This window comes from Mustela lutreola, chromosome 2 (genome assembly GCF_030435805.1).
Source record: "Mustela lutreola isolate mMusLut2 chromosome 2, mMusLut2.pri, whole genome shotgun sequence".
Lineage (NCBI taxonomy): Eukaryota > Metazoa > Chordata > Mammalia > Carnivora > Mustelidae > Mustela > Mustela lutreola.
Genome location: NC_081291.1, coordinates 148,297,412 through 148,369,500, shown reverse-complemented (window position 1 = coordinate 148,369,500; position 72,089 = coordinate 148,297,412). Strand labels below are relative to the sequence as shown.

The 72,089-nt window shown below is 43.9% G+C and overlaps 1 protein-coding gene and 1 long non-coding RNA gene across 2 annotated transcripts; one reads left to right on the top strand and one right to left on the bottom strand.

The window, feature by feature from the left end:
- Positions 1-39,273: 39,273 nt before the first annotated feature.
- SIAH2 (siah E3 ubiquitin protein ligase 2) lies at positions 39,274-57,037 on the bottom strand. Its single transcript, XM_059163764.1, has 2 exons — positions 56,101-57,037; positions 39,274-40,839 (listed from the first exon to the last, which is right to left on the bottom strand). Exons 1-2 carry the CDS (start codon positions 56,515-56,517, stop codon positions 40,282-40,284), a joined length of 975 nt encoding a protein of 324 aa, XP_059019747.1. The 5' UTR covers positions 56,518-57,037; the 3' UTR covers positions 39,274-40,281.
- On the top strand, positions 40,851-50,603 carry LOC131824989 (uncharacterized). Its single transcript, XR_009351074.1, has 3 exons — positions 40,851-40,989; positions 48,748-48,967; positions 50,152-50,603. It is a non-coding gene; the product is annotated as an uncharacterized LOC131824989 (long non-coding RNA).
- Positions 57,038-72,089: the final 15,052 nt, after the last annotated feature.

Here is a 72,089-nt window from a genome sequence, read left to right as displayed (position 1 = left end):
CCTTCATTTCTCTTTCTTCTGTCTTGCTCTTGCAACTGATTTCTGTGTATTGATTTTATATCCTGACACTTTACTGAATTCCTGTATGAGTTCTAGGAGTTTTGGAATGCAGTCTTTTGGGTTTTCCACATAAAGTATCATATCATGTGCAAAAAGTGAGAGTTTGACTTCTTTGCCGATTCAGGTGCCTTTTATTTCTTTTTGTTGTCTGATTGCTGAGGCTAGGACTTCTAGTATTATGTTGAATAGCAATGGTGAGAGTGGACAGCCCTGCTGTGTTCCTGACCTTAGGGGAAAATCTCTCAGTTTTTCCCCATTCAGAATGATATTCACTCTATCCTCTATCCCTGCACTGTGAAGAGTTTTGATCAAGAAAGTATCCTGTACTTTGTCAAATGTTTTTTCAGCATCTATTGAGAGTATCATATGGTTCTTGTTCTTTCTTTTATTAATGTATTGTATCACATTGATTTGAGGACATTGAACCAACCTTGCAGCCCAGGAATAAATCCCTCTTGGTCATGGTGAATAATCCTTTTAATGTACTATTGGATCCTATTGGCTTGTATTTTGGTGAGAATTTTTGCTTCGTGTTCATCAAGGATATTGGTCTGTAATTCTCCTTTTTGGTGGGGTCTTTGTCTGGTTTTGGACTCAAGGTAATGCTGGCCTCGTAAAATGAGTTTGGAAGTTTTCCTTCCATTTTTATTTTATTTATTTATTTTTTTGGGAACCGCTTCAGGAGAATAGGTATCAATCCTTCTTTAAATGTTTGATAGAATTCCCCTGGAAAGCTGTCTGGCCCTAGGCTCTTGTTTGTTGTGAGATTTTTGATGGATGTTTCAGTCTTCTTCCTGATTATGGGTCTGTTCAGGTTTTCTATTTCTTCCTGATTCAGTTTTGATTGTTTATGTGTCTCTAGGAATGATTCCTTTCTTCCAGATTGTCATATTTGCTGGTATAGAGTTGTTCATAATATGCTCTTATAATTGTTTGTATTTCTTTGGTGTTGGTTTTGATCTCTCCTCTTTCTTTCATGATTTTATTAACTTGGGTCCTTTCTCTCTTCTTTTTGATAAATCTGGCCAGGGGTTTATCAATCTTATTAATTCTTTCGAAGAACCAGCTCCTAGTTTCATTGATTTGTTCTACTGTTCTTTTGGTTTCCTTTTCATTGATTTCTGCTTTGATTATTATTTCTCTTCTCCTGCTGGGTTTAGGCTTTTTTTGCTGTTTTTTTTCCCCCAGCTCCTTTAGGTGTAGGTTTAGGTTTTGTGCTTGAGACCTTTCTTGTTTCTTGAGAAAAGCTCATATTGCTATATACTTTCCTCTCAGGACTGCCTTTGCTGTGTCCCACAGATTTTGAACAGTTGTGTTTTCATTTTCATTTGTTTCCATGAATTTTTAAAATTCTTTAATTTCCTGGTTGACCCATTCGTTCTTTAGTAGGATGCTCTTTTCTCCATGTATTTGAGTTCTTTCTGACTTTCCTCTTGTGGTTGAGTTCTAGTTTCAAAGCATTGTAGTCTGAAAATATGCAGGGAATAATCTCAATCTTTTGGTCCTGATTGAGACCTGAATTGTGACCGAGGATGTGATCTATTCTGGAGAATGTTCCATGTGCACTAGAGAAGAATGTGTATTCTGTTGCTTTGGGTTGGAATGTTCTGAATATGTCTGTGATGTCCATCTGGTCCAGTGTGTCATTTAAAGCCTTTATTTCCTTGTTGATCTTTTGCTTAGATGATCTGCCCATTTCAGTGAGTGGAGTGTTAAAGTCCTCTACTATTATTGTATTATTGTTGATGTGTTTCTTTGATTTTGTTATTAATTGGTTTATATAATTGGGTGCTCCCATGTTAGGGGCATAGATATTTACAATTTTTAGATCTTCTTGTTGGACAGACCCTTTAAGTATGATTTAGTGGCCTTCCTCATCTCTTTTTATAGTCTTTGGCTTGATTGTCACCCCAGCTTTCTTTTGATGTCCATTAACATGGTAAATTGTTTCCCACCCCGTTACTTTGAATCTGGAGGTGTCTTTGGGTCTAAAATGAGTTTCTTGCAGACAGCATATCGATGGGTCTTGTTTTTTGTTTTTTTTTTTTATCCATTTTGATACCGGTGTCTTTTGATTAGGACATTTAGCCCATTTACATTCAAGGTAACTATTGAAACGTATGAATTTAGTGCTATTGTATTGCCTTTAAGGTGACTGTTACTGTATATTGTCTCTATTCCTTTCTCGTCTGTTACTTTCAGGCTCTCTCTTTGCTTTAAGGACCCCTTTCAATATTTCCTGTAGGGCTGGTTTGGTATTTGCAAATTCTTTTAATTTTTGTTTTTCCTGTAAGCTTTTTATCTCTCCTTCTATTTTCAATGACAGCCAGCTGGATATAGTATTCTTGGCTGCATATTTTTCTTGTTTACTACTCTGAATATATCATGCCAATATTTTCTGGCCTGCCAGGTCTCTTTGGATGGGTCTGCTACCAGTCTAATAATTCTATGATTGTATGTTACAGACCTCTTGTCCCAAGCTGCTTTCAGAATTTTCTTTGTTACTGAGACTTGTAAGTTTTATTTTTAGGTGACAGGGCGTGGGCTATTTTTATTGATTTTGAGGGTGGGTTCTCTGTGTCCTCTGGATTTTGATGCATGTTTCCTTTGCCAAATTAGGGAAATTTCCCTCCTATAATTTGTTCCAATATACCTTCTGCCCCTCTCGCTCTTTCTTCTTCTTGTGGGACCCCAATTATTCTAATATTGTTTCATCTTATGGTATCACTTATCTCTTGAATTCTCTCCTCATGGTCCAGTAGTTGTTTATCTTTCTTTTTCTCAGCTTCTTTATTTTCTATCATTTGGTATTCTGTATCACTAATTCTCTCCTCTGCCTCATTTATCCTAGCAGTAAGAGCCTTCATTTTTTATTGTACCTCATTAGTAGCTTTTTTAATGTCAACTTGGTTAGATTTTAGTTCTTTTATTTCTCCAGAATTGGATCCTCTATGTATCTTCCATGCTTTTTCAAGCCCAGCTAGCACCTTGATAATTGTCATTCTGAACTTTAGTTCTGACATAATACTAATGTCCATATTGATTAGGTCCCCAGCCATTTGGTACTGCTTCTTGTTCTTTTTTTTTTTTTTTTTTTGAGGTGAGTTTTTCTTCTTTGTCGTTTTATCCAGAGAAGAATATAAGAATAGGGGGCGCCTGGGTGGCTCAGTGGGTTAAAGCCTCTGCCTTCAGCTCCGGTCATGATCTCAGGGTCCTGGGATCGAGCCCCACATCAGGCTCTTTGCTCAGGAGGGAGCCTGCTCCCCCCCACCCCCTGCCTGCCTCTCTGCCTACTTGTGATCTCTCTCTGTCAAATAAATAAATAAAATCTTAAAAAAAAAAAAAAAAAGAATAGATGAAGAGAGAAAAAATACTAAAAGGGTAGCAATGACCCCAGGAAAAAAAATACACTAACCAATTCAGAAGAGACCCAAAACCAGGGGAGAAGAAAGGAGGAAAGAAAACAATGTAGTTAAATATATATATATTTATATTTATATATTTACATTTATATACATTTAATATATAATATAAATATGTATACACATATATAAATATAAATATTTTATTTATATATATATATATATATATATATATATATATATATATTAGGCTGATGAATAGAACAGAGCCACACACTTGATTTTGGGTGTATTTTGGTCTGTTAGAAGAAGCTGTCTCCCAGAATGTTAAAGAAAGAAAACATATATATATACACAGAAATAAGGGTAAACATGATGTAGGGGTGGAATATGACTGTAAAGATGAAAATTTAAAAAGATTCTAAAAAAGGAATTGAGAAGAAGTTGATTGAAGAAGAAAAAAAAAAGAGGGAAGAATGTGATAAGGCTGGATACTAGAACAAAGCCATGTGCTAGATTTAGGGTATATTTTGCTCTATTAGAAGAAACTGTATCCCAAAATTTTAAAGAAAGAAAAACGTATATGTATACAAAAAATAAGGTTAAATACAATGAAGGGATAAAACATGACTATAACAATGAAAATTTAAAAAGTTTTTAAAAAGACATTGATAAGATAAAATAGTTAAAAAACATTAAAAGAGGAAAGAGGAAAAGTTAAAAAAACAGAATAAGAAAAAATAAAATTAAAAAGATTTAATTTTGAAAGACTAAAGGATCATGGGAAAAAAGCCATGAATTCTATGTGTTGCATTCCCTTAGCTCTGGACTTCTGTGCTTCTCATTGTTCAGTGAACTTGGTCTTGGTTGGATGTTCTTGCTGATCTGGCAGAAGGGCTTGTTACAGTGATTCTCAAATGTCTTTGCTGGAGGCAGAATTGCACCGCCCTTGCCAGGGGCCTGGCTAAGAATCTGCTCCGGTTTGCTCTTGGAGCTTTTGTTCCCTGAGTACTTTCCGAAGAGCTCTGGAGGACAGGAATGAAAATGGCGGCTTCCCAGTCTCCTGCCCAGAGGAGCCGAGAGCTCAACCCCTGGTCCTCAGTGCATCCTCAGAGAAAAGCAGTCAATCCCTCCCATCTCCCTGGTCTCCAGCTTTGCTCTGTGCTCACCTGGCCTGTGACCGAGCATTTCTCTCTCTGGCACTGGGCCCCATTTGGAGTCTCCAAACCCAGTCGATTCCTGCAGCATGCTCTCCAGTGTTGCTCCTCCTGGGGGAGGAAGTTGAGTCTCCCTGGATCTGCTGTTTGTGTGGTCCCTGCTCCAAGAGCAGAGGTCTGACTGTGCCTCAGGTCACGGTTTAGGTAACTCCAAGCCGAAAGAAAGCCTCTTCTCAACTCCATTTCTGCATTTGGCCTCCCTGCTCTGATACCTGGGGGCTCTGCCACACTCAGACACCTCCTGGTCTTTCTGTGACCCCAAAGGTCCTGAGACCACACTGTCCCCATGAGGGCTCTACCCCCTGTTTAGTCTCTGGAGTAATATCCCTTAGTGGAGCAGACTTCTAAAAGTTCCAATTTTGTGCTCTGCTGTTCTGCCGCTTGCTGGGAGCTGGCCACTTCCCCTCATATATTGCCTCAGATTCAGTTCTCTGCTGCAGGAACTTGAGGTCACTACCCCACCGCATGGGTCCTCTGATTCCCTTTTTAAAAAAAATTTCATTAGCTCATTCAAGGCTGTCAAAAATCTTACTCAGCCTCTCAGTTACCTTTTCCAGAATTGGCAAATGCCTAGGGAAAAAGCAAGTCCCAGTGTACCACTTTGGATTTCCCTCTTCTCTACTATCTTAGCTTAGCTATTTAAACTTCCTTGTTGCCTCTTTAGTGACTCTAAGTAGATTTTTAAAAAAAATTAAGTAGATGTGTCTGGTTTTTGTAGTGGTCCTCAGTGAGAAAGTTCGTTCAAATTACCAAAGCCATCATTACTAGAAGTCCTTTGTGTGAAGTGCCAACAGTCTTAGATGGGAATATATATAAAAGGTGGATTTATGAGAATGAGGCATGAAATCTTAGCCTTAGGAAAGGAAATGGGATTGAAGCTCTAGGAAGACAGCTCTGCCCACTAAACAAGTATAGGCTAGGTTGTAACAGAGTGAGATAGCAGTTCAAATGAAGTCACAGTGTATTTATTTCTCTCTCACATAAAATCCAGAAGAATGTAGTTGAGGTTCTTGAGGTGGCTCTGACCTAGGGGCATCCAAGGACCTAGGTGTCCTCTATGTTGCTGCTCCAACAGAGCAACATCATCCTCACCCTCAGGGCCAATAGCTACCTTATCATTCCAGTTGGGGAGGGGGGAAGAGAGAGAAAGAGGAGGCTAACCAGGTTGTTAGGGAGTTTTCAAGAGATATAATCTGGAATTTGAATGCATCACTTCCTTTCTTGTGTTCTTGATCCAAACTAGTTATTTGCATAGTCATCTCTAGAGGTAAGAGAGAATGGATACGTAGTTTCTTGCCTGAAAGGCTGCTGACCTGTTAAAAGTTGTGGTGGAATGGGGTGGTGATGATTGTAATAGTAAGAGGGACAAGAAAAGAATGGATCCTGAGGATGGTGATCTCTATCATGGCCCTGGTTAAGAGAGGTGGAGAATGAAGTCTCATACCCAGGTGGGCTCATGGGACAAGGAGGGGGAGACACCAGTATGACTTCATACAAAAGGAGGGGCGCATGGTGTTTCTGTGTGCTAGGAGAAGGTGAATTCGAGTCGAACTTGAGTAGACAACAGAATGACCTAGAAGGCTTGTCAAAATGTAGGATGGTGGGCGTCACTCCCTAGGGTTTTGATTCTGTGGGCCCAAGGTGGTTCTGAGAATTTTTTGTTTCTAACAATTTGCTGGATGATGCTAATGTTACTGATCTGGGATCAAACACAGAGAGCACTCTGAGCGCCTGGGCTGCTTGGACTGGTTTTGTAAGCATTGACAAAAGATGGGTGTATAGTATTATTATACCAACAATAACATAACTGAGCCCTGTGTTTTCCATTGTGAAGTTCTGGAATCCTTCAACGTTATATTACTAAGGAGATGATAGACTAGATCAACTCCTCACCATCCATGAGCACGACCACTTTACTTTTGGTTTCCTCATACTCTGTTTCTGTCTCCAGGCTAAGACTGCTAGAATATCTTGCAAAGCCATTTAAACCTCTTCACTTGAAGCATCTCTCTTTTTTTTTTTAAAAAAAATATTTTATTTATTCATTGGGCAGACAGAGATCACAAGTAGGCAGAGAAGCAGGCAGAGAGAGGAGGAAGCAGGCTCCCCGCTGAGCAGAGAGCCCGACGCGGGGCTCGATCCCAGGACCCTGGGATCATGACCTGAGCTGAAGGAAGAGGCTTAACCCACTGAGCCACCCAGGCGCCCCACTTGAAACATCTCTGATAAGCAGATGTCACTGTGTGCTTCACAAAGGTAGGTGCACTGTATTATTGTTATAGCTGTTTATATATATTTTAATGAGAACTCTATGAATATAGGCCTTGGTTCTTCAGGACAAAATGGAATGCAATTTATTTAGTTGTTTCCTCCCTTTTTGAGTTGGCTGGGTGGGGTAGTTGAATTTCTAGATGCTAATTTATAGAATGAAGTCGAAAACAAAGGCAGATCAGTTTGAAAATAATTATGTTGGGGGTGCCTCATGACTCAGTCAGTTAAGGATCTGATTCTTGGTTTCGGCTAAAGTCATGATCTCAATCGGGAGATTGAGCCTTGTGTGGGGCTCTTCTCTCTCTTCCTCTTCTTGTGCCCCCACCCACATGCTCTCTCTCCCTCTCAAAAAAAAAAAGGGAAAAGAAAAAGAAAAAAGAATGTTTCCTGAGAAAATTACCAAAAACTGGAAGGAATCTATTTATAGGCTTTATTTTTGATGACTGATATCTACGACTTAGCTGAATCTGGATGGCTTTATTTCTGATTCCAAGTGGCATTAAGCAGCCAGGTCGGGGATAGAGAAAGGGGAAATTTTTAACGCTCTAGTATCATAGTTTGCCCCAAACAGGACATTAGGGGGGACACCTGGGAAAATAGGAAGGAGCCCCCCAAAACAAAGAGAACAAGAAATGAGGGACAAGTAGGGACAGAAGCAAGGCCCAAGGAAGAGGCCATCACTCAGGTCAAATCCCAAGCAGCATGTGACTTATCCAGTGTGGTTCTTATTTTCTAAAATCATGGGGAATTCAATATGCTGGAAACGGGCTGAAGGTAGAGTGTCAGAGAAAATTTGGTAAACGCCTTGATACTAATTTCAGAGCTAGTTCACTCCAATCATTCTGTCAGAAGTCCAGGCAAAAGCTCTGAATAAAGAGAAAAATAAGGTCAAGAGACTCAGGCAGGAGAAGGTTAGGTTAGAGCTATGGCTACAACTCAGCTTTGTTCTAGAAACATCCAGGGATTTCAGTATCGGATGAAAGGTAACAGTCTGTCAAAACACTTAGTTTTCTGGACAAGCCGTCTTAGAGAGAAGATCAGCAGTTAGATGCTGGTTCAGACACATGGGTGAGACTGCCTGGCCGGACATAGTGACTCTTCCTGAGGCTGAGTCAGGAAGATGCTTCCTTTAAAGCTACTTATCCAGAATGTTCTGAGGAAATGAAAGACCTCAAATCCTAAGAAAACATGAGAGGTTTTCTTTTTTTTTCTCCCTCTGAAAAGTGGTGCCTCTTAAACACCTTTTATAGAGTTTGGGGTTATTGCCTTTGTGTGAACAAGGCAAAAACTTTGTTGCTTTGAATTTCAGAATGTATGTATTTACTTCACCAACCTGATAAACGAGTTTGAAAGATGGCTATAGAGTGTTATCAAACAGTATTTTTTCTAAATATGTCCTTTATTTAATGTTTTCTTAAAAATTATTATCATCATTATTATTAGCAACTCTCCAGGAAACTCGCTTTTGTCCAAACCTCCACCTCTTCTAGTCACTACCCACCCCCAAGGGAAATCCCTGTCCTGTTATCTGACAGTGTCAATGAGTTCTGTCTGTTTTTGTCCTTTTATGAGTAGAACCAAACAACATATACTCTTTTGCATCTGGCTTCTTTCATGTGTATTGCTGTGTGTGGTTGTAGACTGTATATTCCTGTTGCCATATGGTATTCATTGTGTGAATATACCAGATTATTTATTGATTATTCTGTTGACGGGTATTTGAACAGCTTCCAATTCAAGGCTATTATGAATCATGGTGCTTTCTAGTCTATGATTTCTGGTGAGCCTATATTTATATTCTGTTGGTGCTTTATTTTTTTATTTTTTTAAGAGTTTATTTATTTATTTGACAGAGATCACAAGTAGACAGAGAGGCAGGCAGAGAGAAAAATGGAAGCAGGCTCCCTGCTGAGCAGAGAGCCCACCGCAGGGCTCAATGCCAGGACCCTGAGATCATGACCTGAGCTGAAGGCAGAGGCTCTAACCCACTGAGCCACCCAGGTGCCCCTGGTGCTCTATTTCTAATTGTAAAAATAGTTTACCCTCACCCCCTTTGAATCAGAAATTGGTTGTTGCTGTCACAATTTAAATGGGGAGCGAATGAGGGTCTCTAAGAGCAGAGCTCCAGGAAACCGGTAAAGATGATCAATGTGGCTCTGGAATCCTGCATTGGCAAATCTCATCCCTTTCTATACTTTCTCTTACTTAACCCTTCCAACAGTAGTCCCATCCCCCCCCCCCCATTTTATTTTATTTTTTTTAAAGATTTATTTATTTATTTGGGAGAGTGAGCACACGCGTGAGCCGGGGTTGGGGGCAGAGGGAGAGAATCTCACTCCTCTCTGAGCAGGGAGACTGACACAGGGCTCTATCCCATGGCCATGCAATCATGACCTGAGCCCAAACCAAGAGTCAGACACTCAAACGACTCAGCCACCCAGGTGCCCCTTTTTCCTTCATTTTAGAGATGAGGAAACGAAGGCACACAGAGGCCAAACAGCCCCCTCAAAGCCACACAGGCAGCAGAGAGAGGAGCCAGAATTGAACCCAAGTGGTCTGTATCCAGAAGCTGAGTTCTTCGTCACTCAGCTTTGTCGCCTCCGCAGCCCCCATCCTCCTGTCTCTCTCAACGGGTGAGTCCTTCTCCATATTTCAATATGCCTCAGCTCGTTGTCTTAAATGGAACCCTCCCATGACCACACATCTCCTTCTAGCTGTTCCCCCTCTTCTGCCCTTCACCTCCTAACTTCTTAATGGAGTTGCCAACTTGCCTCCTTTTGATTTCCTCACCTCACTCCAGTCTGATTTTAATCCCTACTTTTCAACACGCTAGATCCTGCTAAGGTCACCAGTGACCTCTCTGTTGCTAAATTCAGTGGTCGCCATGTTGCTTCTTTTATTGTTGATCACTCTCCCCTTGAAACTCTTATCTCTTGACTCAAGTAGCTTTCCCAGTTCTCATGCTATCTCTTTCATCTCTCCTCAGCCTCTTCGGCTGATGAGTCCTCTTCTATGTGACTTTAAATACGGTGGTGACTCCTGCCTCAGCGCTGGCTCCTTCTCTTCTAATTCCACACCTTTTCCCTAAATCAGCTTATCTCTACCCAAGGCTCCACATTTACCATCCGCACCCTGAACACCCCCTGAGTTCCAAACTTGTATACAAGACTGTCCATTCCACCTCTCCGATCGATGTTTCCTAGGCACCTAAATTTAGTTTCTCTGGAATGAACTCATGAGCTCCCCCATCCCCAACCTGCTCCTTCCCTTGGGTTTGCATTATCAAGTCCATGGAGCCATTATCCTTGATATCTGATATCTGATAACTGCAGAGTCATCCTTGATCTCTTCTACTTCATAGCCCTCAAATCCAATCAGTCACTAGATTTCTCCCAAAACTTCTCCTACTTGTCTCTCCAGTTTCTGTAGTGCTCCGCATTCTAGACTTAAGTTACTTTTGTTTCTGGCTTAGATTAGTTAACATCCCTTCCTGAAAGATCTGCTTGCATTCCTTCTTACCCTTGCGTTTTTTTCAGATTGCGGCCAGAGTGATCATTTAAAAGTGCAAAAATGAAATCTTGCCATTTGCCATGATGTGGATGGAACTAGAGGGTATAAGTCTAAGTGAAATAAGTCAGAGAAAAACAACTATCACATGATCTCATGGACATGGGGAATTTAAGAAACAAGGCAGAGGCTCATAGGGGAAGAGAGGAAAGAAATGAAACAAGATGAAACCAGAGAGGAAGTCAAACCATAAGAGACTTTTAATCTTAGGAAACAAGCCGAGGGTTGCTGGAGGGGAGAAGGGTGGGGGGGACGGGGTGGTTGGGTGATGGACATTGGGGAGGGTATGTGTTGTGCTGTGAACTGGGTATTATATAAGACTGATGGATCACAGATCTGTGCCCCTGAAACAAATAATATATTATATATTAATTAATTGAATTTAAATTAAAAAAATAAAAATAAAATAATTCAGGTTTCTAAAAAAAAAAAAAGTGCAATTCTAATTCTGTCATCCAGCTCCCCAACTTAAAACACTTCAAACAGGCTCCTTATTGCTTTTGGGAGAAAGGTCAAAACCCTGATCACAAGTTGTAAGAATACTCCCTATGATCTGGCTTGTTTCTCTAGCCTCCTTTCCTCTGTGTCTGTACCATGGACACAGGCCACACCAGCCACCTTTTTGTCTCTCCCCCTTGCTTAACTTCCCCACCCCGCATGACCCCTCCACTTGGTGCCTTTGCCACCAACCCCTCTTCTGACCCCAAACTCATCCTACAGATCTTCACTCAAACTTCACCTCAGTGGGCCCTCAGACGAGGTCAGGACCCTCTGTTATAGCTCAGAGCCTCCACCACTACTCCTTCACGTGGCTGTTCATGATTGCAGTCACTTCCTTATGTAGATGGTTGCTTGGTCAGTGGCCCCTGATGGAAATTTAAGTTCCACAAGAGCAGAAACTATTCCCGTGTGGCTGTCTGCCCTGTTTCCAGAACCCAAAAGAGTCTCATATCTCTAACAGGGGCTCAAATCAGTGAATGAATTCGTGACTTGCCATCTTTTTTTTTTTTTTAATATTTTATTTATTTTTTTGACAGTGAGAGAGAGAGAGATCACAAGGAGGCAGAGAGGCAGGGGGAAGCAGGTCCCCCCTGAGCAGAGAGCCCGATGCTGGGCTTGATCTCAGGACCCTGAGCCGAAGGCAAAGGCTTAACCCCCTGAGCCACCCAGGTGCCCCTTGACTTGCCACCTTTAGAATTTTCAATTCCATCTCTTCTGATTGTTCCTCACTCCTATTTTATCAATATGTCGAGGCTGTTCATAAAAATTAGACTAGGTTGTGAATTCCAGTATCAAAAGAAATGGTTTTATACATTTGACATCAGTAGCCATCATACAAAACAAAACCACCATGAGCTACTACCTCACACACACTAAGATAGCTGTGGTCAAAAAGACATGTGTTGGGAGGAACGTGGAGAAATTGGAACCCGTATGTACTGCTGGTGGTAATGCAAAATGGTTCTGTCACTTTGGAAAACAGTCTGGCAGGTCCTTGATATGATGAACATGGAGTCACCATAGGACCCAGCAATTCCATTCCCAGAAATATGCTTAAGAGAAATGAAAACATGTCCACACAAAAGCTTGTACATGAATGTTCATGTCAGCAGTATTCATGGAAGTAATCCAAATGTTTATAAACCGGTAAATTGATCATTAAAATGTGGTATAGCCAGGGCACCTGCGTGGCTCAATTGGTTAAGCATCTGCCTTCTGCTCAGATCATGATCCCAGGGTCTTGGGGATTGATTCCCGCATCGGGCTCCTTGCTCAGCAGGGAGTCTGTCTGCTTCTCCCTTTCCCTCTGCTGCTTCCCCTGCTTGTGTAGTCACTCACTGTCTCTCCCTCTGTCAAGTAAATAAATAAAACCTTTTTAAAAAATATGGTATATCTATACAAAGGAACATTATTTGCCAGTAAAAAGAAATGAAGTACTTCCTCATGCTGTGACATGACTAAACTTTGAAAACTTGCTGAGGGAAAGAAGTCAGTCACAAAAGACCATGTGATTTCATTGTTATAAGTTTCAGATTAGACAAAATAGGCAAATTCATAGAAACAAAAGTAGATTAGTGGTTGTCTAGGATCAGTGGGGTTTGGGAAATTTAAGAGTGACTACTAATGGACATGTGGAGTTGTTTAGGGGTGATAAAAATGATCTACAATTGACCGCAGTGCCATATGTCTCTGAACATACTAGAAGCCATTGAGTTGTCCTCTCTAAGTGGGTGAATTGTATGATAAGTGAATTATATCTCAGTAGAGCTGTTAAGAAGAAAAAGATGATTTACTTTTTCTTTTTTTATAATGAAGACTTTATTTATTTGAGAGAGTGGGAGTGAGTAAGCATTGCAGGGGATCAGAAGGAGAAGCAGAGAGGGGGGCCTGGCACAGGGCTCGACCCTGAGACTTCAGGATCATGACCTGAACTGAGGACAGATGCCTAACCGACTAAGCCACCCAGGTGCCTCAAGATGGTTTACTTTTGAGGGTAAACTGAAAGCCCATCATTCAGATCTCTTCCACAACAAGTAATATAACAAGATTATGGAACACAGCCCTTGTCATCTGCATGTAGCTCTTCATTCCAGCACTCTCTCTGCAGATCACGGGCCCCTTTGCTTTGTTTGCTTTGTTTTGATGTGACATTTTTTTTTTTTTTTAAGAAGATTTTATTTATTTATTTAACAGAGAGACAGTGAGAGAGGGAACACAAGTAGGGGGAGTGGGAGAGGAAGAAGCAGGCTTCCCACTGAGCAAGGAGCCCAATGTGGGGCTCAATCCCAGGACTGTAGGATCATGACCTAAGCCGAATGCAGAGGCTTATCAACTGAGCCACCCAGGGGTCCCTTGATGTGCCATTTTATATCTATCTCTTCCCTTGACTTGTGAGCTCAGAGCAACTAATAGGTCTCCCCTCTCAGGATTGTTGTGAGCATTAAGTGAGTTAACAGACGAGATCGGGCGCGTTCAGGGTGGTATGGCCGTAGACTTAAGTGAGTTAACAAATGCAATGCGCTTAGTATTGTGCCTGGCACATGGTAAGTGAACACTACATATTACCTCTTATTATCCCGACCAAAAATGAGAGGATTTTATATTGTTACAGAAAAAAATAGAGCCATGGCATATATTTTTCAAGTTAAGTGGCTATTATCTGTGTACATTTGCAAGTGGATATATCACATATCCACTTCGTTTATTTTTTCCCTTCTGTGAAGTCAAAGGCCCAGACCTCCCTCCACTTCATCCTCACCCTTAAAACAGGGCGCAATAATATAAATGAACACCAGGGGGCAACATGCAACTGCAATTAAAAAAAAAAAAATGGCACGCTTGAAACTCAGACCAGATATAAAACATCTAGTATAAATGGGGTGAAACCTCTTTCTTTAATTTAGTGTTTTGTAGTATTCTTCTGTAGGAGGGAAATATCACTATCAGGAGGGTATTGCTGCTAGAAGGCTGATGGCAACATTACTCAGATTCTACCTACCTCTGGCTGCCTAACAGAGGCTTATAACCATTTCCTCACACGCTGTGCACTCTATGTACTAGCTCTTGTGAGAACACTTAGGTTTCCCTGTGAGCTGGTCGCTCTGATGAAAGGTGTCTGGGAGCCCCCCTTAATATAGTGCTGCATTTCAAAGCACTTTCCTGTAGTATCCAATCTTGGGGATGGGGGCACAGTTGCACTTCAATTCCTGGGCCCCCCTTGGGTTGCTGATGACTTTCTGTTGAGGTATAGGTGCTCCCATTTGACAGGAGTCCTTCAAGGCCAGGAACCATACCTCACCTTCACCATTGTGTCTCCAGAAATTTGCAGGGCTTGGCATGTTCTCGTGAAGCCCGTTAAACATCTGCCGGACTAAACTCTTCCATGAACTGAGCCTGGAAAAAGAGGGCAATTCTGACCACCTGGTCCACGAGCAATGAATGGGACTCCCCTGAGTAGGACTGTTCTTTAATTATTCTTTCTATAGTACAAAAGCAGTTCATGCTCAGAATGGAAAAAAATCAGGCAAAGAGAACATTTAATGTATTTCTGATCCCATCTCCCCAAATCTGGGGACTACTACAGACATTCTTTTCATTTTCTGTCAGAGCACGATATATAAACGTGTCTCTGTGGGTGTATGTACACACACACACACACACACACACAAACACACACACAGTGTTTACATTTATGGCAGCATGGAACATAGAATTCCACTGTTTGATGGTACTATCTTTAGCTAATCCCCCTCTTTTGGGAATTTACGTTGTTTCTAAATTTTCTTTTCAAGTGCAGTCTGGTGACTATCCTTGTTGCTAAATCTTACCCCACATTCTTTATTAGTTCCTTAGGATAAATTCCCAGGAGGAGAATTTCTGGGTGATGGGTAATTTACATTGTCACCAACTGTGACAGTGCCCTTGATCAGATGAAAAGTTTTAATTAAACATCACACCAGAACTCTGTAATCTTGTCTGCGTGGTGTCATCAGCACTCAACACATTTGGTGAACTCCGTGTTTGGTGATCCAGCCGATGACTCACACGAGAAAATAAATCTTCATCTTTCCTCCTGCCTTTGATCTTGGACTGTTCAGGAAAATCCAATTTGTTTTGAAAGGACAGAGAAAGCTACTCTGGAGGAGATTCATATGACGGTGGCCCCAGCGTCCAGAGCTAAGATAGACAAATAAAGGGACCATGGAACACAAGTATTAGGTGCCCCAAAGGCCAGCTCTCATTGTATAGGTCTTAATGGACTTGTTTAAGAAGTTCAAAAAGTAGTGTCATGGCATTTTTCAGGTGTATTCCTCTTGATTCTTTACTAATTTGAAGGGTTTTTTGTTGTTGTTGTTTTTGTTTTTTTCCTTTCACCTAACATTTCTCCAAACCTTTTTAGAAATTAGAATGAATTCTACTTCCTCAGCAGCCAAACACCCTGATGGGTTGCCACAAGGAATCCCTTGGGCTTGGTTTTTTTCTTAAAGGTTCCCAAGCTCCTCTTTCTTTAGACCTCAAAGGTGTACACAAAAAATTCAATATTTAAAAATATAGGAATTTTCTCACGGGAGGGGAGAGAGACAGCAGCCCCAACTGGGGCTTAGTATTTCTGTCTTGAGGGGCTCAGGTGTGCTGTTGTTTAATGGGAGTGGGTAGGGATACAGCAGTTGTACTGGTTTTTGCTACATTCTGGGTTTATCTGCAGAGGTCTGGGGAAAGAGCTGGTTGGTCTATGAGGGAGGGGACCCCAACTAATTCAAGCCGGCCCTTGGCGCTGCCATTTGTATTCTGTGCCGCCCAGAAATTCGCAGTGGCTGAGAAGCCCACCCAGCTAAGCCTTACAGGCTGGTTTTCAAGGCCCTCTGTAGTATAACCTTCACTCTGCTTTTCCAGCCTTAATATCTATGCCTTTTAGAGACCTGCACAGATGCTTTGCCTCCTTTTGGCCCAGCTGCTGCTCTAACCACTACTGTGGCAAACAGCTCTCTGCACCTGCGGCCCAACAGCTCTTACTTTAGCATCGCTGAGAATCACTCACTTGCTGCCTGGTGTCTCCCCAACCCTGCGGTATGGACGCACTTGTCTCCTGGTTGCCTTCTGGCTATGTGAGGGACCTGCCGTGATGTGGGGCAAACTTCAGTCAGTGGGGGATGGGACTGAAGGGTGAAGACCTCCCCTTCTGTCTGTTAGTTGGGCAGTTCAGAGGTCCTTCTACGTGACTCCTCAGAAGCCTCCAATGGGATGAGGCCCCAGATGCTTACATGGTGGCCAGCTGATTTCGCACCCCTGTGCTGGCTTTGCCTCCTTGCCTGGCCCCCTCTCCCCCATCCTTTCCTGCTATTCCCTGCGGGGAAACAACAGTCACACTCCTATTTGCTATTTTCTGGTTATGTTCCTGGCTCTTCATCTGTTCATTTCTTTGGTGTCACTTGGGGGCCATCTAGTATGTTCCTGGTGTGGGGAAGGGCCCTAAAATATAAAAATGAATGAGACACGAGCCTTGTTCTCAAGGAGCTGGTAGTTTAAGAGAGGAGGCCACAGCTGAAACCTGGCAGTGGGACACGGGGAGTGCTAGTCCAGGGAACCAAGGAGTGGGGGTCCAGGTGGTAGGACAATTGATCCGGTTTTCTTGAATGGAAAGTAATTTGCTGGAAGAAAGTGGAGGAAGGCCTTTGGGGCTGAGGGAAGGGCTTGGGCAGACAGGAAGTCATGAAATTTTTTTGTTATTTTATTTTATTTTATTTTTTAAAAGATTTTATTTATTTATTTGTTAGAGAGAGAGAGAGTGGGAGAACACAAGCAGGCAGAGAGGCAGGCAGAGGCAGAGAGAGAAGCAGGCTCCCCACTGAGCAAGGAGCCCGATGCGGGACTCGATCCCAGGACCCTGGGATCATGACCTGAGCTGAAGGCAGCCACTTAACCCACTGAGCCACCCAGGTGCCCCTGGTTTTTTTTTTTTTTTTTTTTTTTTTTTTTTTTTAAAGATTTCCTGTATTTATTAGAGAGTGCGTACAAGGAGGGGAGGGGAACAGGGAGGGCGGAGGCAGAGGGAAAAGCAGCCTCCCCATTTGAGCAGGGAGCCTAACACACAGAGCTCGATCCCAGGACCCCCAGATCATGACCTGAGCCTCAGGCAGACACTTCACTGACTGAGCCACCGCGGCACCCCAAGTCATGAATGCTTTATGTCTGGAACCTGTGGAAAGTTTAGGGAGCCTGGAGTGGAGGGTGCAGGAGGAATGTACACAGGGAAGTCTCTCAGGATCTGGGTGGTTGCTGCACCTGGAGAGGTCTGAGAAGGGGCCCGGAGTGGCTTCTTATGTGTGACCAGCCTGGTTTTGTCCTTCTGTACCAGGTGGCCCTCCCACTCTGGCCTCAGCCACCGACTAGGGTAGATGTCTGCAGGGATGGACTTGGGACAGGCTTGAGGCCTGAGTCTGCTGGGGTGCTCCTGAGAAGCTGAGTCTTGCCTCACCTAGCTCCTGGTAATGTGTGAGGCCTATTCGGCATCAGTTTCTTGCTCTCATGGAGAGCCAGCATGAAGCCAGGGCCTCTGGAACAGCCAGGAGGGGTGCCGTCTATCCTTCCTCCCCGACGAGAATGCCCATGTCTTTGCCCCGGCGCTGGCCGTGCGGACTGGAGCTTGTGTATGTTTCTGTGTTCTCTGTTGTGCAACAGTCCTGCAGTTGGGGCTGTGGGTGGCTTTCCACGGACTCCCACCCCCTTGTGGTAACCAGGCAGCTTCTGACTGGGGCCAGGCCGGTGACTTTCAGAACAGAGCAGACTGACTGGTGACTGGCCCGATCAAGCAGACCCTGCCCTGAAGGGGTCAGCAGTGGTTGGTGGGGGTTAGAAATGAAAGGACACACAGACAAGGCCCTGGGCAGAAACTGTGAGAACAAGAGAAGGAGAGCAGAGGGGACGCCTGGGAGGGAAGGGGGGGGGGGGATCGGCCTCTTGGTTTCAACTCAGGTGGTGATCTCAGGGTCCTGAGATCGGGCCCTGCATCAGGCTCCACACAGTGGGGCCAGGGGTGAGGGGGCAGACTGAGATTCTTTTTCTCTCCCTCGGCCACCCCACCACACACTTTCTCTTTCTCAGATAAATAAGTCAATAAAGTCTTAAAAAAGGAGAGCAAAGGAGAGCAGAGAGGAGCAGGGTGCTGGCAACAGGGTGGGAACAAGGCGGTGTGGCTGAGTCACCGTGAGGCAGCAGTCCTGGGAGCTGTGAGATAGTGAGGGCCCCCACGAGTGGCCTGGACCACCTCTCTGTTTCTGAACTCTACCCCAGCCTCCAGCAGCCTGTGGGTCTGGTTGGGCCGGTGCTCCCGGGAGCACAGAGAGACACCCACCCTCCTAGTCCCTTACACATCCGAACTCAAAATGGCGTCAGGAGCTGCATGGCCCAGGATGGATGCCGGCCCTGCCGCCTCCTGCTGTGAGAACTTGGGCCATTACCTGCCCTCTCTGTGCCTCAGTTTCCTCCTTCGTGAACCGGACTGATACGGGTGTCCACCTCGTGGGATTGTTGTGATGCATGCACGAGCAAAGGACGGACGGAGCCTGCAGAGAGGAGCCGGGAGCAGCAGGAGCAGCTCTGTGACCAGGGAGCACTCTGGGGCTGGGCGGGTCATGCGGTTGGGTAATTGCAGAGAGTGGAAGGGACCCGTTGACAAAAGGTGTGGGTTAGGTGCAGGGACAGGCAAGGAAGGGCAGAGCCCCCTCTGGCTAGCATTCACAGGAGCCTTTCCCGGTCCCCTCGCCGGAGGGGGCGAGGAAGGAGCAGTTAGCAGACACCTGGCAGTCTCCAGAGAGAGCAGCCGGACAGGAACTATGGGCTCTGGACAAGCCTGCCGCTGGGCCAGTCCGCCCTACAGGGAAGAAGTGGAGGGGATACAGACCCTCAAGCCCTCTCCTCCCTAACACTCATCTCCTGCTCATGTCACCCAAAGACCAGTCCAACCGGAGGTGAAAGCCCAAGGCAGCACAGAAGTCCACCTGCCAGGGCCCAGAGCTGGGGGTGAAGGGTGAGCAGAGAATGGACAGCCCGCCCCCTGGGAGCCGCAGTTGCCCCAGCAGCCCCCAGGAGAAAGATGGCTTTGGGCTGGGCCTGCTGAGTCACGGCCAGAGGGCGCTGGCTGCTGGGCAGGGGTGATTACCGATTACCAAGGGAAAACTGCTGCGTTTGTGTGAATATGGATATTACTCAGGTCGGGGAGGGGAGGTCGAAGGCGGTGCCTGGTGTGGGTCAGGAAGGAGGCCGCCTGGCCTAGCCCAGGCTCCTCCCCAGGGTCCCTCTCTAGTCAGCTGCATGGGTGCCAGGCCTTGGGCTTCCCTCCTCTCACTGACTCAGCTCCCTGTGGTCCAGACCAGGATGCTGAGGCTGAAAGTTCGAAAAGCCAGGGGTCATTAGGAATGCCTGAATGGGAGCCCTGGGGGGTAGCTCTTCACTGTCTCTGGTCTTTAGCACTGTGTGAGCGTTGCCCAAGGTGTGGTCACTACAGGCTACTGTAGGAATTTTTGTCCCTTCTGTGTTTTACCTGTATCACTTACTGAATATTTTCCTTTTGGAAATTGCACCCTCCCCCCCTTTTTCCTCTGGTACTTTGAACAGGAGTTTCTGGCCTCTGGCCTGGTGGACTGAATATCAGAACAGAATGATTTCAAAATAACTCCCTTTCAGTTGATAGGTTGTCCTGGGAAGCTTCTCTTCCCTCTGTCTGTTGGGTCCCTAGATCTTTTATCACTGATCTGATATTGGATTGGAGCCAGAGCAGTGCTGGTAGCTGGTAAATGCTTAACAACCAGCTCTCCAAAAATAAATGTACACACACACACACACACACACATACACACACACACACACACTCTCTCTCTCTCTCTCTCTCTCACATACACACACACACACACACACACAGACACACTTAGTATGCATCTTACTGATAGCAGTGACCTGTAGCACACAAATTACAAAGAAAAGTGTATAGTACTCTTTATTGTGAATTCTATATATTCAATTGATTCTCTGGGAATGTTTCTTTCCTTCCTTCCTCCCTTCCTTCCTCCCTTCCTTTTAAAGAGTATTTGTCAGAGAGATGGAGAAAGAGAGTACATGCAGGGGGAGTGGGAGACAGAGGAAGAAGCAGGCTCATGCTGAGCAAGGAGCCCAATACAGGACTCAGTCCTGGGACCCTGGGTCATGACCTGAGCCAAAGGTCAGATGCTTAACCAACTGAGCCAGCCGGGTGTCCCAATATATAGTACTCTTTACTGTAAATTCTATATAGTCAGTTGATTTCTTCGGAATCTTTTCATTGCTCTTTGCTGAGCTCACCTATCTGTACCAACCTGAGGTTGAAATTGACAAACAGGTGTGGCTACAACATAAGTGTAGGTTGATGCTAGTAAGGTCAGAGAGAAGAAACAAGGACACATGTCAGAAATTCACTAGTTTGTCAATATCATTGATGATGTGAGTGACTTCTTTGCTAAACTGTGTAATAGTTTTCAAAATACTGTAAAAATATTTCCTCACACTGTCGTCCTGTTTGCTCTAGAATGATTGGAATATGACATACTTTTTGCTAAAACTGCACTACTAGCATTTTTCTCCCTTACTTTTTAAAGTCCAGACAAAATAAAACAATAAATCAAGCCATGGTGTGGAGCATTTGCTGATTTCTGTGGTATAAATACTCCTACCATGACCCATTTTAAGTGAGCTAATGTGCCATCCCTGAGCGTGATGCAGAGTTAAGAGGGGAAGCCCCATGGCTCATTCTTTCTAGTATCTCCACCATACAGATACAATGGACACAAAACCTCAGCAGCCTAGATAATAGTTAAATGTAGCAAAATAATTGGGAAAGTGGGAGTACTTAATGCTTTTATTTTTAACATAATTTATCTCATTGTAAATTTTTATAAATTTGATTTTTAGTAATAGCTGTATTACTGAATCCCCTGATTCCTCAAAAATTCAGTCAAAACTTGTGCCAGCTCCTGTACACCAGTGATTGTAACTTTAGTGATTGCATATGCACTCCTCATGGCACCAGTGTCCAGAATAATCTCTGCTCTTCTTAGATGGACATACTCCATTCAGCTCTACCTCAAAAGAATAGCAGAGAGTGTCTCTCTCCTTATTTCTCTAACTTCATAGTCTACTTTCCTTGTTACTGACTCCGCTCCCCAAATATTTCTCGAACATACCAGGCACGTCCACCCCAGGACCTTGGCACTTGCTATTTTCCTTGCCTAGAATGTTCTTTTTTTTTTTTTTTTTTTAAAGATTTTATTTATTTGTCATAGAGAGAGAAGCGAGAGAAAGCATAGGCAGACAGAGTGGCAGGCAGAGGCAGAGGGAGAAGCAGGCTCCCCGCCAAGCAAGGAGCCCGATGTGGGACTCGATCCCAGGATGCTGGGATCATGACCTGAGCTGAAGGCAGCCGCTTAACCAACTGAGCCACCCAGGTGTCCCGCCTAGAATGTTCTTTCTCTAGATGTCTGTGATTCACTCCCTCACCTCCTTCACATCTTTGCTCAAATGTCTCATCCTCTCAGTGAAGCCTTTCCTGACCACCCTATTTGTAACTGCAACCCCTCCCCTTTGCTATTCCCCCATTGACCATGCTTTACTTTTATGACTGCCCTGCTTTATTTTCCTCCATAGCATCAGTTACTTTCTATGTATTACGCTATATATAAGATCCTCCTGTATATTTGTTTATTGCCTGTTTTTATCCATGAAAATGGAAGCAACACAAAGGCTAGGTTTTTTGTATATTTTGTTGAATTCTCTGTGTCTGAAACCATGCCTGGCACAGGGTAGGTAGTCAATATATATTTGTTGAAAAGTGAATGATTCAATAGTGGGTGCCTAGTAAATATGTATTGAGTAAACGGATGAATGATGAATATTGCTTCATGTCCTGGAGGCACAAAGTTATCTGGGGAAGATGTAAAAAAAATACATATATAAATGTATATATAGATACATATACATATGTATGTGTGTGTGTGTGTGTATCAGCTTTATTGATTTATTCATATACCATACAATTTCCCATTTGAAATACACAATTCAATGGTTTTTAGTGTATTCAGAGTTATGCAACCATTACTAATATCAATTTTAGAGCATTCTCATCACTCTAAAAAGAACCCCATGCCCATTAATAGTCACTCTTCACTGGCTCCCAATATCCCCAGTGCCAGGGAACCATTCACTTACTTTCTGTCTCTGTAGATTTGCTTATTCTGTACAGTTCCTGCAAATGGAATCATATAATATGTGACCTTTTATATTTGGCTCTTTCACTTAGCAGAACATTTTCAAGGTCCAATGTGTTATAGCATGGATTTGTGTTTTATTTCTTTATACTGGTGAATAATAATCCATTCTATGAATATACCATATTTTATTCCTTCATCAGTTGATGTACATTTGAGTTTTTCTACTTTTTGGTTATAGTGAATAATGCTGCTATGAACATGCATGTACAAGTGTTTGTGTGGGCATATGTTTTCATTTCTCTTGGATATATACCTAGGAGTAGAACTACTGGGTCACATGATACTCTATGTTTAACATTTTGGAGAACAGCCCACCAGCAATGTATGAGATTTTGAATTTCTCCACAATCTTACCAATGATCATTAGTATCTGGTTTTTTTTTTTTTTTTTTTTTTATGCCCTTCTTAGGAGGTGTGAAATGATTCCTCTTTGTGATCTTAATTTGCATTTCTTTGATGGCTAATGATGTTGAGCATCTTTTCACGTGCTGATTGGCTATTTGTGTATCTTCTCTGGAGAAATATCTATTTATATTCTTTGCCAATTTATAAATTTGGGTTGTCTTTTTGTTGAGTTATAAGAATTATTTATATATTTTGAATACTAGATGATTATGACATGTAAAATTTGTAAAAAAAAATTGTGAGCTGTGTTTCACTCTCTTGATGTTATCTTGTGAAGCACAAAAATTTTAAACTTTGATGTCCAGTTTGATGATGTTCAGAGTTTTATAGTTTTAGCTCTTACATTTAGGTCTCTGATCCATTTTGAGTTAATTTTAACATGTGGAGTGAGGTAGGGAGCCAATGTCATTCTTTGACATGTAAATATCCAATCATCCCAGCACGGTTTGCTGAAAAAGCTATTCTACCCTTGAATTTTCTTGGCATCATTGTCTAAAAACAGGAAGATTTTAAATCAGATTTGTGTAATCTAATTTGCATCTTTGTGATTTATTTTGGTGGAAGCATTGAAAATTCTAGTCAAGATATATTTGGCATAAAATCCATACAAACTAGCTCAAGAATAAAGGGAATTCTCCTACTGCCTAGATTGTGATTTTTTAAACATTTTAGTTTTGAAAAATTATTATGGAGGTATAACTGATGTATAACATTATATTAGTTTTAGGTACAAAGTGTAATATTTCAATATTTGTAGATCACCACTATGTCTAGTTAACATCTATTACCATACATAGTTACATATATCTTCTTGTGGTGACAACTTTTAGGATTTTAGAATTTATTCTCTTATTAGCTACTCTCTTAGTAGCTTCCAAATATACAATACAGTAGTGTTAACTATAAAATACCATGTTGTATGTTACAGTCCCATGACTTATTTATTTTATAACTAGAAATGCATAGTTTGACCCTTTTCACCCTCTTTACCTCCACCTTTGGCAACTACTGATCTTTTCTATGGATTAATGAGTAGTTTTTCTTTTGTTTGTTTGTTTTCTTAAGATTCTACATATAAGTGAGATCATATAGTATTTGTCTTTCTCTGTATGACTTATTTAGCATAATGCCTTCAAGTTCCATTCGTGGTTTCACAAATGACAAGGTTTTATTTCTTTTTATGGCTGCATAAATATTTCATTGTATATATATATACCCCATTTCCTTTATCCATTCATCCATCAATGGACATTTAGGTTGTTTCCATGGCTTAGCTATTGTAAATACAGGCATACCTCATTTTATTGGCTTCATTTTATTGCGTTTTGAAGATATTGCATGTTTTACAAATTGAAGTTTTGTGGTAATTCTGTGTTGAGCAACGCTCTTGATGCCAATTTTTCCAACAGCATTTGCTCATTCATGTCCCTGTGTTATGTTTGGTAATTCTTGCAATATTTAAAGCTTTTTCATTATTATTATATTTGTTATGGTGATCTGTGATCAGTGATTACAACTTGCTGAAAGATCAGATAATGGTTAGTGTTTTTAAGCGATAAACTATTTTTTAATTAAGTTACTTCTGTTGCCTTCTTTTTAAAAAAACACAATGCTATTGCATATTTAGTGAACTATAGTGTAGCCTAAACATTTATATGCACTAAACATTTATATACCAAAAAATTCATTCTTCTCACTTTAATGTGATACTCACTTCATTGTGGTGGTCTGGAATGGACCCTGCAATATCTCTGAGGTATGCTTGTAATGCTGCAGTGAGCGTTAGGCTGTGATCTTGAATTATTATTTCTCATTAAAAGAATTGAAGGCTCCTCGGAGACACAGTTGATTCTAGGTTGAAGGCAGAAGAAATGAGATGAGTCTGGAACATTAAAGATCACTATTTATGTCATATCAAAAGGACCCAGGAATTAAGCTGAATAAGCGTTCACCGGGTCAAGATGGACTGGTATGAACATCAATAAGGATAATAACTACAGAAGGTTGAAATACATAAAAAATGTTTAAATCCATGATACATAATGATTTTTAAAAATTTTTTATTTATTTATTTTTTAAGATTTTATTTACTTGTCAGAGAGCGAGAGAGAGAGCATGCAAGCACACAAGCAGGCAGAGTGGTAGGCAGAGGCAGAGAGAGAAGCAGCTCCCTGCCAAGCAAGGAACCCTATGCAGAACTCGATCCCGGAACCCTGGGATCATGACCTGAGCTGAAGGCAGCAGCTTAACTGACTGAGCCACCCAGGCACCCCCATAATGGTATTTTTTAAAATGTTGCTTCACTGGTTACATTGGAAGATGCCAAGAAATCATCTCACTGTTTTGTAAACTCATGAAAGAAAATGAGCATTTATCTTACCTTTCCCTTATAAAATGTACCTTCAAATAGTTGAAAAGAGGAAGTTTCTTACTATAGAAGTTTTCCAGCTAATGAAGATGGATTGACAGATTTGGAATATCATTCTGTATCCCTAATTAGTGGATATGGGCTATCAGTGGCTGATAACATAACCAGTAGAGACTGATCGATTGATTGATTTTGTCCTTCCTGCTATGGAAGGACACAATGTCTAGTTAACATATCTAGTTAACCACTCAAGAAGTAACCGCATTAAAAAAAAAATCAAATCTGATTTTGATCAAGCCTCTTGTCTTAACTACTGATTTAAAAGAAATACAGGGTGCAGAAGATTCTATTAAGTGATCATCTGGATGCAATGATGCCACAGGTAACTGCTATAGGACATCTTGGTTCTTGAATAAAGAATTTCAGAGAAAGAAAAGAGATGGAGAGAGAATCTATAGATTGAAAGAGATGGAACCATTTCATCAATATGATGTAGGATCTCATGTGGATTCCCATTCAAACAGAATACTTCAACCAGGGAAATAGGAAATCTGACGGCTATTTGATTATATTAAGGAATCATTAATTTTAACAGGTCTGATAAGAGTATTGTCATATAAAAGTTATCATCCTTAGATACTCTATACTGAAGTACACAGAGAGATGAAATGATATAAATACCTAGGATTTGATTTTTAAAATCCACTTGTGGAGGGTGTCTGGGTAGCTCAGTCGGTTGAACATCTGACTCTTGATTTCAGGTCACGATCTCAGGGTCGTGGGATTGATGACTGCATGGGGTTTGGTGCCTAGCAGGGACAGAGTCTGCTCGAAAATTCTCTCTCCCCCTCTGCCCTTTCCTCTACTCTCTTGCTAAAATAAATAAATCTTTTAAAAAATCCATATGTGGAAAAAAAATCCACATGTGGATGTAGGAGAATAGATGAGTATAGGAGTATAGATGAAGCAAAATTGGCCAAGGGTGGATAATTGTTGGAGTTGGTGACAGTACATCAAATTCATTACATTGTTCTCTCTTCCTTCTTTTAAAAATTTACATAATAAAAGGTTTTAAAAAGCATTATAAATCTTGACAACGATAATCATAGAATGAAAATCAGTGAGAGAAAGCATGTGTTACTTGCTGTAATGGTGGTGGGTGGGAGTCAATAAATACAGTCTAAAGCCGAGAAAGGGAAAAAGCAACTAGAGGAGTGTCTTGAGAAGGCACAAGGGGCCATCTCAGCGCAGGATAGCTCAGAACAGGAAAAGGAGTGTCGCTGGGCCTTGTGGGGCGAGGAGTGAGGACTGGGACCTGGAAGAGTGGGCAGTATGGCTACTCATTCTACCTCTCAGGGTCCCTTGCTCCTCTTGTCTCTGCTTTTCTTGTTGGGCTCATCTTGGCACAGCCCCAGCTTCCCAGGACTGTGTGGGTGCCATGCTCACCATGGACAGTCTTCCACTCTCTTGAGAGAACTGGGTTGGTTGCTGCTCAACCAGCAAATCGGCTGGCCTTGGGTTAGGTCATATCAACTGAGTCTCGCTTTGTGAGTCTATGGGGGGTTTGAGTTATTGGGGGTTCCCATCGAGTTTTCCAGAAACAAGGCAAATTCTTTAGAGGGAATAGGTTTAATTGTGGGCCATGTGAACCATGATGATTAGCTGGTACAGGGATGGATTAGATAAAGGAGGGACTAGAATTAGGAGATCAGACAGGGCACTATTGAACTCCACAAATATTCACTAGACACCTTCTGTGTGCATGGCCTTGGATTAGGTGCTGGGGATGTAGGAGTAAAGGAAATATGAGAGATGGAAAACCCTGTAAACGGAATGGTGAGTTGGACAAGGCTGGACTTCGGCACTGACTGCCTTGGGGTCAGTGCATATCCTCCCCACTGCCTAAGCCCTGAAAAATCCTACCCCACTCTCAAGGCCCATTGCATACACACTGCCTCTTTCAAGAAGCATTTCTGATCTTCCTTTGAACTCCATATCAATTTGAATGTCCTCTGACTATCATGTGCTTTGTAATGACACAGTTTGTGTAGCTGCACATTTTGTGATTGTAATTTGCCTTTTGTCTTCTGCTTTCAGACTTGAACTAATCCGTTAGAGTCCCTATGCTTGCCACATGTGCAGGCAGGCCCATGGGATGGGCTACAGTCTTGGCCTTGAATCCAATTTTCACTGCTTGCAAGCTGTGTGATTTTTTTTTTATTAAGATTTAATTTATTTATTTGACAGAGATCACAAGTAGGCAGAGAGGCAGGCAGAGAGAGGGGGGAAACAGGCTCCCCACTGAGCAGAGAGCCCGATGTAGGGCTCGATCCCAGGACCCTGAGATCATGACCTGAGCTGAAGGAAGAGACTTTAACCCACTGAGCCACCCAAGTGCCCCAAGTCGTGTGATTTTAAGCAAGTTACTTAGTTTGACTTTCTTCATGGGTTAATGAAAGTGGTAATATTCACCTCAGCCTGATTATGAGAATTAAATTATATCAAGGATATAAAGAGCAGAGAACAACTGATGGATGTGTAGTAAATGAGGACCGCGTTAGGCCTAGAAGGGTGAGTAGCATTAGCATAACTGGACAGATAAGAGAGTACATCGCCAGAGGTATGCCCTCCAGTCCCTTATGGGACAGGGGAGAAGGGTGGGTTGGCTAGAGAGAAGGGCAGCAAGGGTGCCACACTGGACAGGACATATCTTCTTGTCAGCAGAAGCCTCTGTAACTCTAGGACTCAGATAGTCCCATGCGCTTGTCCGGTGTAATGGAAACTCTGCCTTTGAGCTGCAGCGTGCCTCTTACTTGATATCACTGTCACAGGGTCTGGAGGCAGTAACTGGAGCAGTACTTAGGGCTTGTCTCTCAGGGAGCTGGAGATGGACAGTCTCCTCAGCGATGTTCAATAGTTGACCCCTCTGTTCTACTTAATTCTGATATTTTCCTGATGGGTTTGTGACACCAAATCCTCAAGAGTTTCCCCCTCCTTGGCAGCCATCTTAGAAGTCCCATTTCTGGGCTCTGGTTCCTCATGTGGCAGTTGTTTGATGCAGGCCCGAGTCACACTCTCCTCTATCCAAATTATCTCCCCTGGTCTTCTTATCCCTTCACAACTTAAACACCATCCATATGGTGGTGGCCTCCGAAATGATACCTCCAGTCTGGCCTCGCCTCAGAACTCCAGACATAAGCAACTGTCTGGGTGCTGCCTTCACCCATGTGCCTCTCTGGATTCTCCTTTAAACCAGCTCTTTCCCTGGTCTCGTTCACGTCAGCAACCAGAACTCACCTCGTTTCTAAGGGGAAAAACCTAGGAGTGATCACCTTTGGTTCTTCCTTTTTCTTATTCCTATAACTACTATTCCACCCCATTTCCCCATTACCTCAACTAATGCTTTAGCAACCTCTGCCAACCTTACCTTTAAGACTCAGCCCAGGGGCGCCTGGGTGGCTCAGTGGTTTAAAGCCTCTGCCTTTGGCTCAGGTCATGATCTCAGGGTCCTGGGATCGAGCCCTGAGTCGGGCTCTCTGCTCAGCGGGGACCCTGGCCCTCCCCCCCACCCCCATGCCTTTCTGCTGCCTACTTGTGATCTCTGTCTGTCAAATAAATAAAATCTTAAAAAAAAAAAAAAAAGACTCAGTCCAAATATGGGGCACATAGGTGACTTAGTGGAGTGTCAGACTCTTGGTTTTGGCTCTGGTCATGATCTCAGGGCTGTGGGATTGAACTCCACATTGGGCTCTGTGCTCAGAGGGGAGTCTGCTTAGAATTGTTTCTCTCCCTCTGCCCCTCCCCCTCAGTACATACACTCTCTTTCTCTCAAATAAATGAATACATTTCAAAAAAATAAAACTCAGCCCAAATCTGCCCATTTCTATTTAGCTCTCTTCTGCCCATCCTTGTCCAAGCCATAATTATGTCTCACAAGGACAAATGCAATAGCATCCTAAATGTGTGCATTCTTGCTCACTGCAACCATTTTTCTTGCTGAGCAGCTAGAGCCAGTTTTAAAAATCTAAATCAGATCACTTATGCTCCTTAAAATTTTCCAATGGCTTTCCATTGCACCTGGAAAGAAATCTAAACCCCTAGCTTCAGCCTCATGGGCAAAGATCTATCTTCTTACTGACCTGCCCTCAAACTGTCTCCCCTGTGACTACTGTGTTCCAGCCACACTGGCTGGTTCTACCACACGCCGTCTGTTCTTGCTGTTTTCCTCATCCCTTGTGCTTCCCTCCGGATGCCTTTTCCTTGGCCTTCTGTGGCTGCTTAGTGTGATACAGGCACCTGGTCATCTCTAGCACATCCCTCCATTTCTGTGGTCTGCAGAGAAGTTCTTACTCTCTACTATTTTCTTGTTTATTTTGTTATCTATTGTTCATCCCCTGACTTGAATGTTCATTCCTTGAAAACAGGCATGGGCCTGTTTTTGTATACTGCTTTATCCCCAAGACCTAGCATAGGGCCTAGCACACACTCGGTGCTGTAGGGTCTGGAATTTGTTCGGTTTTACCCAATTTATAAACTAGTAAGTTAGCCTTTTACTATTCCCTGGATGTTGGAGGAGACATGAGACTCCAGGGTCAGAAACACAGGACTTTATTACTTCCAGGACAGCAAGCAGCATAGTATCAGCATGCTTGCCTCAGGTTCTCTTGCCTCCAGTCCTCACGGGAGATGTCACGTAGGTCAGATGGAGGCTGTCCATGCAGTGACTTTGTGTCGCAGGTGCAGAACACTGAACTTGGGGAATTCATGACTTTTATAGTAAGCAGTAAGCAAGCCTAGTCTTCGTCCCTGGGGAAGGCATTACTTCATCCCTCAAGGTTGCTTGCTGACAACATAACCCTGAGAAAGGGCCCAGGTAAAGAGCAGTCAGGCCTTGTATCCGCGGTATAGTGAATAAGGTAGGCAGGAGCATGAGAGCTCCTTAGAGGAGTATTTCCACAAGAGGTAAGTCACAAATATTTGTTGACTGGGTGAATGAATGAAAGAAAGCTGGTCTCAGTACCTAGGTACCAGGTATTGATGTCTGCAGGTGGACTCACCTGCAGGTCAACACCTGTCTGAATCCCTGCCTATCACTTACTCTTCAATACCCTTCTACCATTGCTCTTCTCAGCCCTCATGATACCTTGCTCCTACCTATACTACCTGAGGCGGAATGCTTGTTGAAATGGGCAGTTGCTTCTGTGAATGCCTGAGCCTGATACCATCTGTGCTTACTGGATGGGGCTCTCCCGCCATGTTTGTGACTGGGTCTGTCTCTTCAGAACCTGCCCTGGCCTACTACCACATTGCACTGCTGTTAAATGATCTAAGATTGGCCCTGTGGAACCACATGACCTGAGAAATATTCACAATGTTGCTCATAATGGCGTTTTCTGCTACCTGTTGGGTGTGTAAGACTGGACATGTCTGTTGTAGTCCTCCTTCTCCTCAGCCTAGAAAGTACTCCAAGGAAAGATGTTCCGTGGCCTTTCTCATAATCCAGAGTCCAGACTTATGGATTTGGAAAGTTCAAACTGACATTATCCTGGGTTGACAGAATTTAGTGATGAGATGCTGACTGACGAACAGAGCTCTCAGAGAATGAAGACGTATTTGAAAACCAATTAATTTAATTGGCAGAAAGGTTTAACTGTCAAGTAGTTGGGAATAATCTACCCAGAACATTCTCACCCTGTAAGCAAATTACATGGGAAGTTAAATTGTATTCAGAAAGCTGTCTGGCAGGCTCAGAATTAGACCCATACTACCACACTGCTAGGTGATAGGGAGGTTAAATGACATCCTGCTTTGAAAGCCTGATGCGTCTGTCTTTATGTTAGAAACATGCCTATCAGCTTGAGCCTTATTGTTTACCCTAAAGAGTTCTTGGTTCTGAGCCAATCTTTGCCTCTTGGGCTTTTCTTTTTTAATGTTTCTAGGTTGACAGTTCTCCCTTGTTGATCAATACATTCTTTTTCTTCCCCCTCTGGATTTTACTTCCAATTATTTTCTATTCATTTACTGCACAACTAATTTGCAAGTACATCTTATTGTAAAATATTCAAGCAACATATACATATACAGAGAAAAAACACATGAAAGTTCTTATCCCTCCCTGCCACTCCTGTCCCACATTCAGTGGGACATCAGGGAAGTATTGGTATCTAGAAGGAATTAGACAGGAAGACCTCAGTATGGATCAGTGATTATTTTTGGGAGAGAAGTTTATTTTTGATTTTTTTACTTTATTCTTTATATTTTTCAGTATTAAAAAGTTTAAAAAAAATAATAACTCATATAATCTATAATAAAATTTTTAAAAGATTATTTATTTATTTATTTGACAGAGAATGAGAGAGAGAGAGTGCACACAAGTAGGGAGAGCAGGCATAGGGAGAGGGAGAAGCAGGCTCTACTCAGAGCAGGGAGCCTGACGCAGGACTCGATCCCAGGACCGTGGGACCATGACCTGAGCCAAAGGCAGATGCTTAACCAACTAAGCCAAGGAGGCACTCAATTAAAAAAATATTTCTTTTAAAAAAAGGAAAAAAGCATGGCCTTCGGAATCCTGAATGCTGTATGAATACTGTATGAATGCTGGCCATAGTGCCTTCTGTGTTTGTGTCTGTGGCTGTATATATGCCAATCTGCCTCCTTGAGCCTCAGTTACCTAATCTGTAAAAAGTGAGTGTAACACCCCCTCCCTCCCCTTATAGGCTTTTATGAATAAAGTATGTGAAAGCACCTGCCACATGCTTGTCAAATAAATTTCCTTCTAATGAGAAGAAAAGTCATGTTGCCGTGGGACCCCTCTACAGATTATTTCTAATTATATATGTGAAATGTTCCAAAGTCACAAAGTCACAAAGATAGTGCGTACGCATATGTGTAGGTGTGTGTGAGAAGAAAAGGAAGGAAGTATATGATTAAAACTGTTAGAAAGATGCAAAGTTATGTGAATGTCCCTGATACCACTGACCTGCACCCTTAAAAATGGTTAACATGGTAATTTTATGTTAAGTATATTTTACCACAAAAAAAAATTAGGGGAAAAAAAAACAACAACAAAGCACTGCCAGCACAGGAATGAGAACACCTTTCCTTTCCCACACTCTTTGAGTCCTGGACTTTCTCAGGTAGAGGTGCAAAGCCACATTTTGGGTTTACTTAGTTTGCGTCACGGTAAAGGCATTTCTCTGGAGGGCCCATTTCTACCTGTGTTCATTTCCTGTGTAGTAAATACAGGTCAACATGCAGCATGGAAAGTGGTTTATTTGTATATTTGAAAAATACTGACTAAATGAGGAGACATCTTTGTTTGTTTGTTTGTTTGTTTTTAAGATTTTATTTATTTGTCAGAGAGAGAGAGGGAGCACAGGCAGACAGAATGGCAGGCAGAGGCAGAAGGAGAAGCAGGCTCCCTGCCGAGCAAGGAGCCCGATGTGGGACTCGATCCCAGGACGCCGGGACCATGACCTGAGCCGAAGGCAGCTGCTTAACCAACTGAGCCACCCAGGCGTCCCGAGGAGACATCTTTGACCGCTGGCACCAGCTGGCTGGAACAGATGGGGCGAGGGATGCGGGCTGGGGGTGTGGGGAGCACATGGAAGAGGATACCCCTTTTCACTTCCTTCTCTGTGGACTGGTTTTCAACTGCTTCTTCCCACACCTTTTCATCAGAGTCTTTTTTGTTTGTTTGTTTGTTTCTAAAGATTATTTATTTATTTATTTATTTGAGAGAGAGAGAGAGAGTACATGAGCAGGGGGAGAGGGAGAAGCAGAAGCTGACTCCCCACAGAGCAGGGAGCCCTACTCGGGATTCTATCCTAGGACCCTGGGATCATGACCTGAGCCGAAGGCAGATGCTTAACTTACTGAGCCACCCAGGCACTGCATGTTCATCCAAATCTTAACAAAAGTCATATTAACACATTGGCTCCACACTTGGAGATGGCTCGGGAGTCAGGAATATCACTGGTGAAGCACTTTGCTCCTCGGACAGCCCACCTGATGGGCAGTCAGAGGAGTCCCCATTGGTCAGGGTCCTACTGTGCACACACGTCCTTGCCTCTGAGCCTTGCATGGATGTTTCTTATAGTGACCCTCTAAGGTGGGTGTTAGCTCCATTTTATAAATGTGGAAGCTGAGGCCCAGGGAGGCTAGTGTTTTGCCAAAAGCCTCCCACTGCACATTGATGGCAGAATCTGGATCTCAGTGTTAATATGCTTGGTCTCTGAAGTCCTTACTCTTTTCCTTATCCTTGGCAGGTCACTTCGTTTATTTTAACTGCAGTGTGCAAGGGAAAAATAAAAATAAGGTGGGTGTTTGGACCAGATCAGTGGTTCTCAACTCTAACTGAATGTTGGCCTCTTCTGGGAAGCTTTAAAAAGGTCACAGAAGCTCAGGCCTCCTGCCAGGGATTCTAACTCTGGTCCTCATATAGGCCCAAGTGGGTTGAGAACCCTTGGTCTTCCCCAGTTCATCTCCAACTCAAATTGCATCCAAATCACCTGGAATTGTGTTAAAATACAGATTCTGACTTGGTAGGTCAGGGGTGTGGCCAGAGATGCTTACATTTCTAACAAGCTCCAGGTGATGCTGACGCTGCTGGTCCAGGGACCACACTTTGAGTAGTGAGGGTCTGAATGCTCTTGGGTTACTGTCCCTGTCTAACATGCTATGACAGTAGAGAAAGCAGTTTGAAAGCACAGGTGTACTGTATCCACTAAACATCTGCATCCCTACCCCCCATTCATCCCCCTCTGTTACAAATAAGCTGTATTCCTGTCGGTGGTCAAAATGCGTGAAAACCAAACATCAGTAACAATGCGTCGTGTAACACCTTGAAGGGCCGCGGACTCTAGCACCTGTTCCTATCCCAGTTCAGTAGCTTACCGGCTGTGCTCTTAGGCAAGTTGCTTCATCTCCCTGAACTTCAGTTTCCTCCACTTCAAACCCTTATCCCCAATGGGATATGGGGAGGATTTAATGGGTTAATATAGACAAAGCACTTGGCACAAACATGTGCCCAGTAAATGGCAACTGCTCTTATCTTGCTGAACTTCGCAAGCTGATCCAATCTTATGATATAGTTCCCTGTAGGGTCAGAGGAACCCTCACCAGTACCCTCTGCAAGAATCACCAGACACAGAGCAGAGTATGCCTTTGATATGAAGGTCAGGTAACACTCCAACATAAGAAATTTTAGCGCATGGGCCCTTCAGGCCAGCATTTCTGCCATTGCCTAGAGAATCACTGGGACAGAGAGACTATTTCCTCCCTTCACCGGGTAGTTCGATGCCCCCCCCCCTCTGTTCCCTGCCTGCCTGAGGCAAATTCCCCAGTGATTTTTGTTATAAAAACAATGTTAACTCTTGAGGTGTTTCCTTTGTGCTGTCAGCAGACTAACATCAGTAGGGATTTATTCTGTCAGGTACCTGTGGTGGGCCAGGTACCCAGAGATATGGGGATGGGAAAAAAAAAGTCAGTCTCTGTCACCCTGGAGTTTGTGGAGGGGAGGCAGACACTAAGCAAATAAAATATACAATTGTAACTGTGGAAAGTGCTATGAAGGAAAAGAACAGGGCACTCTGGAAGAAACTAGGGCTTGTGACACCACCCACTCTCATTTAAAAAAAGCCTCTGAGTGTCCATGTGTAGAATGATTGGAGCAGGACAAGACGGAGGACAAGCAGTGGGGAGCTCTTACAACTGTCCAGGCCTGGGTGGCATCAAGATTCGGAGCAAATACCCTTATTTGTATTAATTATTGTAAAATGTTAGCTTGTAGTTCCAATAGTTCTATAATTTCCCCCCTTTTGCTCAATATAAAAGATACCATGTTGTCATCATGAAAAATTCTAACGTGTGACTTTCCTTCTGTACATCTTCTTCCTCCCTTTTCTCTCCTCCCCTCCCCTCCCCTCCCCTTCCCTCTCTCTCTCTTTCTCTTTCTCCTTCCCTCCCCTCCCCCTCCCTCCTTTCTTTTCTTCCCCTTCCTTCCTTGCTTCCTTCCTTCTCCTGTAAAATAGTGGTGGTGAGAGCAGGTGTTGGTATCAACAGGGTCTAACATTCTCCCTTGCTCTGTCATTTGGAGACTCCAATAAAAATTAAAAGCATTTACAAATCCAAAGTTTTATGCTTCAACTTAGTAGCTGAAGCAGGTTTAACAATACAGAGAGTTAGATTTCCTATTCTTTAAGAAGTCTTTCTTTCGGGCCAGCACAGGTCCGTGGAATTATAATCATACTTCAAGCACAGGCTGCATGAGTCAGGAAAGGTTAAGGCCACCAGAGTCTCAAGACAGAACTAAAAAGCAAAAATGGTTTTATTCCCAGGTATCGTGCCTAGCTCTAGACCGTGGGAATCTGAGAGGCAGCTGGAGCATGAGTCACCAGCTAACACCGACTGACACATGCTGGGTCACAATTATCCCAGAATCACCTCATATAAAACCTGGTTGGCATGATTTACACACCTCAACTTTAAATAGCTCAATTGTCTCACAGGAATTAATATTATAGTAGAAGCATTTAGAAAACAAACCTTCAAATGTTGCAAGTTAGGAAACGTGGCATCAGAGAGGTCAACTGACCAACCTCAGGTCACATTGCTGATACTTGGCAAGACCCCAGACCTGAAGTTAGGTACAGGCAAAAATTTCCTTGGACCGTGTTGTAGGGAAGTTGCATGACTCTGCTGCTGAGACAGAGACACTCAGCCTTCTGTCTGAATCTGCGGGTAGTTCCAGGTCCTACTTGATGATTGAACCCTCAGTGACCTCTCCTGTGAAATTTGTCATCATGTGCACTGGATAGTTCACTGTGGGCACATCACCCTCTTAATCCCCTAAGTGTTAAGGGATCAGGGAAACCAAGACCTACTCCTGCTCACAGAAAGGTTGAAAATGCCTGATCTCAAGGTTAGTTGGTTAAAAAAATTTTTTTTGAAAGTATAGAATATAGAATAATACAAATACAAACATAACATGCACTCAGGTTTCTGAGTCCCAGAATGAACAACTGTGGACATCTTTTCCCAAAGAATTTTGAGCATCTTTTTTCTTTAGAATGGCTCAGGCATTGGAAGACATGGGTTGAATCTACCATCTTGCTTGATCAGCCTGATTTCTATCAAATTAGAATATAGAACTAGGACAGGAAAGGGAAAGAAATTGTTTGCTTTTAAAAAACAATATAGTACATAAGTGGGCCATATGATGAGTTTTGACAAATGCCTGTCACTGTGTTTTAAATTGCCTTCGCAACCAGAACTACATAAAATGGTGTTTTAATTTACATAATCTGTTTTGCTGTTTTCACTTCCTCTTAAAACAGGGAATAACCTGGGAATTTTTGTTTGTTTGAGGGCTGAAAATGCTTAGTTTTAAAAAAGCCAGAGAGTAAAAGTTAAGCTTACAGATTTCCAGTGATAGAGACTAAAGGATGCTAAATAACTCTGGAAAGTAAAAGTTCAGAGTTTTGTTGCCTACAACTTTACTTTCATTTGTTGAGTTCTGGAAACACATTTGAACTGGGAGTGTGAATTCTAGAATCAGCGCTGCCACTAAGGCGCTATATGGCTGCTGGCCCATTACTTCCTGGGGCTGAAAAGATAAGAGTTTATGCTTTAGGAATAACCTGATTTCATGATCTCCTTCTTCATGGGCTTTTGATTACAGCTTTCTTTACCTTCAGTACCTTGTTGACCAGCTGGACCCGATTTTCCCCCATCACACAGAACAAGAGCACTTGGCTACGGATGTGAAGTAGTGATGACAAGCTAGGCTGGTTTATGCACAAAACACGTTGCCTGAGTGCTGTGTGCACACCAGGACCCGTTCTGGCTCTGAGGATCTAAGTGCACCTGTTCCTGGATCCTAGTCTCACCTCCATAGTACCCCCTTTGTCCTGGCTTGCGTGTGACTTCCTTGGTGACAAGAGCTATAGTTCTCATTCATTTACGAACTCGTTATAAGCACTTTCTTTTGCTCACGGCACTATTTTTCACCTTTATTTGAAGAATAGCTTAGAAGAGAAGTTATTTTAGCAATTTTTAACCATGTCTGGTCTTTTCGCCATAAACGTCTTTGCCATAGACAGCTTTGCCACAAGCATTTTTGCTGTGTAACTAATTGTCCATAAGGCAATTTTGCTGTAACAGATTAAATAACTGGTTTCATTTCTTCATTGATGAATCAATTGCCTTTGGCAGAGTTAATACATTGAAACTAGTTGTCTGTTTCACTTCTCCATTGACAGAGTTCCCATTTTTGTATGTTACAAATCTTAGCTAGCCCTCATAATGGTCTATACAGGGACACATAGATGTGTTGGTCTTGAAATAGTGGGTTGAAATAAGTACATAGATTGACTTAACCGAAAGTATGGTGATAAAATTTATGGGAAGTGTGAAATGAGTGTAAAGCCAGATTACATTCTATACCAGAAAATGACAGCCCTTCAGTTACATTGATAACAAAGCTCAGTTACAGTGCATTATACTTTTAGCATTTCTTCCACGTTCCCATACAACTTTAGAAGGTCTAGCAATGAACATGCCAAGAACAAACAGGAGCCTGGAGTTTTTCACAACATGATACAAAGCTCCATAACAAATATGAACCCTAATATTGGGAAGCTGCTACCTTTCTTTTTTTTTTTTTTTTAAAGATTTTATTTATTTATTTGAGAGAGAGACAGTGAGAGAGAGCATGAGCTAGGAGAAGGTCAGAGGGAGAAGCAGACTCCCCATGGAGCTGGGAGCCCGATGCAGGACTCGATCCCGGGACTCCGGGATCATGACCTGAGCCGAAGGCAGTCGTCCAACCAACTGAGCCACCCAGGCGTCCCAGGAAGCTGCTACCTTTCTTAATGAAGGAAGAAATTTTAGCAAAAAAAAGAAAAAAGACGATGCTGAACAGGAACAACAAGCAAAAAGAAGTATAATACTATGAAGGAAAGACTCGAAGACCAGTGATTAGGTATAATCCACCAAGGAAAATTGGTTATCTGTACAGTATTATGGTGAATGTACACACATTTTAAATGCATTAAAATATTTTGTATTCTGGGGTGCCTGGGTGGCTTAGTCAGTCAAACAACTGACTCCTGATTTCAGCTCAGTTCATGATCTCAGGGTTGTGAGACCAAACCCCATGTTGGGCTCCATTCTGGGCATGGAGCCTGCTTAAGATTCTCTCTCTCGGGTGCCTGGGTGGCTCAGTGGGTTAAGCCACTGCCTTCGGCTCGGGTCATGATCTCAGGGTCCTGGGATCGAGGCCCGCATTGGGCTCTCTGCTCAGCAGGGAGCCTGCTTCCCTCTCTCTCTCTCTGCCTGCCTCTCCATCTACTTGTGATTTCTCTCTGTCAAATAAATAAATAAAATCTTTAAAAAAAAAAAAGATTCTCTCTCTCTCTTTACCTCTCCTTCCGCCCCTCTGTCCCCCTGCACCCCACTGGCACACTCTCTTAAAATATTTTGTATTCCACAAGAGTCTTTTTAATTTTGTTATTTTTTATGTTTCATTATGTCCTTTTTAATGAGTGTCCAACTTTTATTTTTTGTGGTTTTTGTCTTTTATGGCAAAATTGCCTTATGGCCAATTAGTTATGCAATGAAAGTGTTTGTGGCAAAAATTCTTGTGAAAGAAATGTCTATGGCCTGTGTATAGTGAAACTTTTTAGAATCTTCCTTAATTGCCTGCACTGTATCCTGGATAAAATCTCAACACTGCATCTCACCTAAAAAATAAAAACAACTCTAAAGCCATCCCTTCTTAGGGGGCTAGTCTATGTCACTGGGCTCCTCAGCTAAGCACTCTTCTATCCCCACCAGGCACATGGGACTATATTCTGAATTCCTTTGAGAGTTTGGGGTTGGGACGGTGAGAGTGGGTCACCTTGGGTCAAACCCCGGACTCCGTATAATAGCTCTAGCCATGACTCTTCCTTCTGATTCTGTAACACAGGGGAAATACTCTTCTTCCATTAGTGCTAGCACTTGAAAGAAGATCTCCAAGGAAGAGACCCGTAACACCAAGGACAGTGCGTGGTTCAGGGAAGTGAGTGTGGACCCCAGATCTAACACAGACCTGCATCAGGACCTTAGACAAATGACAGTTTCTTCATGTGGAAACAGTGAGAGTCCAAGGCCAAGGTTTCATACACCTGCACATGACAGGCATCCAATAAATAAACATTATTCAATAGGGAAAAAGCAGCACAATATTCATTTTTGGAAAATATTTATTAAAAAACTAAAGTGAATGTGGCAAAAAACAACAACAATCCAACACATACCTTTAAATAGCAAGCATATGACACTGGTGATAAAGCGTTTCCAACTCTACTGATCTAGTCTTTCCCACCATCTACAGTCAAGGACGGCCTCTGAGGCAAGCCACATGTAAACAGGTCATCTGTACTAGTGATGAGCAAAAACTAATTATGTGACACCTATCAGTGGCCATACGAATCGCTTTCCTAGGCAATTCACCCCAAATACAAGAGAGTGACCAAATCTCAGGAGTGTGTTCCTGGGGATCTGCAGTTCTGGTTCTAATCTGGGCATGGTAGGTGGTGGGGGCATGAAATAGACAAACAGTATCAGTAGAGGGCAATCGTAAAGCACCTTTAAAATCTGGACCCTTTCCACAATTTAACCCAGTAATTCTCAAACTTTATTGTCGAACAGAATCACCTGATGAGATGGTTAAATTCACAGGCTCCCCAGATCTGCATGTTTAAGATGAGCACTACAGGTGATTCTGTGCCTATTGGTTTGCCATCCCGTTTGAGAAACACTGCTTAAAATGCATTTAAACAATTCCTATCCCCGCTAAAAACAAGGTAAAAGTTAAGGAATCTATTGACAGTCACTGTGCTTTTGTCAACGTGGAGGGACCAAGAGAGGGAGCCAGGCAGAAAGGAGCCTCCCATTCCTAACGTCCTGGTCTTCCGGAGCCCTGAGCCACCGGTCAAGTGCTGTTCAGGAAGTAAATAAAATGTAATAATAAAGTTGATTTTAGATCACAGAACAGACTCCAAATGACTAACAGGCCAACCCCATTCATTCCTGTTTAATGAACTCTGCTGGACTAATGCCAGATGGGAAGCTGCTTGTTCAAACAGAACATGGGGTAACTGAGGGTCTTGATCCCTGAGGACACAGTGAATAGAACACCTGTAAAAACCTTTATTCCCCATAGAGCACTGTGCCCAGATAATTCCAGCGCCTCACGGACAACACGTAGAAATGGTCACATTGATTCCAAGGTTGCCATTATCCGCAAACAGATGTGCTATGGCTGTGTCAAAAACAAGGCAGTCGCTGTTCATGATGGCCGCGGCCACACCGTCGTGGATGGACCGGGGCGTGGCCTCCCAGGTCAGTCTCCGCCGGTTCCCGTTCAGCTCCAGTCTGTAGGCAAAGTTCTCGGCTTGCTTGCGGGTGCCGATGAGCAGCACGATGGCGAAGAACTGCTGGTGGCCCTCGTACTTCTCCTGCTTCTCCAGCACCAGCATGAAGTGGTGGCCAAAGCACGACTGCATCATCACCCAGTCGACGGCCCCCGGCAGGTTAATGTCCGTGGCCAGGAAGACGATGTCTTCTCCCTGCAGGGTGGTGATGCTTTTGTGGGCGTGCATGAGATGGGACATCACGGCTTCCAGGGACCCCTGCCACTTGCAGGAGGCTCCGGGGCAAGGGCAGGAGTAGGGACGGTATTCACAGATGTCTTCGTGTTCTGGCTTCTCCGTGTGGTGCAGGGTCAGGGAGCAGCCCGTGGTGGCGTACTGCAAGAAAGGAAAGAGACGCCGTGAGCCACTGCGCCTGCACCAAACTCCTACGGGGGATGACCTCGGACAGGGGGTCACCCACCTGGCTTTCGGGGGCTTCGACTCTAGCCGCATTCCAACTCCGCTTGCTGGAGGGGAGTTAACCAGGTAAGACTAAAGAGTCTCCGTTATTATTGGTCATCAGGACCGCCAATCCATAAAATCAGGGGGATTTTCTTAACCGGGAGCAGACTGCAAGCCATGACAGCATCGTTGAAAACGTTCAAATGTAACGTCGGAAACGTGAAGCTCTCTTACTATTAACGTCTCCAATAAGACTGCTGAGCCAGCTCTAGAAAACCTGGCCTGCCTCATTTTTTCTGTGAATTTAAAGAATTTTGTACAATTTACAATGGCTTAGGCAAATGGATGGGCAAGGGATATACTGCCTCTAGACTGGTTTTCACCTGAAGATAATTAGGAAAGCAGTATAGCTCCTCTTGGTTGTCCCCTGCCCCTTCTTCCTAGCTCAGATCGGTGACTGGCAGGAAGGCTGTGGGAAGGCTGCCCTTCAGGTCTCTGCTCTTGCCTGCTGGAGTGACCAGCCAGGGTAGAAGAGGGCTGGACCCCCTTCCCATTGCTAGAAACATTCCTTCACTTTCTTCACCTTTTAATACCCCAATCCCAAGGGGCTTTGGACATACTTTTGGGTACTAACTTGGGACCCTGTTGGTTAGTTTGGTTCCAGCCAGTGGAGGTTAAAATGAGAAGGGCCCAGACCGCTTCCTCATGTCCCAGCACCCATCTTCATGACCACGTATGTCGGCCCTCATGACAGGCCTGGGGGGCAGGAGAACTGAAGTGGGTCCCAGGGTAGGCTCCCAGGCAGGGATTTTGATACAGTCAGTCCCTCAATGCTGCCATAATAGGGTAGGGACGAAACCTTTTTCTCCCTTGTTGAGATGACATTCCTGATGAATAAATCACACCTATCTTGGGAAAGGACCACACCGAAAGGAATTAGACTCCTACTCCCAACCCTCACAAGAATGACAGTGTTAATTCCTAGATACCAGATGGGGAATCGGCCCACAAGTAGACACTTGTCCAGAAAACCACGCTGTTGTCTTACAAAGAATTAGAAGAGCTGAATCACCTTTTTTGGGTGAAACTAGGAGTCGGAGCACACAGTGGCAGGTGAACTGTCTAGGTTACCTCCCTGGGCGCCTCCCACCCCTTCCTGAGACAGGAAGACAGCAAACGAGGGCAGGGCTGGGTCCTGTGTCTAAGGTGCTATGACCATCTGCTATAAAACAAAGCCTCACATCTGTTTTTGGTTGTCTCTACCCTGCCAAGGGAATAAACCCCTTATAAACTTTGAAGTCGGTCAAATTCTGACCTTTGCAGATGAGTTTATTTAGCAACAAGCAGGCACCCAGTATCTTCTCCATACAGGACCCTAAGCTACAGTCACTGAGAGGAAGCTGAGAAAGTTGGCTCCATTCTTATGGAGAAAGAAAGAAAGAAAGAAAGAAAGAAAGAAAGAAAGAAAGAAAGAAAGAAGGGGGTGGCTTCCAGAAAGAAATGCAGCTGGCTCTTCCCCTGCACCTCAACCTCAAGTGGATTATATCCACCTGTAGTAGATATTGGCAGAGGTAGTTCTCTGTCACGGACTTTGCCCCTAGGGAACGCTTATTCACCTTCCTGAACCTGAACCACAGACTGATTTTAAAAGCACAGGTATAAAAAACTTTACCATCAGAAGGAAAAACAAATTTATTTATTCATTTATGTTTCTCCTTGGTGTTCCTAACAGGAAGGCCCTAAAACACCCCAATCCCTGTTACCTGTGTTTTAAATCTAGAGTGTGGCTAGAAATACACAACCTTCTGATGTTCTTCTGTGAGTGATGGGCGAGGCATCTGTGCCCACTTTAGACACACATATTCCATGCAGTAAAAATAGCAAGAATTAGCTCAGAGCCCGGCACATTCTCTGGTGAAATAAGCCCCTGAAGTTTCAGGATGGGCTGTTTACCACAGCTGCCCACAGAAAACTCCTGGAACGCAATGGACTCTGGCAAAGAGCGTACAGAGAAGTACCACCCGCATCTCTTCCCTGACCCAAAGCCCCCAAACCGCTCCCCCTTCCCGGACCCAGATGTACAACAAATATTTATCGTCCAAGGATTATTTTAGAACTTTTTCTTGTGGAGCTCAGGTGGGAATATTTATTTATATTCTGAATTATTTGGTTTGACTTACAAGCCACACACTCTTCCTTCGACCCAAATACAGAGAACAGGGAATCTGCCCCAAGCGACATAAATAGAAAAGGCATTACTGAGCATTTGTGTGGACAATGACCTTACCAAAAAAAGGTCCTGCTCCAGCCTCTATTAACTTAAATAAACATATTTTTAAAGTGTGAGGAGCTTACTCTGCTTTTTCTAAACAAGCTGAACTTTAAAGCCAATCTATTCCTTCTCTTTTCCATCATGGGTGAAGGTGTGTCTTCATGACCACTGGTGCCACTTTTATGGCACTGCCACTGGGTAAGAGAAGATCTCTAAAACGAGAAGATCTACACTTTAAATAGGCATGCACTCACACGTGCACTAGATACACACACTTTTACACCACACTGCATCCTTGTTACTGTCTCAGTCTTGTTCTGGAATAGGGGCTCTCATCCAGGGATCAGAGGGAGGATTTGGGGTCCGTGAATTCCCTGATACTGCAGAACCATCTAGGTGCCTCTGAGCAGCACACCCAGATTACCCTGACGCCTGGCTTGGGTCTTCCTGACAGGTGCCCAGGGTTCCTAAGGTCTGCCAACCTCTGTCCTAGAGCACACAGAGGGAATCAGCTGCAGATTGTGCCCTCGTGGTGGTTCCTGTTGAGAAGGGCCATACCGCTGAGCACCAACAAACAACCCCAAAATATTGGAAGTACAGACAGGTACATGAAGGGCGAAGGACCACCAGACGAAAGAAGGTGACAGGTGATCTCCAAGTGGGGCTGGGATGAAGAGTAGAGAAGGAAAGCTTCACTGTGGGCAAAGTGGACGGTGGATGGAGCAGTTCCATCTGGTTCTAGCATGGGGTGAGCGGAGCAAAGAGTGGGGATAAAACCTAAATGAGAAGACAGGTCCAGATTCCTTCGGGGACTTGACAATTCAGTTTATTTTCTGGATTTCTCTACAGTAGCACTATAGGGTTTTCCCGTTATAGGAAAGTATAGTGCTCCCATGAAACCCTTTGGAAGACAAATGGCATAAGGCAAAGAAGCAACTACCATTAACTTATATGGAAAAATTTTCAAGCATTCCTAGTCCCAGAAAATAACCCCTCTTGGGCTTTTCTGATACTTTAGGATACATCTTGCTAACAGATGCACAAAATCAATTGAGATAAAGCACAGATGCTCACAGATGCAGTTCAAAGCTACAGAATCTTGATGCTGAGATGCTGAGTGTAGGTCCCAGGAAAGGAGCTTGGCGAGGCCACTCCTGTTGCTCAGGATGTGCACTGCAAAAGAAATGCTGAGCACTATTTTCCCTTTCTGCCCTTTTTTTTTTTTTTTCCTTTTTGGTAATAGTGAAAATCCTCTTTGGATTTCTTTGGGTTAACACAAACAGGTCCTCTGTAAAAGCAACGTCAAGTGAACATTCAAAGTCGGGGAATGGCTGTACTGATATTTTAGACCAGATAATCCTTTGTGGCGGGGGCTGTGTTTGCACTGTAGGATGTTTAGCAGCATCCCTGGCCTCTATCCATTGGAGGCCAGTAGCACTCCTCCCCTCCCCCATCGTGACAAGCAGAAATGTCACAGGCATGGCCAAATGTCTGGGGAAGGGCAAAGCAGCCTGGGGTTGATTTTGATGGATGACAAAACCTGGCTGGGCAGCCACAGTGACAGCTGGGAGGAGGGGCCCACACCAGTAAGCAGGTCCAGCTGGTCACTGCCCCGCCCAGTGGTGCTCCGCAGGAAGGCTCAGGGATGCCAGCTGAGATACACGACTAGAACTTGGTGGTTTGCAAACTGTGGAGGTAGGCTAGGGTGCTAGTTCTACCCGTTTTACAGACTGACTGACTCATCCCGGCAAGGGGCCATTCACCACCACACTGCGGGCAGAGCCCTGCATGCCCCGCTCTTCCTCGAATGCTCTTTTGTGGTATATGATTGCTGAGATGTCAAAGAATCAGTATTTGGAAGTAAAAGAAAGAATTCACATCTGCCTTGAGCTCCAGTCCTCAACTTACCCCACACAAAACCCAGGGTCCACGGATGAACTGCTTCTGGAAGCAGATTCTGATACTGATTTCTTCCCTGGGTTGCAAGAAAGACAGCCCCGAGAGCAGAGCGCCTCTCCCTAAGGAAGGAGGAGTAGTGCCTCCCAAGTAAGTAACCAGTAATCAGGCCCTCCCGGCTTCCCTGGTACCTGGCAAGAAAGAGCTGAGGTTTCACTTTTCACACACTGGCTGGGGCCTTTGGCCCCCTACACAGGGAGGGCTCAAAGGATGCCACTTTCTTGGAGCTGCCTGGCTCTTCCTGTACTTTCTTCCTGAGACAAGGCACCTGGGCTGCCTGTGTGTCCTGGGAGCATGTCCACAGCTATAAATGAGATTTCTCCACAGGGGAACAGCTGCTCCTTTCCCCTGAGGGTGGGGTGAGGAGGGAATTCACTTTAAGTAAACCTCTTTCAGGGGAGGAGGGCCAGAGACAAAACCAGGCACAAGCTCAAGAAGATGGAGGGAGGGAGGGGGAAGATGACCCAGCAGAATGAGAAACAAATGTTGAAATAAAAGTTCGGGCTTCTCTTTAGAAACTCTTCAGGTGGCAGTGGCTCAAAAGTCTTGTGCAAACATGTTTTGCCACAGAGGGCAATGTATGACCCGCTGCCACCTTTTTAAGTCTTTGTAGAAAGCGGTGAATAGTACCAATTCTTTTACTGGGCATGTGGTATGAAGGTTGTATTTCAGTTGAATTTAAGGAGGGTTTTTCCTTTTTTGGCACAGAAACCCGTTTACACAGGAATGTGATGAGGTACGTTGGAGAACAAACACTAGACACCTGTTATTTACCTAATAAACACAGTCACATTGTATTTGTTTATGGAATGAGTAGATCAACAGAGTAACCTTGCTTAGCGGGAGCGCTAGTGAAGGTCACGGATCTTGTGACTGGTTTAATTAAATGTGAGTCTGTGCAATGCAAGAACGATTTCCGGAGCTTCAACAACCAAGAGTCTACTACAATGGAGGTGCCCTGAGCTCTGGGCAGAGGCAGTCCCTGCTCGGGGACCATGGGGTAACCGCCCTGCCTCCGCCTGCTCACCCCTCCTAGGAAACTGAAATTTATTAGCAAAGTTTTTGCCGGCGCCTCAAAGGACAGTGTCTCAGGAAAAACAAAGCACACTCAATATTCTGTTGTTGATGCTCATAAACTTTTGAATTAAATGCAAGCAATGATCTTGTCTGAGGGTAACCACAAGCAAATTGTGCTTCTCTGTCCATCTCATGAGCTGTAATGATCACAAAAGGCACACATACGGCTGAATGTGATGCAGGACCCCGGACTGGGAAACCAAAACTGCCGCAAAGGGTGTTATTGGGGCACCAACTGGAAGTCTGAATATGGACTGTGGATTCGATACTAGTATCTACCACATGTCACATTTCCTGTTTTTTTTTTTTTTTTTTTTTAAGATTTTATTTATTTATTTGACAGACAGAGATCACAAGTAGGCAGAGAGTCAAGCAGAGAGAGAGAGGAAGGGAAGCAAGCTCCCTGCTGAGCAGAGAGCCCGATGTGGGGCTCAATCCCAGGACCCTGAGACCATGACCTGAGCCGAAGGCAGAGGCTTTAACCCACTGAGCCACCCAGGCGCCCCACATTTCCTGGTTTTGATAACTGGACTGTAATTATACAAGAAGACATCCTCGTTTTTAGGAAAAAACAGTGCAGTACTTAGGGGTAAAGGGGCAGGACGCCTGCATCTTACACTGAAATGGCTAAATAAATGTATGAATAGAGAGCACCCAAAATGATAAAGCAAATGGGGCAAAAAGGAAACAACTGGTGAATGTGGATAAAGCGTATATAAGAATAATTTTGTATTATTATGACTTGTGGAAATTTGAAATCATGTAAAAATAAAAACATATTCAAGAATTCAGAGACTATGGGGTGCCTGGGTGGCTCAGTCATTTAAACGTCTGCCTTTGGCTCAGGTTATGATCCTGGGTCCTGGGATCGAGCCTTGCATTGGGCTCCCTGCTCAGTGGAGAGCCCACTTCTACCTCTCCCTCTTCTTCTCCCTACTTGTGTTCTCTAACTCTCTGTCAAAAAAAAAAAAAAAAAAAAAAAAAAAAGGAATTCAAAGGCTAAGTTGGCATATTTATCCTTTATGGCATAGAGATTCTTTTGGCAGAGTCCATTCAATGAATTAAGTTTTGAAATGCTGTTTTTTTTTTTAAGAAAATATATTTTTAAGTGTGTATCTACAGGTCAGCAGAAGGAAACCAATCATTCTTCTTTTACTAGAAGCTCTTGGAACTCATTGTAGTGAACCAGTAAAATTTTTCAATGAAGGAGACATCATTGTTATAATAACCAACACTTCCTGACTTCCCTGCCCCCCATGGAAGACAAGCTTTCTCCATTGTTCCTCTGATCCTTTGAGTTTATGGGCACCTCACAAATCTGTGGGCCTGGGGGAAATAAATAAATACACACACACGCACACACATGAATATATTTGTATATTTAAATATTTATATATTTACATATATATATGTGTGTGTGTGTGTGTGTGTGTGTATTCCCCCCGCCCCAGCCACTGCAGTTTCATTCTCCACCACACTTAGTGGTCCACAGGAAACTCCTGTGTTTGACTCCAGACGTGTCAGAAAGAGGCTCCAGGAATGAAGCTACCCATGTCCCCTTTTGCTCACACAGGAAAACCTCTATTACTACAGCGGAGGTGAACCCATAGATGGAATGGGAGTTGTATGAGTTCAGCTAGAAGGATGTTATCCTGGTGGTATAACTTACTATGTCTGATCAGCAGATAACTAGGGGACTATTGGTGGAGGTCTCTTATCCTCCACTCTTGAGACTTGTTTGAATGGGAGTTATGGGTTACCAAATCATGATGAAAATTACATTTTAACCAGAGGTTAAACTTAGACTTTAAAAAGTCCTTTTAAAAAGGACTTCTAGCAACTCAAACTAGCTCCTTCGTGACTAAAAGTGCATTAATCTGCCCTCAAAATATCAGTGGAGATAATCCCATGTTATTTTCTCATTATCTTATGGGTCTACTCATTTTGTTTATTGATCTACTGATTTGTTACCTGTTTCCCACCCACCTGATATGCATAGGTAAATGGATAAATATTAGATTTACCTGCAGAAGATGACTATTCTCCACTGCACGTGTTAATTTTACTTTAATTAAAAGTCTTACTATGGAACTTAGAATTTTTAAAAATTTAATAGACTTTGAGATCATAGGAAGAGAAATGTTTCAGACTTCAGTCACTGTGGGTTCATTAGTTTTGATAGATGCTTTTCACATATTTTATTTACAAAAACTATTTGGGGTGGGCGTGTTTGAAGCTTTTCTGGAACCTCACATAAATGGACAAACAATGATACTGTTGTCATTCAGATGGCTCTATATTCCTCTTGCCTAAAATGAGTTTACAACCACTGGTAGAATACAGTTAGAGCAGAAGGCCTGGGTGGCTCAGTGGGTTAAGCCTCTGCCTTCGGCTCAGGTCATGATCCCAGGGTCCTTGGGTCCTCAGAACTGTCAACAGCTCATCCCTGGACTCTTACAAGTTCAGATCTAGGCAGCAGGAGAAAGTGAACTCTCTTCCTGTGCCTTAATTGTGATGCTCACCCTGCATCTGTCTAGCTTCCTTCCTCTAAGAACTTTGGCGGATCTTCACTAACCCAAAGGGCAGATTCCTTACCCCCACTATGAGGTGGTGCAACGAATTCTCAGCCAGTGATGCCGTAAAGCTTCCGTGGATACTAATATGAGAAGACAGTGTCACTCGGTACCAGGACCCTCACAAAGTGGCGAGACTAAGAAAATACTGACATCTAACTTCACTAACTTTCATCCAGAGAAGGTAATTCTAATTCAGATCTTGGGCTCAAAAAATTCCTCCTTCTGCCCCAGGGAACCCTGACAAACCCCATGCTGCAGAACTTTCTTATAGAAGGGGCAGTTCTGCAGTTTCTGTCCCCAGAAACTCCATGTATAGTCATGGACAGACTACATGACTTCAGGCATATCTCTCCAAGAGGATACTGCATCCTGTTTCCTTGACAAAGTAATTAGGAAACAAACGAGATCATATACCTAGTTCAGACAAGGTAAACAACATTCTGCATAAGCAGCTCCACCAGTCTCCCTACATGACCCCATCGGGATCTTCCATCCCTTCCTCATTCATGAGCAAACTGTTGCTTTTCCTTCATAGTGCAGACTTTCTCTTCTAAAAGCATAGAAGTATTAAAGAAATGAAAAAAGTGAGTCTTGTCCCTGTAAAACCAATGCCAGGGCCAATGTATTCAGCTATATGAAAGCCTACATGATTGGGAGGAGGGAAGAGCAGCTCAGTGGGGGAATCAGTGGGAGAAAAAAGATTCTTTTTTTTCTTTTTCAAGTCTATGCCTGGGCCTGACCTCAGACATTTGCCATTCGATTTCTGCTGGCTTCTAAATGTGCACATTCATGTAGTGTTTCTTCTGTGCTGGGCTGTGCTAAGCTCTTTGCATGAATTATTACCATGCTGGATCCTCACAGCAACCAAATCTATACCTCATTTTACCAAGGACCCACTGAGGTTTGGAAAGGTCCCCAAACTCCTGGTGCAGGGCTGGAGCAGGGATCCAGACAAGGAGGCTCAAATAGGGCCTCCCTCCAAAGTGCTAGAGGAAGAGGTGGCCTTGTGAAGGAATGACCCAGAGATACTAACTTGTTGATTCAAAGTCTTAAAATAGGGCCCAAGCTGACACATTTAACACAGGTGTATCTTTCATCCATCTACAGTGTCTGTGGTTGAAAACTGGGGGTGGGTAACCTTTTTCTCACAGATACCATACAGTCTAAAAATCACTGCAGAAACTGAAAAGGAGAACTTTTTCTCAATTTTTAAAAAAACTAATGGATCATCTGGGGTAAAGCTGATGAAATTCTGCTAGTGAATTTTCAGTACCTCTCCTAAGCCTTTGAAAGTACACTCTCAGGTTTAATATAAAGATACATTTAATCAGGGAAACTTCTCAGTTTTCTTATTTTCTTTTCCAGGGCGTGCAGAGTGTTGTCACATGCTAATGCCCCATGTATGATCACGTCCTGCACAACCTGCCAGCAATACACAATGCCCCCGAAGGCCGGGCATTCGCTTTAGCAAATGTGCACCTCTCTCGAGGAGTGGGGACCTTAGGAGTTTGAATGAGAAATGCCACTGTTTGCACATTCTGTCAGGTGCACGGGTCTGGCTCTTCAGACATGTTATAGGGAAGACTTACTGTGGTTATATGCGGACAGCAGTTTGCATGGAGCTTCAATAAAGGGATCGAACACAGAACAGCAGAATCAAATCTAATCTCAGGATGGGCATTTTATAGGCCACGCCTGCTGTACCTCTTAGTTTTCCCCTTTCTGGTCGTATCAACTTCAAGTAACAATGATTGACTCCTAGCTGTAGGAGGTGACAACCTGTGAAAAGTGGCTGCCAATTATACAAAGAATTAGTATTAAATGTCATTGCTCTGACATAGCATTCTAGTCCTTCTATTCTTGCTTTTTTTTTTTTTTTGAAGATTTTATTTATTTATTTGAGAGAGAGCACAGAGGGAGAAGCAGACTCCCTGTTAAGCAAAGAGCCCCATGTGGGACTCGATCTCAGGATGCTGGGATCATTACCTGAGCTGAAGGCAGATGCTGAGCCAACTGAGCCACCCAAGTGCTCTAGTGCGTCTGCTTTTTTTTTTTTTAATGGACTGATACATCTAACTCAGAAGTTTATTTTTTTTTTTTTAAGATTTATTTATTTATTTATTTGACAGAGATCACAAGTAGGCAGAGAGGCAGGCAGAGAGAGAGAGGGAGGAGGAAGCAGGCTCCCCATTGAGCAGAGAACCTCATGTGGGGCTTGATCCCAGGACCCTGGGACCATGACCTGAGCCGAAGGCAGAGGCTTTAATCCACTGAGCCACCCAGGTGCCCCTAGTGCTTCTGTTCTTAATTTTACACTGAAAATTTCTGTCAATTGTGTTCTTGAAAATCTTGTGCCTCACCATCAGTGTATGTGGACTGTGGTGCTTGCTAGCACTTGCTTTCATCAGTAAGCCTGTCCAGCTCCACACAGTGGTGAAGACCACAGGGACAATACTCAAAGTCAATGATTTTTATCCTAGGAGAAATTTTTAGATGAAGGAAAAGTCTCTGAAACGGTTCTGGTATCCTCTCAGACTTCTAGGTGACTGATCACCCATCACCTAGCAACCACCCTCTACCACCCACCTTCCATTTGAAATGGTGAAGCAAAGACTTCCCAGCTCTAATCTGATCTCAAAGCACCCATCAGCTAGGTATTACCTCCACTCTTTTTAAATGATGAACAGACAAGCTCAGGGAAGTATGTGCCTGGACCGAGGTCAAACCAAACAAGGATGGGGACCCAGTTCTTGCCTAGCACTCTTTTCCCTGGAACAGTTTACTAGATTCTGAAATTTTAGGGTAAAAAATATTTTAAAAATTTTGTTTTAAAGATTTTGAGAGAGTGGGAGGGCGAGCAGAGAGAAAGTGAGTGTGCACATGGGAGGTGGGGAGGGATGGAGGGAAAGGGAGAAGCAGACTCCCTGCTGAGCAGGGGGCCCGGCATGGTCCTTGATCCCAGGACCCTGAGATCAAGACCTGAGCTAAAGGCAGAATCTTGACCAACTGAGCCACCCAGGTGCCCCAAAACATTCTTGATATAATGATTTAGTCTAGCTATTTCTCTTAAAGACACTCAGGTCCAACGAAAACTCACCTGTTCAAAGTCAAAAATCTAGTCACTAGGATAATAGTTCAGGCTTCCCAGGGGCCCAGATTAGAATATTCTCTTGGCAAAATACAGATGAAAATAAGCTATAAAATCACCTACAGTTGGGACCTCTCAGAATTCCAAAGCTCACATATGGCAAGAGTAAAATGAGAACTTCCAGGCTCAGTGAATGCTTTCAGAGAGGGAACCAGATCAGAGGTCGCACACTGGCAGGCAGGATTTGGTTTGCAGACGTGGTGGGTTTGGCTTGCAAGTTCTGGCTTTAAATATGAATTTGGCCAATCTTAAGAAAATGGAGTGATCCACATTTTAAAAATTCAGATTTCTGGCTTTTCTTGAAAAAACCCAAAGGTCTGGCAGGCTTCATCCTCCCTTCGCCTCCCTGGTCCTCTTTAGAGGTGTATTCCCTGGCTCCCGTCTCTGCTGCTCCTTGAGGTCTCCTGAACTCTGGGGACATGTGTCAGGAACCTCTCTCCCTCGCATCACCTGCCCCTGCTGGCCTTTAGGTTTGTCCACACTGAGGAGGCTTGGACTTTCCACTGGGTTATCTGACTTGACTTTTTATTTTAAGGAATAAAAACAACGCTGTCATGGCCCAAACACAGGGAAGACTTGTCTGGCTGAGGCTTTCCAGTTCCGTAATTATTTGGAGATGTGCTACTGGAAACATTTAGAGAAAACAAACCAAAAAAAAAAAAAAAATGGAGAGAAAAACGTATCATAGTGTAAGTGGGCTGGAGTGGTTTAGCATTACCCACAGTTGTGGAGAGAAATACTTGGCTGATATTAAAATAAAATAAACTGTTGAGTGGGGGCACAGATGTGTCACCCTTCACTTCTCCCCCTACGCCCACGCTCTGCTGAGAGATGGTGGGTTTGAGATATGGGAACAGGATGTCAAAACTTCTCAGGTGTACAGCAAGCCATAGAATGGCCTAAAAATATCACAAGTGGAAGAGAGCCCTACTCTGATCAGAGATCCTTTTCTTAAAAGGAGACTTGAGCTAATAATGCATGTGATGCTCTCTATCAAAGATGTTGGCAACAGTCTAGCCTTTAATTAAGTGGCCCCATACTTCAACAAGGAACCTATTTGGCAACAAATCCATTTTGGGGCCAACTGAAGCATGGACAGTCAAGAGTTGGGATGACATGTCCCCCATATCAGGTTTGTAGGCTATTTCCCCTGGCCTTCCCATCATGCATGCCTTATGAAATTCCTGCTGGTGAAGTTTGTAGTGAACATGTGTGCTGTCTCATTGGGATTCTCTCATCAGAGCTGGCAAATTCATCCAATTGGATGGTTTCTTTCGTGAGTGGTGTCAACCGTAAGCTACAACGTGGAGCCCTGGAATAAAAGCTCAGATGCAAAATCGCTACGTAGCACATAGGATGCGTGCCTCCGGGACGTGGGCTCATGTCCTGGCCTACTGATCTTGACAAGTCACGTAATCTCTCTACAGGCATTTGTTTCTTCACCCAGAGCACAGAAAGGCAAACTAATAAACGAAGACCCTTGCAAAGTAGATGGCACACAGAAGCCACCCAGTAACCATTCCATATAGCCTCCCTTGTTTCCATGGTATTCTAGAAGCTATGGGTCCTTAGACATCAAGCAGTTCAGTCCCTTTATTTATAGGTGAGGAAATCAAGGCCCTGGACAAGCAGTCTCTCAGACAAACAATGGCAGCACCACGCTCCTCTTGAGACCTGGGCTCTGGTACTTCATCCAACATTGTTTTTCTCACATGAGGCAGCCCACGTGAGAGAGATTCTGAGAGTAGGCATAGTGACAGGGCAGTCCCTACAATTACCAGGAGCAAGCACAAGCCAAGAGCTAGCTAGCTACACAGACCTATTTGTTGAAGTCTGACACAGGTCTTACCATTCCCCATTTCCCTTAGCCCTCCTCAAATGACATATCTTTGGTGCTTGCTGTAGTTTATCAGATCTAACTGGCTGAGTGGTCCTGTTAATAATTCAAATGACTGATCAACCAAAGTTGAGGGAAGCATTCTCCAGCGTCATAAATCTAACATACAGAAGTGACTCTAAGATCACTTTCTAAACTTGGCCCCTGGCCTGTAGGGGAGTGGTTGACCCTGTTTAATTTCAGCTTGCAAAGTGATGGCTTTCCCCAACTGCATTCATATGGAATAGGGACTCGGAGAGTCACTGACATGGTCAGAAACACTGAGTACCTCTGATTCCCAAGAGAACTGTTCTTCGAGAAGGGCCTCACTAGCATATGACACCTTAGGAGAAAACATGCTTCAATGGGAACCATAATCCTAGACCCCGAAAGTGAAACCACATTTTATATAGCATAACTGTTTCCTTCCCTTCTTCCTGGGAGCAACAAAATGCTTTTATGAGATTGCTTTTTAAAAATAAATTATGGAATACCGACTGATACCAAATGTTCATTTGTGAACCGTAATTCACCTAAAGCCATTTCTTCCATTAGTCACTGAAGGTCTAGGAAAAAGTGAGTGGAAAAGACAGCTCCCCAGAAATCCAGTGGGGCACCCCTGACCGCTCTCAAGATACATCTCAAACATCCAATGCCAACTGATATGTCAACTATCACCAAATCTTCTCTTGATCACTAGGCTGCCACCTTCTTCATGACCCTAAAAATTTATAGAAATATTTTATCCAGATTTCATGAGAAACAACTACTGGTCTGGGTAAATTAGTTAGCATTACAGAAGAAGTGGCTGAAAGCAGAGTTAATTTATTAAGGATAACTGAAAACCCATAACCCAAACAGATTCAAACCTTTATTTGAATATGCTATTTTAAACTGGATTTGTGGCAGGGCACAGACCAAATTAAATCACTCATTTTACTGACTTCAGTTCCGAGCTTCAATTCTCTGGTGGACTATTTTTAATTTAAAAATAAGCTCTTGCCCTATAAAAATAAGCAGCACCAAGGAGAAATGCAAGACAGCTCAGATGGCCCAAGAGGCAGAACAGTTTCTTTTACAAAGAAAAAAGAAAAACAACTCAAAAGTATTAATGACATTATTTCCATTTCTAAGTTTAGAAAATGAACGTTAGGGTCCAGCGCTAAATTATAATGAGGTATAATAGAAAGGTATGTCTCTGAAACGACTCCGAAAGATTTTTAAGTGGTAGATATAAGTAAACAGATGCTAAAATATGATCACACAATGAAAAACTATGCAGTCATTTAAAATACACTGAGGAAGAGCTAGGTTTCGGACATAGAAAAATATGTGTGATAATATGGCTTTAAAACAGCAATTTGCCCAGGTTATTTCTGGAGAATTTCAATCTACTGTGTGTGTGTGTATGAACCTTTTTGACGCACACTGAATCCACGATTTTATATTCAGCTGTGAAAATGTATTTAAATATGGCTAGAAAAAAATCTATAAAGATACACAGTAAACCTAACAATGGTGGGAAAGGGGGCGAGAGGTCTTGGGTCTTTTCCTTGACTTTCCCGAAGACTTAGTGGTTTGCATTTTTTTGCAAGAGCAAACTTTTTAAACTAAATAAAGTCGTGGCCTTGGAAGAATGGTAACAGTTCTCGCGTGTCCTTCCAGTTAAATTCCTGCTCAACTCTTGTTTTCACCCCCACTTAGTACAAATTCATATCTCCCCAGTCCTTGGAAGGCTAGGAGAGGGAAAGGCGTGGCTTGCAGGGTTTTCTTGTTGCTGGAAGAAAACAAGCTGTAGGCGCCCTTTTTTTTAGCTACACTCCTGAAGGCTCCCACGTGTCAGGCGCGCGCGGAGGGCGCAGGACTCCAGTAACAATCCTTCCAAGCCGAGCGCTGGTAAAGGATGCGTACAGCTGGCCCAGTTCTTCCCTCCTCAATCCCCCAGAGTCAGCTTCCCGGTCCAAGTTTGACTGGTGCAGCCTAGCCCTACCGAGCACACCAAGCACAGTTCTGCAGGGTACGCAGGGACCCGGCGGCGAGAGCTGTGATGTGTTCTAAAGCGATCGCGTGCCAATTAGTCCGGGGTCAGCGCTCAGACAACTGTCAGCTCAGAGTTACTCCCTAAGTGGACAGGTGGGCATAGGGGAGGGTGGACAAGTGTAAACATTTTTTTTTTTTTTTAAATAGGAGAGATATGCCACCTGCCTCTCAGCTCCTGTGAGTGGGCTGGAGGACACGAGAGTTCCGGGAGCTCGCCCGGAGGAGGTGCGCGGGTGGCACCTGGGCTTACCTTGCAGGGAAACAGGACCGCCGAGGCCACCTTCTCCATAGCCAAGTTCCTGATGCTGGGCGTCAGGGCGCCCCTGCACGTCGGGCAGCAGCTCAACTTCTGGCGGCATTGGTTACATACCAGGTGCCCGGCCTGGCACTGCAGGATGGGGGGCAGGACATAGTCAAAGCAGACCGGGCACTCGAAGAGCGAGGTCAGCTCGTGGTGCTGCGGGGACACCGGGCCGGCCCCGCCGCCGCCGCCGGGGCCCGAGATTACCGCCGCCGCGGCGGGCACCGCGGACGAGCCGGGGCCCGCAGCCGAGATGGTGGCGGCGGCCGGGGGCGCAGCCGGGGACGGAGCGTGCTGGGGCTGCGGCGGCGGCTGCTTGCTGCAGGGTTTGTTAGCGCTGGGGCCGGTGGAGGACGGGCGGCTCATCGCGCTCCGAACCAACCATGGAACTGCGGGCGCCTGCCTGCCGCGGGGCCGCCGGGGTCAAGGCGGAGCACGCCCCGCGGGCGGCAGGCTCTGAGGCAACGCCACCGCGCCCAGCCCGGAACCGAGCAGCGGAGACGGCCCGCGCGGGGCAGGCCGGGGGCTGGGCTGCGCAGACTATCCCCGCGGCCCCCGACGTTCCGAACACCCCTCCGCGCCCCCAGACTCCTCCTCCCGGCGGCGTCGCGGGCCCCGAACCCGAGCGGTGCGCAGAACCCCGGCCCACCAGCTTCTGGAGCGGCAGCTGACGCAAGCCCCGGGGGCGCGCGCGGACGTGACGCCTGGACACGTGTGCGGCCGCTCAGGCGCGCGGGGACCGGCAGAGCCACCCTGCGCTGTGGCGCCGGCTCCGCCCGAGTCCAGCTGGCAGCGCAGCGGGCTGCCTAGCGCCGGCCTCTCCTGCCCAGGCTGCGGGCCCGGCCCGCGCCAGTGAGCATGCCCGGCTCGCCGCGGCCGCGCGGGGGTCTGCCTTCCGGGTTGAGGTGGGGGCCGCCCTTTGGCAAGGCGTCGCCGAAGTCCTCTGGCCACACCCCGGGGAGCCACGCCGGCGTTTCCCCCGGCGCAAACCAGAAGGACAACTTTAGGCGGGCGGGGGCTTGGGTGGTGGGCGGGGCGGGACGCGGGGCCCCTGGACAGGTCGGAAAAAACCGTGAGGTTTCTCTTTCCCCGGGTTGAGTCACCCTCACGCGAGGGGAGGAGTGCCGCCGCGGCCGGCCGGGCAGAGTCTAGAGCGCTGGGTCAGGACGCGAAGCTTTGGGCGGGAGCAGGGAGAGGGGCTCGGGTTGGGTCGGCAGCGGGCACGGGACCTAGTGCTGGGCTGTTAAGGGTGGGCTTGGACCACTCCTTAGTCTTGGTCCCTGGGTGCGGGGGGCGGGGAGGTGGTGGGGAGGGAGGAGGTAAACTCTTTGATTTACCGGCGGACCTGGCGATGCTGATTTGAGCGCCTCTGACTTGATAGCAGATTAGGGACAGAGATCATGGAAAGCGTTGGTTAAAAGGAGAGTTCGAGGTCACGCGGAGTGCCAGAAAGGTGGGTTGGGTCTTGAGGCTTTAGGAAGGCTGGATAACCCTCCAATACAGCGCGGTGCGTCCTCGTCTTTGAAATCCCGTGGAAGTCCAAGACAAGGTGTAGGCGCGGCGGAAGCCCTAGAGATGGTACACGGTACTCCAGAGAGAACCACGCGTTAATTTAATGTATACTGTATGCGCCCAGTCTAATGGCTGTTGTGCCTAAGATGAACCACTGACGCCGGAATTGGGGAAAGGTGCTACCTAGATGGGAATCCGATATCTCGTTGTTGGACAGACGATGCTAAGGAACAAAAGTCAGGACTGGGTGAAGAACGGTGCCCTGCCTTTGCCATCTGTGTGGCTTTGGTCTTTAATGTCTCTGCGGTTCTGTTTCCTCCTCTGTAAAAGTGGAATAAAAATAGCACCTACCTTATAAATGGGACAGTGAGGATTAAATAAGTTTGAAACATGCCAAAAACTTGGCCTATCCTAAGCACTTCTTCAATGTCAGGTATTTTTAAAAATATATTATTATTGAATATTTAATGAATAAAATCATGTAAGAAATAGCCTGTTAGAAATAAACTTAAATAAACAGGAGAACTAAACTTTAATCTTAGGCATCCAGAAGGACTACATGCATAGAATTGGTGAAATTTGATCTTAAGTCTTGAAAAAAAAAATAGACATTATGTCATTCAATCATTCAGTAAATGTTTCCTGAACATTTATTATGTACCAGCCATTGTTTGGGCTGTGAGAGTAGTTTTTGTCCAGTTTTCATTCTAGTAAGCGAACAATGCCAATAACTAATAGGTGGGGTGGAATGGGAGTGAAGACATTGTATTAGGAGCTAAAGGACAGGGAGAGAATGCATTTGGGGATTTACTGAGACTTGCCCGCAAGTTGGGATGGTGCATGGGGCCTGGTAAGTCCTTTATGTCTTTACCTACATGAGAAGTGGTGACCACTACAGATTTTTAAGAGTAGCACTATAACATGGCTGAATCTGAGTTTTTGGAAGGGTATTCTGGGGGGCTACAAACTAAAAACTAATATTTACCGAGTGCCCACTATGTGCCAGGCATGAATGGTTCTAAGGATTTTGTAACAGCGCTACATGATAGGTTACTGTTGTGTCTCCATTTTATAGTTGAGGAGACTGAGACACAGGGAGATTAATTTGCTCAAGATAAAACAGCTGATTATGTTGGAAAACGCTCCAGAGCCCCCTTCTAACCACTAGTCTATAGCCCTTTCATTTGTACCCAACTCCTACTTACATACTAATTAAGGAGTTGAGATTAGCAGACTCAACACAATCAGAAAACAGTTGTAGAGCCTGTAATAAGGCACCGAATTTTGTGGGCACACTTTACATAAATTCTTTCCTTAGCTGATCTTGCGAGGAAAAAAAATTAAATCGTATTTATTTCATTTTTACCATTTCAGAGCATACAGAACATAATAGTGCCAACGATAGAACAAAAAAAGATCACTCACAGTTTCACTTTTATTGGAGATAATATAATATTTTCTACTTTTAATTTAAAACCAAAGTGAGTAGAATTTATTACCAGAATTTATTTTCCTTCTCTCTACCTCTTGCCTCTCAGTGCAGATACTCCACATTCCCAGGACTTATACAGGCTTTCACTGGAGAAGCAGGTTCCCACCCTGGCCATGATGGCATGGGCTTCCAATGTTCCAGCCAGCTAGGCCGTGGTGGTTCAAAAAGCAATTTGGTTTTGGAGACGTTGAAACAAAGAACAAGAAAAACAGTTCTCCGCAGAGACAATTGGTTTATTTTTCTAAAAATACAACTAACCCATCCTCTCTTACCCTGTCAGATGCCTCCCATGGCAGGAAGAAATTTCTTGTTTCCTCCTTTACATCATTGCCTCTTGATTAGGTTGACCAGGGTAATTAAGGGGGAAAAAAAAAATCTCCTCTGAGCAGTTGCTGAAGGTACGTGGGACAAGAGTGGATGGGCCTGCTGGTTGACCCACATCAGTGACCTCTCTCCAGGTTGCCAGACTGGCCTTTCTGGTGCTACTTCTTCCTTGTTCCTTCCTTGGGGCTTTTGAACCAGAGGAAGGTGGCCTTTGCACAGTGGCCACTGTGAGCGAGGACACTCTTAGTCATAAGGGGATGTGTGCTACATGGAGTTGTGTTTATTTGCTCTTGGGAGTTGCTGTTATTGCCACGTTTGTTTTTATATGTGACCTTGGGGCCTGGGGAGGTGTTGGGGGGGTCCCCTAGTCTTTCATGATCTCCTGATTAATGACTCACTTTCCACATCTGCTGGGTGACAAGTTGGCCTTCTTCCCCCACCCACTGAGTCCAGATTGCACAAAGGGATACGTATGAAGCAGGACACCTCTCCTTAACCCTTCTCCCCCTTTGTGCTACTGTTTAAAGATGAGGGGTGTACTGGGTAGCCTTCTTTCTTTAAAATACGAGGATGGGTCTTGTTTATTATTTTTATTTTTTTATTTTATTTATTTATTATTTTTTAAAGATTTTATTTATTTATCAGAGAAAGAGAGGGGGAGAGAGCGAGCACAGGCAGACAGAATGGCAGGCAGAGGCAGAGGGAGAAGCAGGTTCCCTGCTGAGCAAGGAGCCCAATGTGGGACTCGATCCCAGGACGCTGGGATCATGACCTGAGCCGAAGGCAGCTGCTTAACCAACTGAGCCACCCAGGCGTCCCTTGTTTATTATTTTTATTTTTATTTTTTAAATAAAGCAATTCCCAGGTGAGCCCCTAATCTCCCTTAAACTGCTGAGCACAATGAAAAATGCTTCAGCTAGACAGGCAAGCTCTTGCTTTTCTTTCTGTAACTTACAAATTGTGTGGTTTTGCAAATTGGACAACTTCTGCACTCAGGGCAAATGGTGTGCATTTTCAAAGCAAAGTGTGGTTGGGCTTTTCTGTTGAGATTTGAAGATGACTCAGGAGTGCACTGAAGCTTGCTACACAGAAATTTCTGATAAGGGGAAAGCTTGTGGGAAATTCTGGAGGTGACCGTAACGCCTCCTGGCAATTATGGTAGGAACTTTTACTTTTATAAAGTACTTTTGTTTCTGAGGTACTTTCTCATGCTCAGACTTGTGAGTAATTTGGGTATTTCTGGAACAACCATTATGGACTTAGGACTGTGTACTGAACAGTGTATGTTACGAATTTTTCACTGGTTTTGTATCCTGTGCCACTGTTCTAAGTGCTTTACATAGCTTAATTCTTTTAAACTTCATCATGACCTATAAGGTGTATGTTTACAGATGATAAAACAGGTACAGGGAGGCCAAGATATGTGGCCCAAGTAGCTTTTAAAATGGCTCCAATGAGCCCTCCCCTTGGTGTCTGCACTCTATGTAATTCCCTCCCTTTGAGTGAGAGCTGGACTTCTGAACTCGCTTTAAATGATTAGAATATGGCCCAAGTGATAGAACGTCACTTCTGAGATGAGGTTTCAAAGAGACTAAGACTTCCATCTAGCTATCTATCTGTCTCTAAGTCTGCTCTGTGGGCAAGCCAGCCACTACACTGCAAAGAGCCCTATGAAAAGCCTCATAACACAAGGAACTGATGTCTCTGACCAACATCCAGGGAAGATTCCAGGACTGGCTGACAATTGGATTGTACTTATAAGACCCTGAGCCAGAGGACCTAGCTAAACTGATGTACAGAAATGGTGAGACAATAAATGTGTGTTGTTTTAAGCTACCAAGTTTGGGGGTAATTTGTTACATAGTGTTATATGACTGACATACTTGTCCAAGGTCCAAAAGCTTGTCTGTAAAAAGAAATGCAAGGTATAGACCCAACTTTATCTTAAATTATTTTTATTATAATGCTACTTAAGTATCTAGAACCAAATCTAGGAATGAAAATTTTATGATTATTGTTGTAGCCACTATAAAAACAAAAAAATTAGAATACCAAAAAAATCAAGAACTCGTGTTTTTGTTTCTTATTGTGATTTAAATTCATATTTTTATATGATAATTTCATATGACGGAAGATGTGCTGAAATGAAATCATCATTTAGTTTGTCCGTCAGCAGGAAAACAGACTAGGTAAAGCCATCCTATAAAATCCTCTGCAGCTGGGACAAGGTCTTGAAGACAACTGCTCTCCAGAGAAAACAAGCCGCCATCAAGAAACCCCCAAAGAATCCCATTTGTGTAGAAAGAACCAAGCCAAACAAAACTATTTCTTTGCATGCCCGAAAGGGCATAGAGAGCCCTAGAGGGAGACAGTGAACTGATCACAGTGATGGTTTCCAGGGAGGGGAGTGTGAAGGGATGTGGGGAAGCTTTTGCTTTGTATTTTCTATCTTTCTGTCACTTCACCTTCTCTTTTGTCTTGATTTTTCTTTATTTGTTTCCTTTTTTTTGCAACAAGAATTTATTCATGTGTGTCTTTTTTTTTTTTTTTTTTAAAGTTGTTCTTGTCTGTCTGTCCTTGCTTCCTGGCATAAGCCAAATTCAGTCCTGGGGCAAAGGTGAGGGCGGTGTTGTGAGCCAAGTCATTGTGTCCACTGGTCAGCAGACTAAATGCAAAGATTTATTTAGTTTGGAGGCCAAGGCTAAAATCAGACCCAGGCTTGGCTTCTCAGGGAGTGAGCAGCTCAGAAGGTGAACGATATTGTAGTAGCTCCCTCTTACACCGTGCTAACTATATATCAGACACCCTTTCAAGCACCTCACATTTAATTCTTACAAGAACGCTATGATGCATGGACTGTTACCCCCATTTTATAGGTGAAGAAAGTAAGGATCTTGGAGGTTTAGTATCTTGCGCCAGGTCACACAGCTGGCACATGGCAGAACTGGTACTTGGATCCAGGTGATTTTACCTCCAGTATCTGTGCTGTTAATCACTTGGCTATGGTGCTGGCGATCTTTTTGAAACTCTGGAACCGTGAGATAAATGCCATAGTAGAGGCAGGAAAAGAGAGGAGGATGAAACTAGCGCTTCTTGGAGAAGTATGAGGAAGGTAGTAAGAAAAGGGACATTATTTCAGTTGAGTGTTTTTTTTTCTTTATAGATCTTTATGTAATATAACTAGAAATGTACAGGATTGGGTGGTTTTGTTCATTTGGGTCTTGGAGCAGGAGTAGGAGTATGACAAGCAAAGAAGGGGTGAAGGGGTACAGAATGCAGTCCCGGGAGAGGGAGCCGTGCGTATGAAGGTATGGAGATTTTGAAACTCCGATTTACCGTGGGGAGGCTTCCGCCCTTTCCCTTCACATGCCGCCCCAAATCAGACCCCTGCTCCCTGCCTCTTTCTGAGCTAGCTGTTGAGCTAGAGTTGCATGTCAGCACTCTCCCTGGACTGTTTATTCTTGGATCTCTCTCTTAGTGAGACAAAACAGGTCTCGTCCTTAGTGAGAAGTGAAGAAAGGCAGAGGGGAGAGATAGTCCCGAATACCTTCCCCGTTCCCCCCGCCTCCCCAGCCTCATTTAGGATTCCCCAGAGAGCCTCATTCATGTAGGGCCCGACACAGAATGTGGATCATTGAGAACCAGCAAAATTGACATAACCTTGAGGCCTCAAATAATACATTCCTCTCCTTCAACATCAATTTCATCAGATTAAAAATCCAATAACAGGCTGTCATTGAGTCTGAGAAAAGAGATGGTAATAAAAGGGGGAGTCTGACTCCATAATGGAAAGCAGGTGATTTTTAAAAATTGGTTTCTCCAGCTGTCTGTGCTGCGGAAATTTAGAAAAGGTAGAAAAGCCTGTGCATCTCTCTTCTCCCCAGGCCTCCTCGCTTCCCTGCGGACATGCTCCTTCCCTTTTATATGGTCTAACCAGGTGAGTGGCCCTGTTATTGCCTCTATACACCCGGCTGGGCTGTGGGGAGCCTTCCTCACTTCTCCCTGTTCTGCTTCTTCCGTCTTCCCCAGTGTGGCCCTCCGTGCTGTCCATCCCTGTTGCCCTGCCGTTCCTGAGGCTCTGCCTGAGTCCGCTGGGGACTCTGCCTCTTGCCACCAGCCTCCCCCCACCTCTCAAGTGCAAACGCAAATAACCTTGGTAAATGAACGGCTGGATACCATGTAACGAGAGATAACGTGCAAATCGTTGACATTATCATTGCATTCACCGGATGCAAAATTAAGTGCCCACTGCGTGCCCTGCCTTGGGGCAGGTCTGCCTGGGCCCTCTGAAGGCAGAAGATGGAACTTACTTCAGACTAATTTAGGGGGTCTCACGTGGGATAAAAAGGGTAGGCAGTGCCAGCAGGCCTTGACACTGGAATCAGGAACTGGGGAGCCTCCAGGATGAAGCAACCTGGGCTCTTTAATTATTCCTCATAAAGAGGATATTTACTTTTCTTCCTCTTTCCCTGGACTGGCTCTCACTGTTTTCCAGACCACAGGCTCAGAGGCAGCCAGCCTGTACATTTTGAGTTTATGGTTCTCTCTCTTCCAGCTCCTTTCCCTAAAGAATAAAGCAGTGCCTGATCTTGGCTCTTAAGTCCACGTTGCAGATGAAAATCTGTTGGAGCAGCTTCAACCAGCTGGAAATGTCCTGTCCAATCACTAAGGCCAGACTGACAGCCTCCCGCAATGCAAACATGGCTGCTGGCTGCCCACTCTTGTTGCTGGCGGGCGCGGGGGGGGGGGGGGGGGCGCTGGCGTGTAGAAAGAATTCTAAGAAGTGGAGTTTGGGGCTGGTTGGATGTTCTAAAAGCATCTCCGATGTGTTATAAGGAAAGCTGTGACCACTAGCTTCCTCCCATTGGGGAATTTGGTGAGTTGGGGTTACTTAAAACCAATGTAAAATCTTTGCTTTTGTGGGAAGAAGTTGGAGTTTGTGATGAAAGTTTTGCTCTTGACTTTAAGGAGGCATAAGGCTTTGGGGTTTGGAGAGAATGGTTATTTCAAATGTGTAGAATAGTAGGATCATTGGTTCTTAGCAGGAATGCGTGAGAGCAGTAGAGACTCATTCCTGGGGTAGATTCAAATTTGAATGGTGAGGGTTCAGATTGGATGAATGGGGGCTGAGGAATATTCATGGAAGGATTTGAACACCAAATAGGTTTATACTTGTCCTGTTAAGGACCGTGAACTGGGGTGGTTCAGTGGAAGCTGAGTGTATTCTGGAACCAGGCACCTCTTCGAGTCTGTCCCTTCTTACACTTTTATGTGATTTAGACAGATTCCTCTGTATCCTCATGTAGAAACTAGGGAGACTGGTACTGGCTTCCAGTGAGCAGCTGTGGTTTTTGTCTGCCGGGCATCCATTCCCACTCCTGAGAAGTGCTCCTCACTGTCCCTTTGGGTAGGATTGACCTCACCCCCCAGTTTGAGGACAGACACATGACCACCAGGACTAACCATTTTTTTGCATTTTTACTTCCATCTGTCGTAAAGTGCTGTAATTCATATACAGAACAATGGTATCTGGTAGGAATGGTGCCTCCTTACTTGTGGTGTTCTGTGTACTGCATAACTTGCCTCACGAAGCAGAGTTGCTCTGATCCTGGCCAACTAAAACAGTCTTCCCCCTGGCCACAGATCAGGGAGAGGGGAGTGACCCAGGTCTGGCCAATGGGAGGTAATTGTACCACATAAAAGCATCAGCCTAGCCCACAAAAGAGCTCTGACAGAGATAGAGGTATAAATGCATCATGTGAACTCCTTGATCCTGAAGCTATAGAATTACAGCTATAGAGGAATTTATCAGCTATATAACCTAATACTTGCTGAGAGAGACTATCCCTCATGGGTCCCTATTGCTACTATACTTCATTATGGAGATATTAAAAGATACACAACAGTAGAGGAAAGAGTACAATAAACTCTCAGGGACCCATCACCCATCATGTCCACATTCTGTCATTTTTGTTTAACACGTTCCTACTTTTTTTTTTTTTTAACTTTCTGGAATACTTCTATCTATCTATCTATCTATCTATCTATCCATCTATCTATCTCTATACCCTACATGGGGTTCAAACTTATGACTCTGCAGTCGAGAGTTGGATGCTGTACCAGCTGACCCAACCAGGTGCCCCTATTTTTCTGGACTATTTTAAAGCAAATTCTAGATATGATATAATTTTACACATGAAATACTTTAGTATGCATCTTTACAAGATAAGAACTTTTTCTTTAATATAACTACAATAATATTATCACATCCAACAGAATAATCATAATTTCGTAGTATATAAAAGACAACGTTTTGGGACACCTGGGTGGCTCATTCGGTTAAGTGTCTGCCATCGGCTCAGGTCATGATCCCAAGATCCTGGAATAGAGTCCCACATCGGGCTCCCTGCTCAGTGGGGAGTTTGCTTCTCCCTCTCCCTGCTGCTCCCCCTACTTGTGTGCTCTCTCTATCTGGCAAATAAATAAATAAAATCTTAAAAAAAAAAAAAGGAATCTCTTGTATTCAGTTGCCCCAAATGACTACAAAAGTATCTTTATACAGTTTTATTTTTCAGCTCAAAAAATCAAACAGACTCCAAAGATTGCATTTGGTTAGTACATCTCTCAGGAATCCTTTAATCTATACAACTTTGTCCTGCCTTTTATTTTCCCTTAGCATTTCTTTGTTGAAGAAACTGAGTCCTCCGTGTAGAATTTCACAAATTGCAATTTAGGCAAATTGTATTCTTTGATGGAGAGAGGCATTGCTCTATTTCTCCTATTTCCATGAAACTCAAAGTTAGATCTAGAGCTAAACGGCGCATATGGCAGCTACTAGCTACATGTGGTGATTGGACATTTTAAATGTGATTTGAATTGATACGTGCCATAAGTGTAAAATACATACCAGATTTCAAAGACTTACTGTTAAAAATAGAATATTTTATTAATGTTTTTATATTCATTACATACTAAAATAATATTTTGGACGTATTAGCTAAACAGAATGTATTTTAAAACTAATTTCACCTCTTGGGCTGCCTGGGTGGCTCAGTTGGTTAGGCATTTGACTCCTGATTTCAACTCAGGTCCTGATTCCAGGGTTGTGGGATTGAGCCTTGTGTCAGGCTCTGTGCTGAGCATGGAGCCTGCTTAAGATTTTCTCTCTCCCTCTGCTTGTGTTTCCCCCAACCCCTGCTCTTGTGCTCTCTCTCTCTCTCTCAAAATAATAGTAATAGTGATAATAATTTCACTTCTTTATTGTTGCCTTTTCAATTGTAGCTATTAGAAAATTTAAAATCACATATGTGGCTTGTACTGTATTTCCACCGGATGGTGCTGGTTTAGAGCTTAATTAGATTTAGATTCAGTTTTCTTCTTTTTTGACAAGATAACGCTATAGACTGAGATAATGTGGTATACCTCTTCTTCCATCACCTCTGACGACACATACTTTCCAGCTGCCCTAACTTTTAATGATGTTGAGACTGATCAGTGGGGAGAAAGAGAAAAGCAAGTTCTGTTGGCAGTAGGGACTTGTTGGCCCGCACAGCTAAAACTTTGTGTTCTTCTCTGGAACATCAGCCATTTAACAGATTGGTATTATGTGAGACCCTCAAGACACTCTGTGACCATAAGGGGCAAGAAAAAAACACGACAACTCCATAATCAGGTTTGAGGAAAAAGAAGAACATTGTTGGGGCCCCTGGGTGGCTCCGTGGGTTAGGTGTCTATTGATTTCAGCTCAGGTCATGATGTCAGGGTCGTGGGAATGAGCCCTGCCTGGGGCTCTGGGCTCATCGGGGAGTCTGCTTGAGATTCTCTCTTCTTCTTCCCTCTCCCTGCTCATAGTCTTTTCTCTCTGTGTCTCTCTAAAATAAATCTTAAAAAAAAAAAAAGAAGAAGAAGAAGAACATTGTAAAACCACAAAACTCCCCCTTTATGGGATAATATGAGTGCTGTTGCTTTTTTTTTTTTTTTTTTTTTTTAATTACGTTATGTTAGTGACCATACGGTACATCATTAGTGTTTGACGTAGTGTTCCAAGACTCGTTGTTAGCTGTTGCTTCGTTACCAGTTACACCTTTAGATGCATTTTGTTCCTTCTGCCTTTTAGAGGAGAATTATTAAAATATCCAATAATAGAATCACCCTGCTTTCTGACAGCCTCCAATTAAGGGCAAAGTTCTGTTTCCTTGAACTATGCCCCAAGTCACTACCAAGCCCCAATTTTTAAAAAAATATTTATGTATTTATTTTAGAGAGAGCGTGTGTGTGCGTAAGCATGGAAGTGCAGGGGTGAGGGGAAGCACAGAGGGAAAGACTCTCAAGCGCACTGGTGCTGAGTGTGGAGCCTCACGTGGGGCTTGATCTCACAGCCCTGAGATCACACCCTAAGCCTGAATCAAGAGTTGGACGCTAAATCAACTGAGCCACCCAGGGGCCCCCCAAGCCCGAGTCTCATAAGTCCTTTCCAACACCGTCTCATGGAGACCTCCCTGGCTCTCTTCAGTGTGTGTCCTCCCTTGCTTCAACGAGACAATTGACTTCAATGAGACAACTTTGACTGCAGGTGTGTTTCTGGAAGACTTTGCTAGAGAGCACTGACTGTGGTTTTAGGGAGTGGCAACCTCATCCTTCCCCTATCAGATCTGCTGGGTAGATTTTTAAGCAGGTACAGCTTAATGCAATTACATGTTTTGGGCATTCCACAGTTACGTACTCTTTGTAACCCTTGTGAAACTGGACTTATCAACCCAAACAATTATTGAAGTCTTTTTACAAACAGACCTATGCCTGTTTGGTCATTGTATTAATTTGCTAGGGGCTACTATAAAAAAAAGTACCACACACAGGGTGGCTTAAACAACAGTGTCACAGTTGTCTCACAATTCTAGAGTCTTAAAGTCCAAGATCAAGGTATGGGCAGGCTTGCTTCCTTCTGAGGGCTGGGAGGCAGAATCCGTACCGTGCCTTTCTCTTAGCTTCTGTTGGTTTGCTGGCAATCTTTGTATTCCTTGGTTTATAAACACATCACCCTGATCTCTGCCTTCGTTTCATATGGGTTCTTTCTGCACCTGTATCTGTCTCCAAACTTCCCCTTTTTTTTAACGACACCAGTCATATTGGATTAGAGCCCATCCTAATGGTTTCATTTTAATTTGATGACCTCTCTAAAGATCCTGTCTCCAAATGAGGTCACACAGTGGGTACTGGGAGTTGGGACTTCACCATGTGAATTTTTCAAGGATACAATTCAACGCCTAGTGGTCATTTGCAATTGTTAGACTCTTTCTGGTGTCAGTAGCTGCCAATCATAGGGGTAAGTAGCAGTGGATACTTCCTGACAATCTCACTATTAACTAGTATATACATAAAGTGACTGTTCAGCCATATTCTACACACATAAGGGCATTTATTTAATAAGCATGCATCAGTCAGTAGGCCCAGGAACAGTCTGCACAATCCGTCCTGTAGTCTTAGGGAGTCCCAGTTCTCTTTGCTTTAGGGGCTCTAAGCTAACATCTTGTTTGAAGGATTCATCTGAGACCAAAGCCCTAGCTACAGGCAGGATTTGGTTGTCCCTATGGTGGTATCAGCCAACCAGAATCTGAAATCAGGGCTGGACAAGGGACCATTTCTGTTTCTAGCTCTGGATGTGTAAAGGTGAAGGGTTCACCTTGATGGTGACAAGGTGAGGAATGTCTCTAAAACATTCCGTCTTGAACCTCAGCAGTTTTACCAGCAGCAGTCCATTTATAGTATCCATTATGCTAATAAATGAGTCACTAATTTCACCAATGGAAACCTATTAATAACATTTATTATAATTAGTGAAGCCTCTGGTGTTGATTGAAGGTAGCTGTAGCCTTGTGATACTCCTCTTTGGTGTGTGGCATTTTGATTAAGTGCTAGCTGTGAATTCTTGATTAGGGCAACTGACTGTCCCCTAGAGTGTACATGGAGACTAACAAACACACACGGTTATATCACACTGTCTGAGCTCAAGTATTTAAAAGTAAATTACAGACATCATAACCAGGCCACACTATTTTCAGACTTGTGCTTGGGAGAGTGCGTAATAAATGGATGCACACTGGAGTGTAAAGAACATGGAGCTGGGTTAAGTGTGCCCTTGTTCAGCTATCTTTGTGACCTTGAGCAAAACATTTAGGTGTCTGAGGCTTCAGTTTCTTCGTCTATAAAATGTAAGGCCTGGATTAAATGATCCTTTAAGTTCCCTTTAGCACTTAAATTCTACAATTCAATTCCAAGAGCTAATAATTCAACAAGTATGAAATTGTTTAATACGGAGTGAATACATAGTTGCTCAGAGGAAATGATACGAAGGTGGGATTGGATGAGTTCAGGAAGACTTCTGGGGGAGGCAAGACAAAGCGAGTTACCAATGAGTTATTTCATCTGACAGTGTGTGTGTGTGTGTGTGTGTGTGTGTGTGTGTGTGTGTAATTTATTTTATTTAAAGATTTTTTTTTTAACTTATCCATTTGAGAGAGACTGAGTGAGCAAGAGCATAAGCAAGGGGGAGGGGCAGAGGGAGAGGGAGTTGTAGACTTCCTGCTGAGCAGAGAGTCCCAGGACCCTGGGGTCATGACCGGAGCTGAAGGCAGACACTTAACTGACTGAGCCACCCAGGCGCCCCAATGTGTATGTATTTTAACCTACAAGCCCATTGACCTACACAGATCAGAAAGTCTTAGTACTCCAAGATTCTACTTAGAATATTAGATATTATATGAGGGGACCTTGTTAGCTTTTAGAATTTGTGGTTGGAGGTGAGGCAGAGTGTTGGTTTTGCTTGCTTGATGTTGATGAGCCCTTCAGTGGCCAATTGTGTGCCAGCTACAAACTCAAAAGAATCCTGTGTCCCACCAGTTTAATTCTGTGCGACATCTAGGAAGACTTGGAGTAAAATGGCTATTTCCACAATGAAAGTCTAAACAAAGATGCACATTCCTCCTGCAGGCCACATGTACAGCATACAATGTATGGGGAGCCTAGACTTGCAGTTGCTTACTTCCGTGGAAGACATTTCAGGATACCATGAGTCTCAGATGGCCCAAGTGGGCTTCTTTAGACATGTTTGAATTGCGTGCACAAGTAGAGGAAGGCTGCTAGGAGACTAAGTCATCAGAAACTGGGAAGCCTGTTTAGTTCCATCAGTGAAGGGCCAGCTTTTGGGGAGGAACCAACACTCAGGGAGATGCTCTGGTCTTCATTTGGTTTGTTTCTTGCTGCAGCTGTTGGTATCTTTGCACAGAACCTGCCGTGTTTTGATTGGAAATGGAAAACAACTGATGGATGGGATCCATAGGTGGTCATGCTATGTTGCACTTGGATTTGTTTTCAGCCAAGGGGGAGATTTTGAGCCTCTGGTCTTTCATGACCTCTCCACAAATAAGACTGAAACAAAGGCAAAAGAAAAAAAAAAAGGTACATTCCTTTCTGGTCAGGAAGCAAAGGGAAGAACATCCCAATTTCATATACCTTGATGAAAGCAGCATTCAAATTTTAAACACTGCCACAGGCTCTTGATTTAAATGAACCCCACAGACAAAGTAGCTGGACTCTGAGGGTGTATAGTTCGCCGTACTTTGCAGACTTCCTGCGCAGGGATGGCGGAGGAGAATCTAATAGCCGCCCTTGGTCTGGGTGGAAACACATGCTGGACGGAAGGGGGTGGGACAAACTGCAATGTCGACAGGAACCAGGCAAGTCATCAGCAAATGAAGCCAGTTGATAGGAGTTCATAGGATAAGATGGGCAACCCTGGTGCCATTAATGAGGGAAAGCCACCAACCAGCCCCTGGGGACCGTGCCAGTGGCAGCTGTGCAACCAAGGTGGCCAGCTTTGGCAATGTGTCCGGAATGGCCAGAAAGTGTGATATTTGGTCTTCACCTAAAGTTGGAAATCCAGATTTTTATGTGACAATTATTGATTGTGGAATGTTTGTAATGAATACAACCTTTTATAGTCTGAACAAAACATCTCTCTGTGCAAGGTGGACATTTAGGTCATTGATTTTTTTGTGGGGAGGGGGAGACAAAAAAAAAAAAACAAGGACTGTAGACATACCTTGGAACAAAGTACAGCAAAACCGCCTAATGGCTATGTAACATTGGGTCAGTGTCTGCAGCTTATTTTTCTTATGTGTGCAAATGAGGGTATCTATCCATGTTTGGTAGGGTTAGTGTGTGTTGAATGAGAAAAGGTATCTGACAAGGCATGCATACCTTGTCACCTGACATTTAGTTCAATAAGTGCATTATGTGTGTTTGTTCTTTTCCAATATACCTTTTGGACCAACAGTTTATAAATTGGATGCCCACAGGTGAAATCCAGCCACAAGTCTTTTTTTAAAAGAAACTGAGATGTAATTGGCACATAACATTATATTAGTTTCACATGTATAACATCACTATGTTATACATATGCATATATATTGTGAAAGGATGAACAGATTAAGTCTAGTTCATCCATCCCCATACATAAATTTTTTTTTTCTGATGATGATTGCTTTTAGGACAAATCCTTTAAAAAACTTTTGGGTGGGGCATTTTATTTTCCCCCTGAGGTTCCCCCCACCAA

Coding starts and splice junctions, on each gene's coding strand:
- SIAH2 (XM_059163764.1), bottom strand. CDS start 56,517: ATGAGCCGCCCGTCCTCCACCGGCCCCAGCGCTAACAAACCCTGCAGC. Junction 40,840..56,100: donor CGGTCCTGTTTCCCTGCAAG/GTAAGCCCAGGT, acceptor CCTTTCTTGCAG/TACGCCACCACGGGCTGCTC.